The 72089-nt window shown below is 42.3% G+C and overlaps 1 protein-coding gene and 1 non-coding gene across 2 annotated transcripts; both read left to right on the plus strand.

The window, feature by feature from the left end:
- The first annotated feature begins 21576 nt into the window (after positions 1-21576).
- On the plus strand, positions 21577-21685 carry LOC136547677 (small nucleolar RNA R71). The gene has a single exon (XR_010781641.1). It is a non-coding gene; the product is annotated as a small nucleolar RNA R71 (small nucleolar RNA).
- A 15471-nt stretch (positions 21686-37156) lies between these two features.
- LOC136543516 (disease resistance protein Pik-2-like) lies at positions 37157-52510 on the plus strand. Its single transcript, XM_066535940.1, has 3 exons — positions 37157-38323; positions 39064-39487; positions 51957-52510. Exons 1-3 carry the CDS (start codon positions 37259-37261, stop codon positions 52508-52510), a joined length of 2043 nt encoding a protein of 680 aa, XP_066392037.1. The 5' UTR covers positions 37157-37258.
- Positions 52511-72089: the final 19579 nt, after the last annotated feature.

Here is a 72089-nt window from a genome sequence, read left to right on the forward strand (position 1 = left end):
ATAACTGCGGATATGTTTTTCTCAGATCATCTTCTCTTCCCCAGGTAGCCTCATCCTCTGTATACCGATTCCACTGAACCTTACACATCTTTATCGGGAATTCTTCATAGGTGAGATCTTCTTTAACTATAAGCTCCTCTAATGGTATCTGCTCCTCAGGTACACGCAAACACTTCTTTAATTGAGACACATGAAACACATCATGCACACCTGATAAACTCTCAAGCAATTCCAACTGATAGGCTACTTCATCACGTCTCTCAACAATCCGGAAAGGCCCAATATACCTTGGTGCTAACTTTTCTTTCATGTTAAACCTTCTCACACTTCTCATAGGTGACAATTTTAGATAAACATAATCCCCTACTTCGAATACCAGTTCTCTTCTCTGAGTGTCAACATAACTCTTCTATCGAGACTACGCCACTCTCAAGTTATCTCTAATCATCCTTACTTGCCCATCTACGTCTCTTAAAACATCCAGTCCGAATACCTGAGTTTCTCCTGTTTGATTCCAAATCAATGGGGTTGTACACTTTTGTCCATACAAAGCCTCAAAAGGTGACATCTTGAGACTCTTTTGATAACTGTTGTTATAGGAGTACTCTACATAAGGCAAGCTCTTGTCCCAACTTGTACCATACTGCAATGCACAAGCTCTTAACATGTCCTCTAATATCTGATTAGTCCGTTCAGTCTGTCCATCTGTCTAAGGGTGATATGCTGTACTAAAATTCAACTTTGTACCTAATGAACTATGTACTTGCTGCCAAAAGTGAAACATGAACTGTGTACCTCTGTCAGACACAATTTTCTTGGGAACTCCATGCAGACACACTATCTTCTCCATATATAATTCAGCCAACTTTGGTCCATTATAAGTAGTCTTGACCGGTATAAAGTGAGCAACTTTAGTTAATCGATCCACTATCACCCATATTGAATCATAACCTCTCTGAGTGCGTGGTAACCCAACAATGAAATCCATACCAACTTCTTCCCACTTCCACTCAGGTATCTTCATCGGTTGTAACAATCCACCAGGTCTTTGATGTTCAACTTTAACTCTTTGACATGTATCACATATAGCAACATATTCAGCAACATCCCTCTTAAGTCCATGCCACCAATACTTTTCTTTCATATCCAAGTACATCTTGGTACTCCCGAGATGAATAAAGTAAGCAAACTCATGTGCCTCATGAAGAATTGCATCTCGTATATCCTTATTCTTAGGCGCACATAGTCTTTTCCCAAACCATAGAGTTCCATTATCATCCATACGGAAACCTAGTGCCTTGCCAATCACTATATTCTCCGCTATCTCTTTCAACTTCGCATCCTGTAACTGGCCCTTACGTATTTCTTGCTCTAGTGTGGGTTCTATCACCAACTCCACTGCATTAGTGACAAAGCCCAAGCTTAGTTGCTCAAATTCAGCTCACAACTCACTTGACATAGCTGCCACTCGCACCTCCTTGGCATAACTCTTCCTGCTCAGAGCATCGGCAACAACGTTCGCTTTTCTAGGATGATAGTGCACCTCCAGATCATAATCCTTGATCAATTCTAACCATCGACGCTACCTCAGGTTCAGATCTGTCTAAGTGAAAATATGCTTCAAGCTCTTATGATCAGTATAGATATCACTCTTATGTCCGATAAGATAGTGTCTCCATATTTTCAAAGCATGAACCACTGCTGCTAACTCCAAATCATGAGTAGGATAGTTTAGCTCATGCTTTCTCAACTATCAGGATGCATAGGCCACTACTCTTCCTTCTTGCATAAGAACACACCTGAGACCTTGACGAGACGCATCACATTAAATAGAGAAGTTCTTGCTCAAATCTAGCAAAATCAATACTAGGGCGATAGTCAGTCTTTTCTTCAATTCCTCAAAGTTAACCTAGCACTTCTCTAACCACACAAACTTAGCATTCTTTTCTAACAGAGTTGTCATAGGCTTGGCAAGTTTAGAAAACCCTTCTAAGAACCTTCTATAGTATCCAGCCAATCCCAAGAAACTATGAATCTCACCCACATCAGCTGGTGGTTTCTAGTTCAACACATCTCTCACCTTACTTGTATCTACTGCTATTCCATCATTAGAGACAACATGGCCTAGGAAAGAAACTTCCTTCAACCAAAACTCACACTTGCTGCGCTTAGCATACAACTTGTGTTCCCTGAGCTTCTATAAGACCAAACTTAGATGTTCAGCATGCTCTTCTTCAGTTTTGGAGAATACTAGTATATCATCAATAAATACCACCACAAACTTATCTAGAAACTCCATGAACACCTTATTCATCAAGTACATAAAGTAGACAGGTGCATTGGTCAAACCAAAGGACATAACGGTATACTCATACAAACCATGCCTCGTAGTAAAGGTTGTCTTAGATATGTCAGTTCATTAGAAAGATACTTAAATCTAGTTATTCTGATACTTAAATCTAGAAATGCATCTAGAAAGATACTCATACAAACCAGCTTGATGTGATTCCAGTGGCATTAGAAAGATACTTAAATCTAGTTATTCCGATAAAAATTTCATAATTTTTTGTCAAGTAGATTTAAATGGGCTTTAAGGTAAAGGCAGACTGCTCCGAAAAACAGAACCGAGATTATAGGATATACCAAACCCAACTATCCATTTATTGACTCAAACTTAATATTCTTAACTATAGAATCTTGCGGACATGCCCACAAGGTTCCAGCACACATTACAAAAATTCAACTCACACATAATCATAATAATAAATCAACTAGGCACACCAAAGTTCACACCACACTACTAGACTCAACTTGACTTGTGCTACTAACGTCTTTACATAGAAAGGACTCCGACACCTATGGGCGAAATTTATGGGGAAGCTCCTCATAGATCCTTGGCAGGTTGAGGCACACCCTTTGCTCATCTATCACTTGTTGGTATCTTTTAAGGGTCGCCTCCTATGCCTTCAACTGATCTTCCAGCCGTCGATTCTTGCCTACTAATTTATAGGCATAGTGCACCATCACTTGAGTAGTGGGATCCGTGCCTTCAGGGTCCATTATTGCCCATCCCAAGTCAGGGTGTTGGCGAGGGAGGAAGCGATATTGATCTTCCTTCATATCATCAAAGCGATGACCATGGAGACCCATGCAGGCTACAATAGCTGCATCTTCTATACTATCTTCCAAGGTAGCACAGTGAGCGTGATGTGCATAGTTCGAGTCCAGCTAGTATGCTTCCTTCTCTCCATCCCTGATGGAGATGCACACCCTAGTATTCTAATAAGTGTCCTCCAGAGGGTGCGTATGCTCATTGCAGACGTACTCCACAGCTGCGTCCCAATCACCGTAGTAGGTCTGAAGGAGCTCCATAAGTCGATGGTGCGAAATAGAGGATTCACACCCCGGCTTGTACCAGACCTTCGTAGTCTATCCCAGGGGAGGGATCGGCTCATCCTCTTGAACAACATCCTCCTCCTCATCATCCTCTTCATCATCCTCCAATATGACGACCTCTGGCTCTTCCTGGGGTGGCTCAGATGTAGGTGCAGGTATAGGTGGTGGCGAGTCAACTTCCTGCTCCTGAGGTTCCTCTTCACATGGCTCCGGTGCTGTGCGGGTAGTCTTGTTGGCATGAGGCATCTATAGAATTAGATTTAGTTAATAGAAGCAATAATTTTCATAATAGTGTGAGGCGAAAGAAGCAAAAAAAATAACAATTAATCATGGGTGAGGTAGTAAGCATGAAATGGGTGAAGCAGAAGAGGCTAAAACAACCATTACTAACTAGGCTTGGTCATATAGTCAACACGGCTTTGATACCAATCTGTCACACCCAATTTTAAGGACAAAATGGGATGCATAACCTTATGTGCACCCAGAGATCAATCACACACATAAGTCAAGAAATTATAGGAAGTATCATCATGAGTGTTTATTACATCACGAATAATATCACAGAGTCTTCACATAAATATAATGGAAATATAAAGATGACTCTCTCGTGGAACCTCCATAGCACAGGGATGTCAACTGGTTGACCACAAGACTAGTAATCTTCAGGAAAGTCGTCATTACCATAGCAATCTGTTATCCATACAGGATTTTTATCCAAATAGTGAAAATAAACAAGCGTAAGTACATCTAGTATTCAACAAGTATAACATGGGGTTCATGAGGCTCGAAAGGCTTGACACAGGTTTAATAGCATGTAGCTTTTAATTGTCATAATTTTAGCATATGAGTAGAAACAAGTTGTCACAATTCCCAAAGTAAACACATGATCAAAGTAAACATGATTAATGAATAGCATAAACCAATAATTAATAGTGATCATCTATTCCATAAGGGTTCCAAGGCTGCTCATGACTGTGAGCACAATAGTTATAACAGTTTTGCACTCTGTAGAGGTTGTACACTTTCACTGAGTCATGATTCCCATATGCCTGGGTTTATAACTCTCAAAACACTTCTAAGGTGAGCAGGTAGGGTACACTATGAAGTCTTTCAAAGATTCATCTAACAAGTTAGGGCCACTAGGATTCTCTTGTCAAGCAGATGTAGGAACCCCCTTTTTCAAATGGCACAATTCTATCATGGCTATACTCATAGGACTAGAGGCTGTCCTATACCCATCATGTCAAGCCCCTTTTGTGCCATAAAGGTAACCACTAACAAGCTAGAAAAGGTCCTCATACTTGACTAAAGCCAGAGCCATGTGGCCCTCATAGTTGTACTATAAGTCCTAGATGATCACTTATAGATAAGTCCTTAGGGAGAGGAATCTAGAGCATTTAGAAAGTAGCTAAACACTCTAGCCACCTATTTCCATGTTGCTAAAAAGTCATGTTTTAACATTTATTGCATATACCATTAGTCAAGTTACAAGATCATGGTTTAGTTGAGCACTAGCATAGCTACCCAATGCATAATCCATAGGAAACAAGGTATAAGTTCAATTCTAGGAAATCCTTATCAAGGTGATACATGCAATATGAATTATATGTATTAATGTGAATAGGAAACAAGGATGATCTAATGCTATACTTGCCTTGATCAAAGCATTCCTACTAATCCTACTCGTCAAAGTAGTACCCTTGATCACCCACGGATTGCTCACCGTCTATACTCAATCATCATAGCAACATACAAACATCTAGGAGCAATCATGCATAGCAAACAAATCTATAATTAGAACAGTACACCAATAGCATAAAATCAAGATGAAAAGTTTGTAAAACGAATCTACGTCTCGCTATGAACACACAGACGCGAAGATCATGAAAATCAGAGCTATAATGGAGAAGTTATGAATTAAACAAGATTTCCTTTAATAAAATAATAGATTAAATCTAACCTTGATTTTCAAAAGTGGAAAACATGTGTAATAGTAGGATAAACTTATAGATTATGCAATTATGAATCCAACGCAAGTTGAATGGGTCAAATCGGAGCTAAAACATGAAAGTTATGGCCTATGGAAGATAGTGGCAAGACTGTAAATAAGTAGATCTTCTATTTCAAATTTAAATAAATCAAAATTTGGATTTTAATTGAAGCAGGGACCGCGGGTTCTAATTCTAGAAAAGAAAAGGGTTCTTTTGCAAATCTGCTAGCCGAAGGGGTATGCTTGGATCTAGGCCGTTGGATCAAAATTGGAAGGTGGAGATTAGATCGGGAAGAGAGGGACCGCGGGTTGATTTATGAAAAAGAGGGCTCTTTAGCAAAAGTTCAATCGAAGGGGTACGGCCTGATCTAGTCTGTTCGATTAGATTTGGGTGATTAGGATTTAAAACAGGGAGGGAGGAGGGAGCTGGCCGACCAAAACAGGGCCGGGCACGGCGGTCCACCATCTCTGGTGGCAAAAACCTTGTAGTGCACACGAATCAAGGCCTATGGGCCATGGGAGAGCAAATCAAAAGCGCGAGGAGCGAGAACAGAAGATGTCAAATTCATCTTGGGGGTTGGATGGGGCTTTGATGGCACAAAGGCAAGCTCAGCTTGGTTGGGGCGGCTCAGGCTTACTGACGAGGTTACGGCAACGACATGAGCGCGGCAAAAAGCGAAAGAGGGGGCATGGTTAAGCGGGTAGCTTCATTACCTGGTGCCGAAGCATGGTAGGTGCTCCTCATCGGTGGCAAAGTGAATAGCGGTGGGGAAGCTCGCCGGTGGTGGTTTTAGGGCTACGGCTTCGCTGCTAGGCTCAAGGCAGCTCCGGATTGCTTCTAGAGCGGAATAGGGAGGCGTCGAGTGTAGGGGGCGCTATTTAAGAGAGGAGGCTGAGGGCGTGGCATGGGTTCATGGCGGACGTGGAGTCCTATTGTGGACGGAGTCTAGGACAACACCGACTCGAGGTGGAAGAAGCCCTAACAAGGCGGGCCCTCCTATCGGTGAGATAGGGAGTGGGGTTGGGCTATCAGCGAAACGGAGGGAGGAAAGGGTGGCGCTGGCTTTGTTGGTGTCGGTGTTTCGAGTCACCATCTAGTTGATTTTTAGATTGCGCGTTTGGCTTGGATGGTTTGCAAGAGTGACACGAGTGTTATACTAGTTCAGGTAGAATGTCCCTACGTCCAGTCATCGAGCTGATGCTCGTGTTCCTTGCGCAAAGATGTTTGCGGTAGGGGTTACAAATGGGCGAGAGAGGGATGGGATCCCAAGTCTCTGGTGTGTGTGAGTGCGTATAAGCGTGGAGGTGCATGAGTGTGTGTGAGCCCCATCTCTAAATGGCCCCATCTCCTCCTTTTATAGCTCAAGGAGGACGCGGGTTACATTCAAGGTCAACCCTCAAGCTTGCATGGAGGACAAGGTGGAAAAGAAAAGAGTTGAATCTGTTCTCCTCCCTCCTTTCCCAGGCCCCCTTCGATGTTGCCAATGTCGTCCTGCCATAGGAATGATTACATCCTATGGTCGATCTCATCTTAGGGCCGTACTATAGTTGACATTGACACTTCCTCTCCGCCTTGCATCGGGTGTCGTTGGCCACCAGACACAACCCATCATCACCGCCTATCACATTCGGGCATGCGTGTCTTACTCAGGATGGTGGGGCGTGACGTGTGCTTCCCCTAGAAGGGGGCCCACCTCGCCCAAGGGTCTATCTACATAATTCCCCCAGGCAAGGCGGGCAACCCTCAGACGGGATCAGAAGGCGCGGGACTCACCTGCTTTGGGCCGGGCGAGGCGGAGACCCCCTTCTGAGGTTAGGCGAGTTAGAGGATTCGTCCTGAGGGTCAGCCAGGACGGGGTCTTCCCCTATGGGGTTGGATGGGTTGTGCCATCACCCTTGACTACTAGCCGACGTCTGGGTCATTTACTTGTCAATCCCTCGGGCTTAGTCCTCATGTGATTTTTCTCCTGACAATAGCCCCCGAGCCTCTGGAGGAGTGGGGTTACTCTTCCTGAGGCTCTTTGTCCCTGATGGCTATCTCTGACCGGGTGGGTGCGCATGAGCGCGCCCGCTGGTTGTTGCCCCCGGGTCCTCAGAGGAATGGGACATTCCCATGGGGGCTCCTCCGTCCGCCCCATGGAGTGGGACTGATCGTGGGCCAGGTCGTCCACAGCATGTGAACGCCCAGATTCAGGCTATGAGCGGATGCGTCCCCCATCACCTCTCATCTCTGGAGGTGGTGGTGCCTGGGACGGACGAGTCGTGATCGAGCATGACCACAGTGTCACCCCAGGTGTCGGCCCTCCCCGTGCCATTGGCAGCCTAGGCTGTGGCGCCTGACGTGGGTGTCGCTGCTAAGGCACCATGCCGAGAGGGCTTGGCGGCGCTTGGAGCTGGCGGGGAGCTATCCCTGGCCCTAACCTCGGTGGGCAGTAGTTCACCGACATGGGCGCACCCCTGTTTTGGTGGACGGACCCACAGGACCCGGCGTCAATGCTCTTCACTCTCGACGATGCCGCAGAGGGCATGGAGTGGGAGGCTCTTGACCTGGGGGGTCGCAACCATGCTTGAGGCCCTATAGAATTCTAGGGGCACACTTCACGATGTCGTCATTCCCTCCGGCTAGGTATTGATTGGTCTTGCTTATTATCTTCTTTCTCCTTTATGTGCTTTTTGCCTTTTGACCATCACCTTCCCACAGTCCCTCATAGCTTGTAGCCAGGGGCAGTCCGGGTTCCTCCATCGCCAGAAGGAAATCTGGGACCACCTTGTCGAGGAGGTGTGGCTGCGCAGGGAGGTGACGGCATAGCTTACCACCGCCTAGCAGAAGGTGGCCGAGCTAACCCCTCTGGCCAAGGAGGTGGCCGATCTTTGGACATGGGTGACCGAACCGCGTCAGGACACTGAGGGTGATCGAACCTCGTCGGTAAGGATCCACCAGGATGACGAAGCGGCTGCCAAGGTTAAGAAGGAGCGAGATGAGCTGCTTCAGAAGGACACCTCAAACCACCAATGCATCCTCAACCTCTTGGGCGAGGTTGAGGTGGAGATGGATCTGAAGCTAAGGGCTAAGGAGAAGCTCATGGCCTTGGAGAAGAAGGTGAGTGAAGATGCTTCAATGGTCGAACGGCTGTGCAAGGAGCAGGATGAGCTAATCTAGACCACGAAGAGGCTCTGCTCTAAGTGTGGTGCCACACAACAGAAAGCCAGCTCCCTCTAGGCTGAGCTTGAAAGGGAGATGTCTCGAAAGCTGGAGGCCGAGAGCGTCTCTGCCGGGCTAGCTGCGGACCTCGTCGAGGTGCAAAGGAACCTCCTAGCAGAGAGGGACGAGCTCAAGATCCTAAAGGTGATGCAGTCGAAGGGGACTAGCTCATGCCCTGGATATCATGGCCTGGGTTTGCCAGCTCGAGAAGAATGCCCTTTATGCCGGCATCAATCAGTCCTTCATGATTGCTCATTCTCACTATGAGGACATCATCGATCTAGAGGCGATGAGCCATGGCTACACACCCAGCTACGAAACCCAAGAACTGGAGGAGATGGAGACGACGGTGGCTTCCCTTGCGTAGGACCTATCAGACTGGATTGAGAGTATAGTTCTCCCCTAGAGGGGTTAGTTAGTTTGGTAAATTCAGGCCAAAGGACGTTAGTCTTGTAATTCAACAAGTACTTTTTGTTTTAATCGTTCGTTTTTTTGTGATATGCACTTGTGGTGAATCGTGATGTGCATGAAAAGTAAGTTGAAGTGATCTGATCCCTTCCAATGCTGAGCCCATTTAGCTCGAGCCATGGGTGAAAAAACGTTAATTACACCAGGGAGCAAAAGGCACCATAGCTGCTAGGGCATAGGTGTTTTGGTGGTCCGCCTAGCTTTACTCAAAGTTAGTTTCCACAACTTTTTGCCTCTCCATCCTTAATGTGGGAAAGGGTCAGATGTGTTAGGTGTTTCTAAGTAAGAGTATCCCCCTATCAGCCCCCCCGAGTGAGGCCCGACCCCTGGCCGTTACGGGGGTCGGGCATTACTGACAATCGAGGAAGTGATAGCAAAACTAATAAGGGAGAGTACTTTCCTATTTTATAAACGTGATCTTACATGAACATGCCAATGATTCAAAAGAAAAAGCTAAGGGTAAAAGCGACGTAGCTATTCATTGTTCCATGCGTTGGTGAAGACTTGGCCATTGATGGTCTTGAGCTTATAGGTGCCCGGTCAGAGCACCTCTGCGATGACATATGGCCCTTCCCATGGTGGAGATAGCTTGTGGTGGTCCTTGTTACTCTTGACGAGACGGAGTACCAAGTCTCCTATGTTGAAGGCCCGACCCCGTACCCGACGGCTGTGATATCGGCATAATGCTTGCTGGTACTTAGCCAAGCGAAGGAGGGCCACGTCACACGCTTCATCGAGCTAGTCGATGGCATCTTGGAGGGACACCTTGGATCCCTACTCATTATATGCCCTGACCCTCGGCGCTCCATACTCGAGGTCGGTCAGGAGGACGGCCTCAGAGCCATAGACCATGAAGAAGGGAGTGTAGCCAGTGGCTCGACTAGGGGTTGTCCGCAGACTCCAGAGCACTACAGGGAGCTCGGTGACCCATTGACCAGCGAATTTGTTTAGCCAATTCAAGATCCTAGGCTTGAGACCATGTAGGACCATGCCGTTCGCGTGCTCGACTTGCCCGTTCGTACGGGGGTGTCCTACGGTGGACCAATCGACGCGGATGTGATGGTCATCGGTGAACTAGTGGAACTTCTTCTCGGTGAACTGCGTGTTGTTGTCCATGATGATGGAGTTAGGGACCCTAAAGCGATGGATGATGTTGAGGAAGAATAGCATGGCCTGCTCGGATTTGATCACAGAGATTGGCCGAGCCTCTACCCATTTTGTGAACTTGTCTATGGCAACAAGTAGGTGTGTGTATCCCTCGGGCGCCTTTTTGAAAGGCCCGACCATATCGAGCCCCCAAACCACAAATGGCCAGGTGATGGGGATCGTCTAGAGAGCCTGGGTAGGCAGGTGGGTCCGCCGAGCGTAGTATTAACACCCTTCGCATGTGCAAACAACTTGCTTGACGTCCACTACAGCAGTTGACTAGTAGAAGCCTTGCCGTAATGGGTTTCTGACCAAGGCTCTCGGCATGGCGTGGTGCCTACAAACACCACCGTGGATGTCATCCAGCAGCTGCTTCCCTTGTTCGGTTAGGATAGAGCGCTGTAGGATCCCGGTGTGACTGCACTTGTAGAGCGCTTCTTCGATGACGACAAATGACTTGGCACAGCATGCGAGCCATCGAGCCTCCGTCTTATTCATCGACGAGACTTCTCAGAGGAGGTAGTTGAGGTAGGGTGTTCTCCAGTTAGCAGGAGGGTCAGGCTCCATTGCTGGGCTAGCGTTGAGCTCCATCACCAAGCCTTCACAGATGTCCATGGCCTTGAGGCTAGATGGGGCCAGTGGAGAGTCGACTCCTGAGCCTTGGTCGGGTGGCGTGCTATCGGTTCTAGCCCCCGAGCCTAGGCCGGGAGGATCGAAAGGGGTTGACGGGTGCCTAGCACCCGAGCCCTAGTTAGGAGGGTTGGGCAAGGTCATCGTCCGTTCATTCCTTGGCTCCCCGTATTGGACCAAAGGTTTGTGCTGATCATAGGAAAAGACACCAGCCGGGACTGGCTCCCGGTTGGATGCCATCTTTGCTGGCTCCTCGGCCGCCTCGTTGTGCCATTGGGAGATGTGGTTGAGTTCAAGAACATCGAATTTGCCTTCCAGCTTGCGGACTTCTTGGCAGTATGTGGCCATCTTGGGATTATGGCTGCTTGATTCCTTCATGACCTGGTCAATGACTAGCTGGGAGTCACCCCGGATGTCGAGCTATCGGATGCCCAATTCAACCGTGATGCACAGGCCATTGATGAGAGCCTCGTACTCTGCCACATTGTTCAATGCAGGGAAGTGGAGTTAGACCATGTACTTCATGCGCACCCCAAGGGGCAAGACCAAAACTAACCTGATGCCGGCGCCTTTCCTCATCAGCGAGCCATAGAAGTACATTATCCAGTACTCCTGATCGACGGCCACCGGTGGCATTTGGATTTCGATCCATTCCACCATGAAGTCAACTAGCACTTGGGACTTGATGGCAGTCCGTGGGGCATACGAAATGCCCTGACCAATGAATTTGAGAGCCCACTTAGCGATTCTTCCCGTTGTATCCTAGTTTTGGATGACCTCGCTGAGAGGGAAGGATGTCACCACCATCACCGGGTGTGACTTGAAGTAGTGCCGCAATTTGCACTTGGTGATGAGGACAGCGTAGAGGAGTTTTTGGATCTAGGGATAGCGGGTCTTGGAGTCGGACAAGACCACACTGATAAAGTACATGAGATGTACTTTGAGGGTGTGCTCTTCTTCGTCTCACTCGACCACCAGTGCGGCGCTGACTACCTATGTGGTGGCCATGATGTAGAGCAAGAGGGGCTCCCCAACGGTCGGGGGGACTAGGATTGGGGCCCTCGTTAAGAGCTCCTTAAGCTTGTTGAGCGCCTCTTGGGCCGCTAGCGTCCATTCGAAATGGCCGGCCTTCTTCTGGAGCTGATAAAGGGGCAGGCCTCATTCGCCAAGACGTGAGAAGAAGCGGCTGAGGGCGGCGAGGCACCCCGTGATCCACTACACTCCCTTTATGTTCTGAATTGGGCCCATTTTCGTGATGGCCAAGATCTTTTCTGGGTTAGCTTCGATGCCACGCTCGAAAATGATGAACCCAAGCAGCATAACCCTCGGAACCCCGAAAACACATTTTTCAAGGTTGAGTTTGATGCCATTCGCTCGAAGTTTCATGAAGGTTGACTCAAAGATGGTAACAAGCTCGTTGGTGTGTTTGGATTTGACTACAATGTCATCCACATAAGCCTCAACGGTCTGGCCGATGAGGTTACCGAAGCACTTGAGCATGCAACATTGATACATGGCCCCCACATTTTTCAGACCAAATGGGATTGTGACATAGTAGTATGACCCGAAGGGGGTGATGAAAGAAGTCACGAGCTGGTCGGACTCCCTCATCATGATCTGATGGTACCCAGAGTACGCATCAAGGAAGCAGAGGGTTTCGCACCCTGAGGTTGAGTCGACTACTGGATCTATGTGCGGCAAAGGAAATGGATCCTTTGGGCACACTTTGTTAAGACCCATGTAGTCAACACACATTCTCCATTTCCCACTCTTTTTTCTTACAAGAACAGGATTGGCTAACCACTCAGGGTGATATACTTCCTTGATGAATCTGGCCACCAAAAGCTTTGCAATCTCCTCGTCGATGGCCCTACGCTTCTCTTCGTCGAGGCGATGCAGGCGCTGCTTCATTAGCTTGGAGCCTGGCCTGATCTTCAAGGTGTGCTCGGTGACTTCTCTTAGAATGCCTAGCATATCTGAGGGTTTCCACGCAAAGTTGTCTCTATTAGCACAGAGGAAGTCGATGAGCGTGCTTTCCTATTTCAAGGAAAGTGTGGTACCGATCCAGAGTACCTTGCCGTCGGGGCTGCTGGGGTCCACAGGGATCTCCTTAACACCTTCTATAGGCTCAAAGGACCTCGCCAACCATTTGGAGTCGAGTGACCCCTCGGCGGTCTTCTCCTAGATGGACATGAGCTCGATGGAGGCGACAATGGCCACGGCGTGCTCGCAACACTCCACCTCGCGCTCGTAAGCACGCTGAAAGGAAGTGCCGACGGCGATGTCCCCTCATGGGCCCGGCATCTTCAGTTTTACGTAGGTGTAGTTGGGGATGGCCATGAACTTCATGTAACACGGTCACCAGAGGATCGCATGGTAGGTCCTGTGGAACCCGGCCACTTCAAACATGAGGGTCTCCATCCTATAGTTGGTTGGATTCCTGAATGTTATGGGCAGATCAATTTGCCCGAGCGGCATGGCCTAATTCCCTAGCACGATGCTATGGAAAGGTGCCCCGATTGGTGAGACGCGTGACCGGTCGATGCCCATGGCATCGAGCGTCTCGATGTATAGGATGTTGAGGACACTGCCGCCGTCCATCAGCGCCTTGGTGAGCCGCTTCTTACTGACAATCAGGTCAATGACGAGCAGATACATCCTTGGCTACATGATGTAGTCAGGGTGGTCGGTTTGGTTGAAGGTGATGGTGGACTCCGACCACCGGAGGAAGGAGCGCATGGTGGGCTCAGCCACGTAGACCTTGTGGCACGCTAGCTTTTGCCAGTGTTTGGAATCATAGGCTGCCGACCCCTCAAAGATCATGAGGCATCCATCGGGGGTTGGGAAGTCGTCATCCTTTCCGTCGGCATCGTCTGCCATTGGCTTGGGGTCTTTTTTTGGACCCCCTTTGCTGGCGCCGCTAGACAAGAACCACTTCATGAGGGCGCAGTCCTTATACAAATGTTTGACGAGGAAGTCATGGTTCAGGCATGGCCCCTCGAGCAGCTTCTCGAAGTGGTCGGGGGCGCCCTCGGTGGGCTTCTAACCCCCTTTACGTTCGGTAGCGACCACGAGCGAGCCCTCGCGCTGTTGCTTGTTCTTCAACTTATGGGGATGGTTGGAAGCACCTTCGCCGGTGCCGTCATCCTGCTTTGCCTTGCCCTTAGAGCGGTCAAAGATTGCTCTGACCACCTCTTCGCCTGAGGCATGGCTGGTGGCAATGTCGAGGAGCTCCTTGGTGGTCCTCGAGCCCTTGCAACCCAACTTGTGGACCAAGGACTCGTAGGTGGTCCCTGATAGGAAGGCCCCAATGATGTCAGGCTCGGTAATGTCGGGCAGCTCATTGCACTGCCAGGAGAAGCGCCGGATGTACTCATGAAGAGTATCTCCATACTTTTGTTGACAATATTGAGGTCCCATAGGTTTCCAAGGTGTGCATAGGTGCCCTAGAAGTTGCCCACGAAGATCTCCTTTAGATCCGCCCAACTCTGGATGCGATTGGGCAGGAGATGCTCCAACCATGTTCGCACCGAGTCGGCAAGGAACAAGGGGAGGTTGCGGATAATGAAGCTATCACTATTCGCGCCACCGGCCTAGCAAGCGAGCCGATAGTCCTTGAGCCATAGCCTAGGGTTTGTTTCCCTGAAGTACTTTGGGACGTTGGTCGGTGGCCGGTACCATGGCAGGAAAGGCACGTTGAGGATGTGTCGTCCAAAAGCCTGAGGCCCCGGTAGGTAAGGGCTTAGACTCCAGTCCTCAGCGTTATCGTAGTGCCCACCATGGTGAGGGTGGTAACCGCGGCTGGTTCCATCCCTCTCACCACTGTGGGCATGCCTATGGGCATTCAGGGTGTCGCAGGCATCACGGTTGTGGCTGAGGCGCTCATGCACCGAGACCGTAACCCACCTCCCATCGTCGCGTGCTGCCTAGTGGACGAAAACATCCTTGCCATGCAGTCCTGAGGGTGTGCACTGCCTGGCATCGAGCTCACATGATTAGGACAGTGAGCTCTCAACCTGCTATACCATGGCATGCTCGAGTGGCGTGCGGATCTCTTGGTGAGTCCGGCGGTCCTCTAGAGTCGTAGGCTCAGGGAGCCCTCGGAGAAAGGCTACGGTGGCCGCTATGTTCTGGGTCACTTGGGCAAAGCATGGGAGGCCCCCGTCATCCTTGGTGATCTTCTAGTTTACCTCACGGGACCTGGCATGCGCACGTTTGCCGTCTCCTCGTTGTGCAATCTCCCGCTCGAGCTCCGCACGTTCTTGCTTGAGTTGGAGTCACACCTCCTCGAGCCCTTGATGCCATGCTTGCAACTGCTCCTCCAGCACGTGTGGCAGAGCCTCTGCACCTTCATCGTCGATGTCGTCGTCACGCGTCAGATCAGCCACCTCCGTCGCTGCCATGAACATGTTGTTTGTAGGGGGTGGGCGGAAGTGTTGCGCCATGGAGTGGCCTATGGCCCACGCAACATTGCGCAAGCCGAAGGGGAACACCGCCTTGTCTCTACCAATGAGCTGCTCTAGGGTGAGCGGCTCCCTTCCAACGAGCTACATCATGATGTTGCCGTAGGAGAACGTGAGGCAGCGTAGATCCTCTCGTGATGGTCAGGGTCCTGGGAAGGCGGCGAGCTAATGCTCAAGCCTCCTATAATTGAAGTCGAGGAGCTGGTTGCTCCTAGGGACACGAGCATCTGGCACGTGTAGCCATAGCTCCTCAAATGCCTCGTCGATCACGTTGAGGCTAGTGGAGTGGAGAAGACGGGTGGTGGCGGGAGCCTGCACCAGCTCCCCCTCTATGGTGATGACAAAATCTAGGCTCCTGAAGCACACGTGTGCACCCGGGACCCAACTGACACTGAGGTTGGCCATTCGAAGCTTGGAAATGACATCGAGACATGCAAAAGGCCCCTACCTAGTGCGCCAACTGTCGGTGTTTCGAGTCACCAACTAGTAAATTTCTAGATTGCGCATCTGGCTTGGGTGGTTTGCAAGAGTGACACGAGTGTTATACTAGTTCGGGCAGAATGTCCCTATGCCCAGTCATCGAGTTGTTGCTCATGTTCCCTACACAAAGATGTTTGCGGTAGGGGTTACAAACAGGCAAGAGAGGGACGGGATCTCAAGTTTTTGGTGTGTGCGAATGCGTATAAGTGTGGAGGTGCTTGAGTGCGTGTGAGCACCCTCTCTAAATGGCCCCGTCTCCTTCTTTTATAGCTCAAGGAGGAGGCAGGTTACATTCAAGGTCAACCCTCAAGCTTGCATGGAGGACAAGGTGGAAAAGAAAAGAGCTGAATCTATTCTCCTCCCTCCTTTCCTAGAACCCCTTCGATGTTGCCAACACGCTGGCAATGGCGACTATCCCATCCCGTCAGTAGCTGTGTGGCACATAGGCCTTAGGCACAGAGGCGCACCGCTCTGTCAGGCCCCTAGCCATGCGGCAAACGGACCTAGTCACCCCAACATGCACTATGTCGCACGTAGGCATGCGGTGCACTTGTCTAGTCACGGTGGGACACACCATATCGTCCCACCATAGGAATGATTACATCCTACGATCGATCTCGTCTTAGGGCCATACTGTAGTCGACAGTGTCATGCCCCCTCCGCCTTGCGTCGGGTGTTGTAGGTCACCAGACACGGCCCATCATCACCGCCTGTCACATTTGGGCGCACGTGTCTATCTGCATAATTCCCCCTGAGCAAGGCGAGCAACCCTTAGATGGGATTGGAAGGCATAGGACTCGTCTGCTTAGGGCCTAATGAGGTGGAGACCCCCTTTTGGTGTTGGGCGAGTCAGAGGATTCATCCCGAGGGTCAGCCAGGACGGGGTCTTCACATGTGGGGTCAGATGGGCTGTGCCATCACCCATGACTACTGGCTGAGGTCCGGGTCTTTTACTCATCGATCCCTCGGGCTTAGTCCTCATGTGGTTTTCTCCTGACAGCTGGGCTTCGGCCTGAGCCTAATTGCTGGGCCACACGAGAGAAAGTTGGGCCATGCAAGAAGAAGAGAGGCGTGGCCCGAGAGGAAGGAAGAGCGGGACGGCACTGCTGCTGGGCTGTGGTGGTGTGCTGGGCCAAGTGGGGAGAAGGTGGCCTAGAGTGGTGCTCTGGCCCAAGTGGGGAGGGAAGGGACTTGCGGTGGTGGGCTAAAAACCAAAGAGGGTGAGGGGGAAAGAAAGAAACCCTTTTCTTTTTCTTTCTCTAATTTCCAAGCAAATTTTCAAACCCAAATTCAATCAAACTTAAATTCTCTTCGCAACTTTGATCAAAACCAAACATCACAAAATAATTATGCAGTGGCATGTATGCACAAGCATGTGGGTGGACCCTATAGTTTATTTTAATTTAACAAAAAATATTATTTCATTAGGTTTAAATGCTTACACCAATGCATAAATAAATTGATTTAGCTATTTTAAAGTGATGCAAATTTTTGGGTGTTACAATATATGTCATATTAATAATTTATAGTGGACGTTATTGATCGTCAACTAGCTCCCCCAAGCTTAACGTTTGCTAGTCCCTTAGCAAAATTAAACTTAAATTATGGATCAGAAGTTGCTACAATGTTTTCACTCCTCAAAAGTACACAGGCGTTCAATCAAAAATTTTCCTCTAGATTGAACACTTACCTATATTACCTTTGACTTTATGGGGCTTATTATATTACCTTTGACTTTATGGGGCTTATTAGCCATCACTTGGGTCTTGAGCAGTTGAAAGACAGAACGATCAAGTCAAGCACTATGTCTCAAGTTCTTTTGCTCAACCATAATTCAAGAGGTTTTATAAGTTTTTAAATAAAACTCAGGGATTCCATTATATAACACTCTCAAGTCGCTCAATATATGTAGTATTTGTGGATCTTCACCCTTGAATCTCTCTATATATGTAGTATTTGTGAATCCTCACCATGGCATAATCATGTTGTTGCCTTTTTCTTCCAACAGCTAAAGCTTATGTGGAGTTCATAGGTAGGGAGAATGCTTGAGCATACTTGCAATGCATATATTGTAAAGCCAAACCTCGAATCCAAAGAGGAAAATGTCATACAATCAAATCAAGATGTGCATGTGTATGGAATATTTGGTGGATATATATGGTAGCTAACCTAATTCTACTATGCTCCTTGAAACATATCTCTCTCTTATTGGGACTTGAAAATATTTTTGTGAGAACATGGGCTATCTTTAATCTCATCTTTTTCTCTCTTTTTTCAATACTTTGGACCGCTTTGTGTCCATTTTTTCCAATACTTTTGCCATGTCTCTTTTTGCAACAAAACTTTGAGAGAAATATCAACAAGAAGTTGGAGTATTTATTTGAATGGAATCCTAACAGGCATGTTTTTGCTCACTCCCAGTATAGGAGTAGAACATTTTTGGGTGGATCGAAATGGAAGGCATGTTTCTGCGCCTACTCCTAGTGTAGAAATAGTGCATATTTGTGTGGTGTGTACGTGATCTTGATTTTAAAAGCATGATAAATTCCTCATAAGGGTCACAAAGCTTGACAAAACTCAACGCAAAGACAAGCGGCATATATGTGAAAGGTTTTCCTAGTCTAAATAACATATATGGTTGTGGTAGGAATTTAAGCTTTGTCATAAAGGAACTCATCATGTATATGTTTTTATTTTTAAAAGAAAAACTCTGGAGCTTAGTTTTGCTTTGGAACAAGATAAATAGCAGCTCAGACCATATCATATGATATCTGTCAACTACCTAAACTTAGATCAAGCATATGCTACCCACAAGTTTCAAGCTCAAAGTAAATTCTTATATCAAATCAAATTTATCCAAAACTCGGGAGAATCTTATACTAAAAACTAGATACTTGAAAGGAATTATAACAAAGCAACTATTCATCATGTCCATCAAAAGATTTTATTGAAGAGAGAATTAAAGCTCCTATTTATGAGTATTTATTAAGGCAAACTATCATACACACTATTTTTTTTTATTTTTATTAAGGACTAAATACTTTCTAGTTTTACTTATTGTGCCAGAAATGCTTAGAAAGTAAAATAAAGTAAAAGAATACTTACCTAGATAATGGAGATGTGTCTCCCCCAAGCTAGCTTTTGGACGGAGGTGTGTCTCCCCAAGCTAGCTTTTGATTTATTTTGTTTTAGCAAATTTTATGATTTTTTAACAAGGTGGACAATCATATTATCTTGTAGCCATTTTATTCTTCTTAATCTTCACCTAAAAAAGTTAGTAACAAAAAATGCCAAAAAGCTACTCTACCAGAAAATATGATCTTAAATATTTTTATTTGAAGAAAAGTTTTTAATGAGAAAGTTAGAACATATATATTTTTTTATTTTTATGCTACCACAATGAACAATCTTATGGGTTATTACACGCCATAAAGTTGTTTATATGGGGCTTAATGATTCACTTAATGCAAAACTTAAAATAAGACTAAACTAAGATAAGTTTATTATGAGAGTCAATTTTTTATTTTCTTTATATATATATAATAATAATTTTTTTAATATTTATTATGCATAAAAGTAAACATGCTAAAGCTTGGAAAATTATGCATCTAAATTAATGTATGCTTATGCAGAAAAGATTTCTAATGCAATGCAGAAAAGTAAATATGCTAAAGGAAAATTATGCAATTAGAAATAAATATGGATAACTACCGAGTTACCTTTCTGCGAGGGTTTGGTGTTTTAAGTTTGCTGAACTAGACTTCTTGGCAAATTCATTGTTCGGGTGCCTCATTTGGTCCCGGAGATGGAGACCTGGATGGTGACACCTCCTTCTTTCTCCAAACTTGTTTAGGTTGTGACTTTGACTTTGGTGTAGCAGGTTCATTGTTCTCTACTTGTTCTTCTCCTTTGTTCTTTAGAAGTTGATTCCTGCGGTGAAATGTTGATCGATGTCTTCTTTTGGAACAATTCTTCTTAACCTGTTTGTTAGCTGTATAACTATTGAAAGCACATTTTACCTTCCAACCTAGAAATTGGAAGTGGACTCGTCCTGATCCCACATAGATGATAGCATTCGTGGTGTTGAGGAATGGTCTTCCAAGGATGGGAGGAATTTATTCATCTTCTCCCATGTCAAGAATTATGAAGTCGGTAGGAACATAGTCATCTTTGATCTTCACCAAGAAATCTTTTGCTATTCCATCCAGAAACCAAATTGTTTGGTTCGCCATCTATAATTAAATATATGTAGGAAACAAAGGTTCACCAAACAAGTAATCATATGTTACCTTAGACATGACGTTAACACCTGATCCAAGATCACAGAAAGTGTTGTGGAAAACTTGTTGTCCAATTGTACACTCGATCGTTGGTACGCCTGGACCTTCTTTCTTGGTAAGGAGGGGTGAAATGAGGAGATGGTTGTAGTTGGATTGAAGTGTGGTAATCATTCCAATATATTCATTCTTTGGTTGTACAGCCTTGGATTTCCTTGCTCTTTGATTCTTCTTCTTACCTTTGGCTTCTTGAGTTGGGTATTGTACCTATGACATGTTAGGAGATTGCACTTTGTGATATTTAAAAGTAAATCTCTCCTTTCTATCATTGATAGTGAAGCAGATTTTGGCACTGTCAGCATAGATGTTGGCTTTAGCAGTACTCAGGAAAGGTTGTCCTAGGATGATGGGTGCCTTTAGATCATAGCCAGTGTCCAAAACTACAAAATCCACAGGTACATACGAGCTCCCAACTCGTATACATATATTGTCTGCAATTCCTTCTACTTCTCGAGTTGATTGATCTACAAGCTGCACACACATGGTTGTATATAATAAACAATTGAACTATAAGATTTTATCATAAATTACCTTTGGCATGACATTTACGCTTGCACCAAGATCACAAATGACTACCTTGAACTCATGTGGTCCAATCATGATTGGAATAACAGGTTGTCCTAGATCACTTTTCTTGATAGGCAGGGATTTATCCCGCCATCCTCTAGCACTTGGTTCCGTGTAGAACTCTGAATTTGCTATTTCAATGATATTCATAGTTTTGGGTTCTTCCGGCTACCTTGGAATCTTTCCTTTTTAATTTGATGGGATAGCAGCCACAAGCTGAGCTATTTGTAATTCTAGCATTTTATTAAAGCTAAGTTGGTTTTTAATGGCAGATGAGAAACTATCCAATTTAGTATTTATGTTTTCTAAGATTTTATCATTAGAAGCAAGCTTTTCAGAAATAGTATCATTCATTTTATCTTTTCCTAACACTAAATCTTTCAAGGATGGTTGATTATAAGAATTATTAAAATTTTTACCTTGATAATTACCTTGGTAGTTACCTTGATAATTGAGCCGCTGTTGTTGGCCCCATCCTTGTCCTTGTTGTTGTTGAGGACAATAATTATTGTTGTTGATGAAGTTCACATCCTCTTGTGTTTCGGGACAGCTGTTCCTCGAATGTCCAGTATTTCCACGACTTCACTCGTCATGTGTGAATCAAAGATTTGCATAGCATCTTACTTTTCATTGGCTTGGTCTTCAAGCCTCTTCATTAGCGAATCCATTTTAGCAGACAACATGTCTACTTCCTTAAGTGTGTGCATACCTCCACCTCTCTTGCGGGGTTGAAGATGTTCTTTAGACCAGCCTTGGTTAGAAACAATCTTCTCTATAAGAGCTATTGCTTGAGTGATTGTAAGAGATAAGAATGCTCATCCAGTAGCAGCGTCGACATTTTCACGAGTACTATTGGTTAATCCATGATAGAAAGTTTGCATAAGCAACCAATTCTCCATCCCATGATGAGGACATTCTGAAATATATTCTTGAAAATGTTTCCATGGCTCGAGAATTGCTTCATCACTCTGCTGTTGAAAACTTGAAATTCTTTCACGCAAAGCATTGGTTTTGCCCACTGGAAAGAACTTTGATAGGAATGCATTGGAGCACCTTGTCCAGGTAGTGATATTGTCTTTATTGGCATAGAACCATTGCTTTGCCTTCCCTAAAAGTGAGAATGGAAAGAGACAAAGTAACACGGTATCTTGAGTGACTCCTTTGATAGTAAATGTACTGCAAATCTCTAGAAAATGCTGAAGATGGGCACTTGCATCTTCATGTGCCTTTCCACAAAATTGGCTAGCATGCACCATGTTAATGAGAGCTGGCTTAAGTTCGAATGATGCATTTCCTGTGTTGACATTAGGTACAGTGCAATTATTTGTAGTGTCTAGAGAAGAAAATTCATGGAGAGTCTTTTTAGCCATAGCTTCAGAACTGGTGTTGAGCTTTCTCCTGATTGATGTGATTAAGAAGTTGATGCTTCCTTGGCCTTGCTTTTCTTACTCTTCCTAATAAGAGATTCTGGATCTTCAATGAAATTTGATGGAAGGTTGAAATCGGACATGCACTACCCAGTAAAAGACACAAATAGATAAAAATAAGGGTAAGCCTGCTAGAGCAGTGGTGAATAGTTTTGATACATCAACAAGTAAAGTTTAATCAATTCTTTCATTGCCTTTATCCTCCCCAGCAACGGCGCCAGAAATGCTTGTTGGTATTTGTTAGTGTGAATTAGAAAATAAGCATTCTGCAAGCGCACAGATATACCATTGTAGCATTTCACCAGGAGAATTCTAGGTATCGTTATTTATATTTTACCACTGGGAGAAAGATGGCATGAAAAAGATTGATAAGTTATACTTATGATGAATCAATGAACTAAACACTTACTCTAAATAGGGGTAAGTCAAATAATGTATGTATGTATATGATAAGCATAACACTCAGAGAGACTCCAAATATAGCAACAACTAGTCTAATTAGAATACAAGTGAGATAAATTCCTAATTTATTCTTAATTAGAAGTCAAAGCAAAACATGTCATTGTATATACTTAGCAATAGCAAAAGATTAACTCTATACTTATACAAGGGGACATCTCTATGGAGAAGTATAGTAAGTATACTTCTTCATAGTGACTTAGGTCCTGCTAGTCCTACAAATGGGGGTGGAATACAGAGGATCTATGAGGTTGTCACCCCACGTAGATCTACCACTCCCAGAATGGAGGGTGCATCCACAAGCAAGACAATGTATAAGCACCACGCTTACACATAGTTTGGCTACTCAAAAAGTTCAAACACTTAATTGAGCGCTTTGTGATCCTATGCATAGATATAGTGATAACTCTAACTATACTAGGCATATACTCAATGTAAACTAAGAATATAATAACTAAGAACATAATATAAATAAATAGTAATGTCATCAAGTAGATAAATATGAAGGATACAAGGGCTATACCAAGCATCCAGTGACTAGATCTAGAATCTGAGCAGCAGCTTGACTCTACTAGATCTAACTAAACTAAACAATGCCATGAATATGTGTTTGTGGAGCTTTTCTCTCTTGAGGTGGTTCTTGATTGATCTCTCAACAGTTGAGATGAGATGATGCCTTCCTAGAGGGAGTCTAGGGGTCCTTTTATAGGGGTGATTGAGTAGGGAGCAAGTAATCACCACATCATCGATCCGCAGCAATTCTTCCGCCCACCATTGGATCAAACTGACCTAAACAAACAGTGGAGATACATCCTCAAAGTCGGTGGAATGCAACTGGCACTGGCAGGTGGGCCCTAGGGGTCGGCTGACCTATAGGTGTGGTCCCCATCCATGTGGATCTTCTTCTCTGGCCCATGATTGATGGATTAAAGCCCAGTAGAGTTGGTTTCATTGCGATTGGATTTGATTCCTTGAGATAGTGTGGCCTAATTTAACTTGTTTTCCTCCCGCATTCACAAAATCATCACCAAAACTTGTGGAAATACTTAGTTTAAACATCTAGACCTATGTTGGTGATTAGTTTTAAAGATAAATATATGTCATATTAATAATTATAGTTGTAGCATCCAGTTTTAAGAACAAAACCAGATATGCACTATATGTGAGCCTAGGAAATCAAATCTCACATATAGCTATAAATAAGGGTAATATCAATAGACAATGCTTAATATATAACGTACTTAATACAAAGAATATAACCTTATATAGTAGACTGCGGAAAGACAACTCCAATCTTTAGGTGAAGACTCCAACTCCACAGGGACAACTGACTGGTTGATCACAAGCCTAACTCCTCCAGACTAGCAATCTGGTACCCATCTAGGATTTTTCCAAAGATTTAAAAAGTAAAACAAGCGTAAGTACATGTCGTACTCAGCAATATAATATGGCATTCATGAGGCTCAAAAGGTTGACACTGGTTTAACTGCAATTAGCTTTTAGTGAGTCATGTTTTTAGCAATTGAGTAGCTTCAAGTTTATCACTAGCCCACATAAACTCATGATCAGGTAAACATGAATAATGAATAGCATAAACAATTAACCATTAATGATCATCTATTTTGTAAGAGTACCAACGCCGCTCGTGACCATGAGCATGCCTGTTATAATAGTTTTACACTCTACAGAGGTTGTACACTTTCACCATGAGCCATGATTTACCCTTTTGCCCGAGGTAGCTAGCCTCTTGACCCACAACCTAGGAAGGTCGTTAGGGTTCACTATAAAGCCTTTCAAAGGTTCGTTTAACAAGTGTAGCCCGCTAAGAATTCCCCATCAACTAGTAAGATCCCTCCTCCAAGGCGTGACTAACAAAAAGATAATGAAACCAAAGTGCACTCCCTTGGCAGACAGTGAAACCAAACCAATTGGAGCCCATCTTGCGCCTTTTGGTAAGCTACTACGAGCTAGAAAAGGTCCTCATACTTAACTAAAGCCAGAGCCATGTAGCACTCATGGTTGTACTATAAGTCCTAGTTGACCACTTACAGATAAGTCCTTAGGGAGAGAAATCTAGAGCACCATAATAACAGCCTAATGCTCTAGCCCTCTTGAGCCATGTTGCTAAAAGGCATCTTTTAGTGTTTATTACATATACCATTAGTCAAGTTACAAGATCATGGTTATTTAATTGAGCACTAGCATCATACTACCCAATGCACAAACCCAAGGTGTCAAGGTACAGGTTCAAGTGCTAGGAAGTCCTTATAGGAAACAAGGTTGACACATGCAGTATGAATTTAATGATTAAAAGTGAGTAGGTATCAAGGATGATCCCATGCTATACTTGCCTTAACTCTGATCAGATCTTCTTCTGGTCCTTAACCTCCAAAGGATTACTTCTTGATCACCAACGCAAAGCTCACCGACTGGACATGATCATAGATCACCACACAAGCATTCATGCAATCATACATGAAGCAAACAATAGAGCTAAATTAGAACAATACACCAAACATATAAAACAACAAGTAAAAAGGTTTTAAAGATGTTCTACACGTTGCTATGAATACACAAGCGCGAAAAGCACGGTAATTGGAGCTACGGTGCAAAAGATGAAACTACCAAAGGATTTTACTTTGAAAAGAAAATTGTAGGCTTCTTTATATTTAAATATATAAAAGCTTAGATAAGATATTTTCAGAGAATTATTTAAACTGAATGAAGTCAATTATATTCGAACTGGAAAACTAAAGTATAATTAATCATATTTTATTTTTAAAATCTAGTTGCATAAGTATTATTCAAGTTATGGTTTAAACCATAAAATTCTAGAGGTGGAGACATAGTAAATATTGTTACTAACGTGTAGATTATGTCGTTATGAATCTAACGCAACTTGAATGGATCAAATCGGAGCTAAAACAGAGAAGTTATGAATTAAACAAGATTTCCTTTAATAAAATAATAGATTAAACCTAACCTTGAATTTTAAAAGTTAAAAACATATCTAACAGTAGGATGAACATGTAGATTATGGAATTACAAACCTAACACAAGTTGAATGGATCAAAACGGAGTTAAAGCGAAAAAGTTATGGCCTAACAAAAACTAGTGGTAAAACTGTAAATAGATGAAAATGTATTTTGAATCTAATCCGAAAGAAACTACATTTTCAAAAGAAGAAAACGTATTCTGTGAATACACTTTGGACTGCATGTTCGAATATAGAAAAGTGCAGGGGCTCTTTAGAAAAATTGCCAACCAAACGGGTATCTTTCAATCTGGGCCGTCGGATCTTAAACGGAGGGTGGAGATCAGATCAGGAGGGGGAAGAGAGAGCACGGCCGGCGGCAGCGAGTCCAGTCGGTGGTGCCATGGTTGGAATTGGCCGGTGCTCATCGATATGACGGCCCTTACCACTGTCGGGCATGGGAAGAGGACGGGAACCAAAAGGAGCTCAAGGCGGACTCGATCGAGGGGTTGGAAGGGGCTGCAACGGCGCAGGGACGAGCTCGGCTTGGTTGGGGCGGCTCGGAGCTCGCTGGAGAACTATGGCGGTACGACACAGGTGGTAGAAGGTGAGGGAGGGGGCGAGAACGTTACCCACGGGTTGCTTACCTCCTCGCGGAGCTTAGGGATGCGGTTGCGGAGATGGAGGAGCAGTGGAGCAGCGAATCGACCCCAGCAGCGGATCTCTTGCGGCTCTACTTGGGCTCGGAGGCGTACGGCTGGCTCTCGGATTCTATGAGGCAACATGGGTGCGGTTGCTACTTATGAGGGTAGTGGGGGCTTGAGGTGCACGCATATCAGGGTGGTGTCAGGGCAAGCGTGGACTCCCAGCCAGAGTCATGGCCGGCTCGGACATGAGCTAGAGGAAGGAGAAGACCCTGCCGCACCAGCCTAGAGTGTTGGCGAGAGAGGAAGCGCGGCCAAGCTACAGTCGAACCAAGAGAGAGGGAAGCGGCTCAGCTGGCCTTGCTGGGCTGGCCTGCTTGCGTGGCCCGTGCGAGGGAAAGGGGAAGGGCGCTGCGGCTCTACTGGCGCTGGGTTGCGGCTTCGTAGGGCTCTGGCCCAAGCGAAAGAAGGAGAGGGGAGTAGGCTTGCGGGTAAGAACCAAAGACGGGGGAGGTGGAAATGGGCCGCTGGGCCAACAGGCCAAAAAGGGGAAGAAGGTGAGGAAAATTCTTTTCTTTTTCTTTTCTAATTTCCAAAGAAATTTTCAAATCCAATTCCAAATCAATTCGAAGTTTGGTTTCAAACCACACAATGCAAAAATAATATGCAGCAGCATGTATGCACAACATGTGTGTAGACCCTATATTTGTTTTTAATTTAATAAAAAATATTATTTTTCTAAGTTTAAATGCTCACAAAAATACATAATTAACTCAAATTCTCCTATTTAAAAGTGATGCAAATTTTAGGGTGTTACAATAGTGGACGTTATTGACCGTCAACAGAAGTCCCACTGACTAAGGGCGATCATAACGACCCAAAAGCATTCCTCACATCCTAGGTTGACCTACGAGAGGACATCGGAAGTGTTGGAGGTGAGCTCACTTGATTGAATTGAGAGATAAAGAGCATATGAGAGTGATTCGAGATAGAGAGCTTTGATGAGTGATCAAATAGTGGATTAGTGTTATACTAATTAATATCTAGACAAGTGATAGGGTGGTTAGGTCCTAGGGTTAATGGTTAAACATTGTTAACATTAGAAATATTCATCAGACGAACTGTGAAATCAACGGACGGTTCGTGGAAATTAATCCCAAAGCTAGCAAGTTTGGGTTTGGCTCTGAGTGAATTGACAGAACATTCCAGTGACTTACCAGATGATCCATGGTGTCAATGAAGAGTTACCCATAACAATCTGTGAGTGCAGGGACTTAGTTATTCTAGGTGTTTTGGGGTTCACGGACGATCCATGAAATTGACCGATGCTTCGTGGTGAACTAGGTGCTCTCAGGTTCTCTAGAAAATCAATTTTTATTTTCACAAATGATCCGTGGATCTCACGGATGATCCATGAAAGCATTATCAATGAAGACTAAGTGTTGGCTATGATTTTTGGTGAAGTGTTTGTGTTGACGGACACTCCATCAATGTGTCGATAGAACCTTTGTTCTTCTTTGTTCATGATGCTCAAAAGTGATTCAAGCCTAATTTGTGGATGACGTTTACCATGCATGTGCTAGGGCTTTCTAGGGTTGCTCAGGTGACATGTTAGGCTAGGGATTGCTAGGTTTTGAGCTCTAACTAATCGGTGCATCTAGTGATTTGAGAAGTGATTAAATCATGAGAAAAGAGATTCATGAAATTGGGCATGGCAACTTATCTTTGAGATTGGGTAACCTCTAGGCCACCAAGATTAGATATGGAGTCTTGCTCATCCTTGATTCCAAGCAAAAGAGATGGATTTGGCCATTCATGAGATTTCTTGCAAAAATCCATAAAAATACATTAGAGAGAAATTAGAGAGATTCATGAGATGATTGAGCTAGGGATGATCATGAGCTTACTCTTGAGATGATGGAGTAACTACCAAGCATCACATTGCACCCATGCATAAAGAAATCATGAGTTAGGGTTTGAGAGAGGATCTCAAGATAATGAGATGAGAGTTCTTGAGCTAACCATGGATTGGGAGAGGAATGGAGATGTTCTTGAGCTTGGGATGGTGCTGATCCTTCCTTTTCTTCGTTTCTTTCTCTTCCTTCTCTTCTTCTCCTTCATTTTCTCTCTCTAGTTCTTGCTTTGTTCTTAATGTGTTGAGAGAGAGGGAGGGGAATGGAATGAGGGAGTGTGTGAGAAAGTGAGTGGAGCTGAGCTGATTCTGCTGATGTGTATCTCATTCTTGTGCTGACATGTGTGGCCCCTTTCATAAGGAGATGGACAACTCATTCCAATTCTGATTCTGCTGAATCAATGAATTAATGGACGGTCCACCGATGTAGCCGAATGCTCCGTCAACACACTGACTTTACCCAATTGATTTAGAGAATGGGGGGTTTTGGCATTGAGGCCAATAATCATGTCCTAGAGATTGATAATCATCATTAGAGAGGTCAGAAATGTTGATTGGTGTTCTTCTCATAGTATCTTCTCGAGGTTGATTCTGGGTTTACCATGGTTGACTCTAGGTTGACTTTGGTTGATTTGTGAGATTTGATAAGGTTGGGTTGGGAATTTGGAGTCCTTGTCCTAGTAGAGAGCACTAGGAGTCCTTTTAAAGAGAGTGATAAGGTGATCCTTAAGTGTTTGAGCGGCTGTGCAAAGTCATCAAGGAGGTTCTACCAAAGGTTTTAGTTGGAACGACTTCGGGTCATGACACTACTAATACCAACTAAATTGAATAATGGATTTAGTATTCGATTTCAAGCTATCCATTTTCTTTTTGTCATGACCCAAAGTCATTCCAACTAAAACCTTTCTCAAGAACCTCCTTTATAACCTTGCATCGCCCCTCAAAACACCCAAGGATCACTTTATCACTCTCTTTGAAGGATTCCTAGTGCTCTCAACTAGAACAAGGACTCCAAATTTGCCGATCAATCGTGCCAACTCTCTCAAGTCCACCGAAGTCAACCCAGAGTCAACTGTGGTCAACCGACCTTTGGATTTGAGAAGATATTCCAATAAAGATGCTAATCAACATCTCTGGTCTCTTTGCATGTGTTTATCACCCTGTAGGACATGAAGAATGGCCCCAATGCCAAAACCCCTTTCTCTGAATCAATTTCTCTAAATCAAAGAATTGATGGAATGTCCAGACTAAATCGGTGAACCATCCGTTAATTCATAAGTTTAGCAGAATCAAGTTGGGAATGAGCTGTCCTCAACTCTCCCTTGGACCCACATGTCAACATGAATTGGGATATGTCTTCAGTAGAGGAAACCCATCTTCACTCACCCTCTTACTCACCCAACTATTCTCCACTCTCTCCCATTCTCTCTACAAAGGATGAACAAGATGAACTAGAGAGAGAGAGAGTGAAGGAGAAGAAGAGAAGGAAGAGAAAGAAAAGGAGAAGAAGGAAGAATTAGAACCTACCTCAAGCACCAAGAGCATCTCCATCTCCCTATTAATCCATGGTTAGCTCAACAGCTCTCTTCTCATTTCCTAGAAATCTTCACTCAAACCCTAACTCATGATCTCTCTATGCATGGATGCAATGTGAAGCTTGGTAGTTGCTCCATCATCTCAAGAGTAAGCTCAAGATCATCCCTAGCTCAATCATCTCATGAATCTCTCTAATTCCTCTCTATTGCATTTTTATGGATTTTTGCAAGAAATCTCATGAATGGCCAAATTCATCTCTTTTGCTTGGAAGGAAGGTTGAGCAAGACTCACATCTCTGATCTAGGTGGCCTAGAGGTCACCAAATCTCAAAGATAGTTGCCATGCCTAAGTTCATGATTGAATCATTTCTCAAATCACTAGATGCACATCACAACTAGAGCTTAAAACCTAGCAATCACTAGCCTAACATGTCACCTATATAACCCTAGAGAGCCCCTACACATGCATGGTAAACATCATCTAGAAATTAGGTGTGAATCACAAATTAGCAATATGAGCAATGAAGAACATAGGTTCTATCGATGCATTGACAGAGCATCCGTCAGATTCACAGATCATCCATCAACACCAACACTTAACCACATCATAGCCAAACACTTAGCCTACACTGATAATGAATTCATGGATCGTCCATGAGAACCATGGATCATCCGTAAAGAATTAAAATTGATTTTCCAGAGAACCCGAGAGCTAGTTCACCACAGAGCATCCATCAATTTCATAGATCATTTGTGAACACCAAAACACCCATAATGACTAAGTCCCTGCACCCACAGATCATCCAGCAATTCACTGGAACATCCCATCACTTCACTCAGAGCCAAACCCAAACTTGCTAGCTTTGGGAATAATTTCCACGGACCATCCGTCGAATTCATGGAACGTCCGTCGAATATTTTTAATGTTTAGGATGTTTAACCCTTAATCCTAGGACCTAACCACCCTAACACATGATCAACTAAATATCAAAGCATCACTAATCCATCCTTGGATGATTCTCTCACATTCACCACAAGTCTCTCACTACATCCCCCACTTTTCCCACTTTTGTTCTCCAACTCTTCTGATGCGTTAATTCTTTAGGTCTATATAATATGTGAGGCACATGAATGGAAGGTCATGATTGCCCTTGGTCATCGAGACTTCATGAAAGGTAGGCCCCACTACTATACCCTATTTTGGAATAGTTATTATTGTCCATTACGAGTTTTCATTTCATTTAAAATAATGAACCACTTAATCATGTTCCACTAATTTAGACCAACTCACTTATGTTAATCATAGCCTTAACTTACCAATGGGTTTGGATCGCTTAATTGCTTAGCTGGCTAGCTTCGTTAGAAGTTGAGTGTGAGCGGATACTCACTCTCGCACATGTAGGAGCTACACTGGGATAATTAACTACTTAAAACATGCATGGGTGTTAACTGGACTCAATTTGCTCAATGTGAACAAGGACCAACCTTAATTTGAGATAATTAAGTGATGATCAATTGATAATCTCTACTCAAGCGAGGGGAAAGGTCACTATGAGTGTTGGATCTCAAGTGGCGTAGCTCATGGAGTTGCTAAGGATCGTTCATGGGATAGTGAGTTTGAGTAACCACACGTATAGACCACATATTGCTTATGGGGGCGGTGAGCTAACTACCTGGTGGTGACTCACTTATCACGTGGATTCGGCGCGAGGGGTCATTACATCAGTACCCATTCAAACCGTTCATGGGTTTGAGAGCCACATTGAGGAAAGGTTGGAACCATGAGGCAACCCTTATCCGGGCTCGGGTATGGTGGATCATCCTTGGTGTAATCTTCGGACAAAAACTTTTGGTTGTTCTTACTTCTAGACTCAGTGTAGTGTAAATGATGAAACTTGATGATGACATGAATTATAATATTTATCACTTAACTATGATTCATACTTACCACTTGTTAACATATCTATTCATGTTAAAGACTTGAAATTTGAATCATGAGCATAGCATATTCCAATAAACGCCATGCTTTTTATGCAAAGTTACACATGCCTATTAATCCTTGCATCCACCAAATATATATGTTGGTATAAGCCCTGCGAGTATGCAGTATACTCACGGTGTTGCCGATAAGTTGTTTTGCGGCTACTTTCGACTTGATGACCATTGAGCCAAGCTCAATGAAGTCAAAATGTAGCAGACCTCGGGATGGGCATCCCCCAAGTGAGCTGCAGTTACTCTAATATTAGTAGGAAAGTGACCGAGAGTAAACATAGTTAGATAAGGGTTAATTAATGAATTATCTAGATGTTATGTATAAGATATCTATCACTTGTAACTTCTTTTTTGGTCAATGGTGTAACTTGTTAAATTCTTAATGTATGATGATTGTGTTATGACAAATGCTTGATGATTGGCTCGTGTAATGTACCTCAACCATGAAAGGTCCTGAAGAGAAGGTGTGGGTGGCACTCTCCTGGGGATCCTAGGTGTTGGTTTAGGCTAAGATGGGTCAGCCAAGTGGATGGCACCCGGGTTAGCTAGGCTAGCACCCTAGACCACCACACTTTGTATTTAGAGTAAAATGTACATGCAGTCCTTAAACTTGTCCTATGGTGTAATTTAGGTCCCCAAACTCTCAAAATGCATTTTCAAGTACCCAAACTTCTATTGAGGTGTCATCTACGTCCATAACTCTCAAAATTTCACTTTTAGGTCCATGAACTTGTCATAGTGTGTCATCTAGGTCAAAACAAACTTCAACTAGCCCACATGTTGGTTTCTAGCACTCCATCTACATGCTATCCCTCTCTCTTCTAGCTCCATCTCCATGCTCTCCCCCTCTCTACACTTTCCAATCAAGTGTGGCATCACATCATAGTCATCAACTCACCATTCCCAACCCATGCCTTCATCATCTTCCATATCAAAGGCCACGACATCATCAATAGTAATAGCGACAAGGCCAAAGATAGTGCTCCTTAGGCAGAAGATGTAGGCTAACGACTACTTTGCCAATAAGCACCCGGTCAAGAATGGGGTGTGGATCCAACCGTTGTGGCATGTGCAATTGTGATGCAGTGTAGATTAGGTCCATTTGGACCTGAGTGACACACTAAGACAAGTTTAGGGACCTTGATGACACACTGAGACAAGTCTCGGTATCTAATTAATATTTCAAAAGTTTGGGATCTAGATGACACAAAAAAAAAGTTCGAGGACCTAAACATACAATTTAAGACTTTGGGACTTGAATGACATCCTAGGACATGTTTAGTGTAATGACCCGCAGTCGTTCCAAATAGAAACCATTGAACAAGATAACAGAGAATGTCCTACTACTCTCTTTTGGGAATCCCTGATGCCTTGGGTCAAGTACGAGCAACTGAGAATCTCTAATCACCATGAAAGATTCAACTCAATTCAACATCAGATAACCTTATTCTTAAACGAGAAGAAACCAACGGTATGACTGTTTCTCTCTAAAAGGAGCTAACCTGGTTTATAGTTCCATTTCTTCTCGAGGTCAAGAATGGACCCTTGGAATACCTAGAGTTTGGGCCCAATGCCAAAGACCTTGGTTCTTGACCAAATAAGCCAAGGCAGTGGACCAACGGACCATCCGCTGGATTCGTGCGGACCGCCGCTAGTCTACAGAACAGCAGCAGTGAGTGGGAATTGAGTTGTCCTCCACTATCTTATGGACCCCACTATCTCTACAGGTTCAGCTCCTCCCATCTCTCACTCTCCCATTTCTCATCCTCCCTCTCTCTCTCAAGAAAGCAAGAACAAGGAAGAACTAGAGAGAGGAGTGGAGAGATTGAAGAAGGAAGAAGATGAAGTGGAGCCCTAGCAACAAGATCAGCTCTTCTTCAAGCTCATGAGCTTCTCCATCTAAAACCCTAGCAATGGTTAGCTCTTGAGCTCTCTTCTCAAGTTTTTCTTGGATTTCTCTCCAACCCTAACTCTCAATCTTTCATGCATGGATGGAATATGGAATGTGATGATCTCTCCACCATCACAAGGGAAAAATCAAGGTCATGTTATGCTCAATCTCTCATAGATCACCCACATTCTCTTCATGTGGATATTTTGGAATTTTTGCAAGAAATATCATGGATGATCAACATGCCTCCTCAAGTTTGAATGCAAGGATGAACAAGTCCTTATCCATGATCTAGGTGACCCTATGGTCACTAATTTCGAAGTTAAGATCTCTTATGCTTAATCTCAAGTTTTGTTCATCTCTCTCTCATGGTTAGATGATGCAAGAATCATTAGTTGCACTAGATTCCTTTTGGATTAAACCCAAGCCATCACAAGCCTAGTAAGAGCTTGACACAACCCTAGAGTTATCTTGCACATGCATGGAGAACCCAACCTCCAAAAGAGGCTCTTCCAAACCAACAATCAAGAACATAGGTTCTATCGCCCGATTGACGGAGAATTCGCTAAACCTAGCGGAGTGTCCTTCAATCCTCCCACCTAGCCAAGTTTAGCCAAAAACACTTAAAACTAGTGGAGTGTCCGCGAATCCCCGCGGAGTGTCCGTCAAGTCATAAAGCTTGATTCCCAAGCAACCCGAGAGCACCTAGTTCCCACCGGAACGTCCGCTATACCCATAGAGTATCTACCAGCCTAGATAAATCCAATACAGAGAACCCGAGAGCAGCCTAAACCTAGCAGAGTGTCCATCGACCATCATGGACCATCCGCCAGAACACTCAGTGCCCAGAAATGCCTAAGTCCCGCGAGTCCGCGGAGTATCCGCCATCCCTTGCGAAGCATCCGCCAGTCGCCAGACAGAGGCGTACAAGGTAGAACCTTACCCAAAAGGTACTAAAAAATCTTAGATACACCTAAACCCAAATAATGCAATAGTAGAGCCTCACCAGAGATCTCTTCCCAAGTTCCAAATCTCGTTCTCTATCATCATCTCTTTATCGAATCGAGTGGCTATCTCCAATCCTTTCTATCCTCTCTTTTAGGCTAAGATAGCAAGTGAAGGACGTGTGTAGATCATTGTCCCGGGCTGCAGCTAGCAAGGCACACTATCAGGCAGGCAACCCACCAACCCTATTTTGGATACTCATTATTTGTTTTATTATGAGTATTGCATCTCATCTAGATTTAATTAAGAAAACTAATCTTGCTTCATTAATTTAGAACTACTCACCAGTTAGTTAACTTGAGCCTTTAATATAATTAATGGGTTTGGGACGATTAATTGCTTATTTGCTTAGTAATGTTAGAAGTCGAGTTTGAGAAGGGGACTCACTCTCACGCGTGTAGGAAGCCACACTGGGTTAACTAATTACTCAAAATACTGCAAGGGTGACAACTTGATTTAAACGCTTAATGTGACTCAGGAATCAACTTAATTTGAATCTCTTCTCATGATGATGAACCTGAACACTTGCTGCTCAAGCGAGGGGTAAGGACATGGTGAGTGTGGGATCTCACGTGGCATAGCTTGTGGAGCAGCGAGTTTGATTGACCACCCGTACAGACCACTTGCCACAAATGGGGGCGGTAAGCTGATTACTTGGTGGAGACTCGCTTACCAGGCGGATTCGGCATGATAGGTTGCGCGGTGTAGATGTGACAGCATTACATCGGGACCTAGCCAAACCGTTCGTCGATAAGACAGCCACATTGAGGAAAGGTTGGAACCATGAGGCAACTCTTACTATCGGACCCGATGTATGGAGGTTCGCCCTTGGTGTCCTAGTGGGTACAGTTGTTTTGGACGGAACCCCGGTTGTTCTTACTCCTAGACTTATTGTAGTGTAATGGATGATGATAAAGAAGGAAGTGATTCACTAATTGCTATGAACACCAACATGGTTATAAATATAGTTATAAGTCATGTGCATATCATTTGTTAAGAAACACCATGCCTTTTTGCACTTTTCCAAATACCTATTAATTTCTTTGTGCATCCACTATATATATATATATATATATATATATATATATATATATATATATATATATATATATATATATATATATGTGTGTGTGTGTGTGTGTGTGTGTGTGTGTGTGTGTGTGTGTGTGTGTGTGTGTGTGTGTGTGTGATGGAATTAAGTCATGCGAGTATGCAATGTACTCACGGTGTTGTCGTTAAGTTGTTTTTGTAGGTACTTCGACCAGAATAGCAGACCTTGGGACGGGCGTCTCCAAGATGAGCTGCACGTTATTCTGATCGAGTAGCACGAGTGACTCGGAGAGCTACTAGTTAGATTTTGGGCTTGTAAATAAAAGCTGTCAACTCTGATAAAGATATTTTGTTAATAAATTTGAGACTTTTTTTTTGTATGATGATTTTGATGTGCAACATGCTTGGTATTCGTCTCATGAGTGTAACCCAACCGTTAAAAAGATCCTGAAGTGGAGGTGCGGATGGCATCCTCCTGAGGGCCCGTGTCGGTCTAGACTGAGATAGGTTGGTCGAGAGGACGACACCTATGTCTGGTAGGCAGATATGGGACTAACCCCTCACATTCAGGGACTGCCCGTATACTTTACTCTTTTATTAATATTCAAGAACAATTAATTATATTCGTATCTGTAAAAAAATGGTTATCAGACTAGAAGCATCTGAATAATTTTGGTTGATTTGAGACTAAGATGTCTAAAGGACAATAACCATCATCCAAAAGGCGCTCAAGCAGTATAATATGTTCTTGAAAGCAACCAGTTGCTCGAGAGGCGCAAAACCATTCTTTTTATATTTTTTCGGATTGTCTTTGCTCTAACCGAATAAACTGTGTTTATATCTTTGATGCACACTTTTTTTTTAGAAAAAGGGAAACAATCTTGAGAGCAAAAAAAAGATGTTGGTTTTGTGGTACCTTGTACCTACCCCATTGATTTGTTTTGGACGACTTGCTAAGCTAGCGTTCTAACAAGGCAAGAAAAGGTTATGAGATATCAATGGTACTTCGTCTGGTCAGAAATATAAATCCACAGAAGTATAAATTATTTTTAGTATCTATAGAATTATATTATTTTTAGTATAAAAATGGTACCTACCCCATTGATTTATTTTGGACGACTTGCTAATCTCCAATGTATTATTACTTCGACTATCTAAGTATCTATAGAAGTATATTATTATTAGTATAAAAAGGTATATATTACGAAAGTATGCTTCATGAAAAATCCATTAACATGAACCTTATATTGTTCATCTATATGACCTTTTACATTAATGGTCAAAGCTTATTAAAGAGTTGGGTTGAGAACAAATCTAGATGTACTTATGTTTACAATAAGAGAAAGTAGATGGAAAAGTTTAATTAGTAACAACCTAAGGGTAAGGTTTGTGGACGTTTATAACAGTTATCATCAACCCGCGCCGTGTAGCTTCTGACACGTCGGGCCTACTTGTGTAGAGGGATCGGCCCCGCAGTCCCGCACAGTGTCGCATTGTACATATGGTCTTTTTCTTGTAATAATTGGGCTAATATTTGTAACAACCAAACTCCCACCCACCCACACACATGAAAACACAGAGTCTTGCAGCTCAGCACCCTTATATATCATTAGCTATCCGCGGCTGCTTGGTGTTGGGGATAGCAGCATATCCTCTTCCACAAATCAGAGTTTGTAAGGAGAGGAAAATCATGGAGGCGACCGCGATGAGCTTGGGCAAGGCTGTGCTGGGCGGAGCGCTCAGCTATGCCAAGTCCAAGGCCGCAGAGGAGGTCGTCCTACAGCTCGGTGTCGAGGACGACGTGGTCTTTATCACGGATGAGCTGCAGATGATGCAGTCCTTCCTGATGACGGCCGACGAGGAGCGAAGCGAGAGCAAGGTGCTCACAACCTGGCTGACGCAGGTCCGTGACCTGGCCTACAACGTGGAGGACAGTCTCATGGATTTCGGCCTCCACGGTCGGAAGAAGCCGATATGGGGGTGCATCCCCCGTAACTTGTCTGATCGACGTCGCATTGCCAAGGAGGTGAAGAAGCTAAGGGCTAAAGTTGAGGATGTAAGCAACAGAAACCTGCGCTACCGCCTCATCAAGGATGGGTCAAGCTCTAAGCCTGCTGGTGCGGCGGAGCAGGCTGCTTCTGATGGTGCAGCAATGTTTGGCATGGATCAAGCCATGATTGCTTCCGTAGAGCAGAAAAAATCCAAGGCAGACCTCCTCCAGCTGGTCACTAGCAAGGAGGTCGACCTTAGGGTGATGGCTGTGTGGGGAACAACTGGTGGTCCTGGGAAGACGGCCGCCATCCATGAAGTTTATGTTCACCCAAGTGTAACCTCAAAGTATGGATTCAGGGCATGGGTTAGGCTGATCCAACCTTTCAATCCAAAAGAGTTTATTCATAGCATGGTAAGGCAATCCTTTGAAAATTTTCATGATAAGCCTCAAGGGGGGGAAGAAGTAACAAATGTTGGGGCTAGTGTTCTTCTGAGGATGGAGAAGATGAATCAAAGTGATTTAGTGGATACTCTTACTGCACAGTTGAGTAGCAATAGCTATCTAATTGTAATAAATGACGTACGTACAGTAGAAGAGTGGCAGTGCATCAGAAGGTACTTCCCTGACAACAAGAAACAGAGCAGAGTCATAGTGTCGACTATGGAAGTTGAGGTTGCAAGTTTGTGCACAGAGCAACCATGCCAAATGTCCGAGCTAAAGCAGCTTCCGTATGACCAAACACTTTATCTGTTCCATAAGAAGGTAATTCTCCATCTGATAACTTCTTCCAGTTATTATTTTGTTTCCTTTTTATGCACGACTCGGGTTGTTGTTTTTGTTCCATTTCTGACTAAAGAACTCAGAGGAGCAGACCAACAGTTCCAGCGCATCAATTTTTGACGAAAACGAAGCAAAGCCTGGTGATTTAGGGGAGGGAAAATCAAATGTGAACCACCACCAGTTCACCAACAGTGAAAATCTCAATAACGTAAAACAGGAAACAAATCAATCACCTAACACAACTATGGTTATTATTTATTTATTTATTTCTGTCCTCATTTCCTCGATTCCTCATAGTTAATGGGTTTCAACTCAGCTGAAAATTTGTTTTATAAATTGCATGCACACATATTATATTTTCTTGCATGCATGATTGCTTTCGTGACGTGGTTTTCACCCTCAAATATTTTGTGTCATCTCAGATTTATGCTACAGATGAGCTGATCCTGGTAGTAAGCTTAAAGAATACTAAACAAACATTAAAAAGAATGTATTCTCAGATCTATTATATACATGCCTCCAAATGATATTATTTATTATTCTAATTGAAAATTTTATTGTGGAAGTTTTATTGGGGATATTTAAAATTATATACTTTTGTGGGCATATTATGCTTGCTGAAATGAAATGTGAATGTCAATATCCGAAAGATGGGTAGCTCGATGTGAAATTGTATAGACCACAAGTGAATAAATTTCTGAAACAAATGTTGTGTTCATCAGGTTATTCCTTTGTCGGAGTCTGAGGCCATCTGTGACCCAGCAACGCCTAGTAGTGAGATACATGAAGAATATCAACAACCAAAGAGTACAGGTGGAAATAATTTCTCTACCTCAACTGCCAGAAAAAAGTTTGATCACACTAGGACAATGGCACTGGATGATGATGTGCTTGTAGGGCGAAAAACAGAGAAATCCAAAGTGATTGATTTGATTGGTCAACCTACAGACATGCAAGGTTGTAAAGTTATATCCGTCTGGGGAATGGGAGGCCTTGGAAAAACAACTCTTATCCGAAGCATCTACCGTAGCCAACAACTTGGTGACTGGAAGCGTGCTTGGGTCACTGCTCTGCGTCCTTTCAACCCTGAAGTGCTCATCAGAACCATAGTTTTGCAACTACTAATAGACGATCCTGAAACAAAATGTAACACCCTAAATTTCGCTCTTTTTGAAACAGAGATAAATTGAGTTATTTATGAATTTTTGTGCTCATGAAATATAAAAAGATAATAATTTCTCATTAAATTAAATTTTATCATAAGGTAGCAACATGATTGAGCATACATGCCTTTGCATTGGAATTATTGAAATGTGTGGCTTTGTTTAAAATTTAAAATGGTTTGATCCAAACTTCAAAAGTTTCAAACTAAGTTTGAAAATATATTTGAAAATAGAATTAAAAAAAAACAAAAAGGGATCTCTCTCTCTCCCTCCTCCTCTCTCTGTTTTCGGCCTGGTGGCCTAGCCTTTGCACCGGCCCAGCTCTGCTCCCAATCTCAGCTGGCCCAGCTCGGCCTTCCCGTTTCTCACGCGAAAAGCCCAGTCCAGCTTGGCCCAGCACCACTCCCCCTCCACGCGCGGCCCACCCCAGCGAGTCGGCCCAGCCGCAGCAGCGGAAGCCCGCAAGCGCACCCCAGCCCTCTCTCTGTTTGGCTAACGCACCGGCCCACGTTTTTCTTCCACTGACGTGTGGGTCCCTTCTGTCAGCCTCACCCTTCCCTTTCTTCTACCTCCCGTCCTCGAGCAGGACTCTGCTCCCACCGACGAACCCGATCCGCCAAGGATTTCTTGCGTGAGGAGCACGTCTGGCGCCCCTATAAGTATTCCAAGACCTCCTCCGCGTTCCGTTCTTTCATCTACATGCCACCGTCCAAGCCCTAGCTCGCGCTGCTGCCCAATTGAATCTCGCCGAGGAGCCGAGCCCATCCGCCGAAGCCGCCGCGGCATCCTGCTATTTTTCCGTCAAATCGAGCAATCCACCGCTCATCTACGCGCGGTAGTGAACCTCCAAGCATCGTTTGTCCTCCCTTTACAGCTCTCTGTTTCTCACACGCCGACACCGAACTTTTGCAGGATTCGTACGCCGCACCACTCAGGCGCACACCATCTCCGTCTCGTCTCTGGCCGAGATAACCCTAGGTGAGCTCGCCTTGATCCCCACTTCCACCCCATGCTTTCCCCACGTCGAATCATGGACTCTAGGGCCCTCTTTGCGCTCGCCAGCAAGCTTCTCGCCGCCGTTAATGGCCGGCCACTGCACCGGCGACTGTTCCAGCGGACCGGATAAAGCCCCAATCAACCATAGTCGTCCGATCTGAGATCTATGGCTCAGATTGAAACATACTGGTTCGCTTGTATTTTTGCTAAAGAGCCCCTGCGCTTTTCTATTATCGAACCCGCGGTCCAAAGCGTAATCCTAGAATACGTTTTCTTCTTTTGAAAGCGTAGTTTGTTTCATAGTAGATTCAAAATACGTTTCCATCTATTTACAATTTTGCCACTAGTTTTCTTTAGGCCATAACTTTTTCGTTTTAACTCCATTTTGATCCATTCAACTTGCGTTAGGTTCGTAACTCTATAATCTACATGTTCATCCTACTATTAGATATGTTTTCAACTTTTAAAATTCAAGGTTAGATTTAATCTATTATTTTATTAAAGGAAATCTTGTTTAATTCATAACTTCTCCTTTTTAGCTCCGATTTGAGTCGTTCCAATTGCGTTAGATTCGTATCGATGTGATCTACATGCTAGTGTTGTTGTTTTTCATATAAAGTGACTTTATATATATGCTTAAATATTAATTTGATTAATATGCATGCAACTTGTTTTTATAAATAAAAGCAACATAATTATATGCAATGCTCTTTTGCAAATAAGTTTTAACATGACTAGTTGCTAACATAAATATGTTTCTAAATTATAATATGTTTAGTCTAAACACACATATCAAATTTGATTAGATGTTCTCACATGTCAGTTTGCATTTGCAAGTTAAAGTTGAATTGGCATAAATGATATCAAAATATTTATAAATAAAATATGATTAGCTTCAACTCCTTTTTGTTTTCAGTTTAAATGTGATTTTTCTAATCTGAATTAACAACTTTCTCATGATTTTGTTTAATTAAAACAAATCAAACATGTAGGCTTTTCTTTTCGTTGGTAATATAAAACTCCCGGTTGTCTTTTCTTTTAACCGTAGCTTTGTTCTAGTTGTTACTTGTGACGTTGTGTCTATGCTGACCAACGCTACGTGTTAGCAGTGATGTTTAACATGTTTCATATCTCAGATTTTTATAAGTTAAATGTTAATTTGTTTAATGCTTATGCAACTGGGTTTATAATTAAAAGCCACTTAGGTGAATACATCGGTCTTTCATAAATCACTATCAATATGATTAATATCGACATTAATACCTTTTGAATTTATAACATGCTTAGTTCAACTTCAAAACATGTTGCTTTTGTTTAATTTTGTCACATGTCCTTCAATCTTTCCAGTTAAATGTTTAAATGACTTAAATGATATGAGATATTTTTATAAATAAAATATAATTAGCTTTAACTCGACTCTTGAAACTGAATATGTTCTGAGTAACCTGAGTTGATACTACTCACATAGTTTTTTTATTAACGTGAATCAAGCTCATAGATGTTTCTTTTGTAATATATAAAATTGTTCTCTAGTCGTTTCTTCTTTATGATAGTTCCGTTACGTTTCTTGCGTTCTCTCGACCGTAGTAACGAGCTCTCTTTAGTACGTTGTTTTGTCTAGTGTGGTGTACTACTCTTAGTTGTCTCTATTTGTTTGCTTGTATATTGGTATGCTTGGTTGCTACAATCTGCGAGTAGAAGAAGAGTTGTCCGTAGGTGCTGGAGGCCGGAAGCTACAAAAGAGAAGACTTAAGAATTTCTATGAGCAGCTGCCTTGAGTGGAAAAAGTGTAAAAGGCAAGTATAGCATGGGATCATCTTTGTTTCCTATTCACCTTTAATAACTTAATCATATGCATGTGTCGCAACCGTAGTAATTTTCCTAGTTATTTGATATCTTGGATTCCTTGTTACCTATGGGATGTTGCATTGGGTAGTATGTTGCTAGTGCTCAACTAAAATCATGATCTTGTAACTTGACTAATGGTATATGCAATAAACACTAAAAGATGCTTTTTAGCAACATGGAACCAAGAGGGCTGGAGCATTGAGCTGTTATTATGGTGCTCTAGATTCATCCCCCTAAGGATTTATCTGTAAGTGATCATCTGGAACTTACAGTACAACTGTGAGGGCCACATGGCTCTGGCTTTAGCTCAGTAAAAGGACATTTTTTAGCTTGTTAGAGGTTACCTTTATGGCGCAAGAGGGGGGTGTTTCGGGTTGGATATAGTGCGACCACTGTCCGTTAGTGTATAGGTTGCGCGTTATTGTGCCTGTCGGAAAGGGGAGCCCTACATTCGCGTAGCGCAGAAACCTAGCGGCCCTAACTTGTTAGACAAACCTTTGAAAGGCTTCATAGTGAACCCTGCCGACCTTCCTGGGTAGTGGGTCAAGAGGCTAATCACCTCGGGCGAAAGGGTAAATCACGACTCACAGTGAAAGTGTACAACCTCTGCAGAGTGTAAAACTGGTATATTAGCAGTGCTCACGGTCACGAGCAGTCTTGGAACATTTACGGAATAGATGATGAATACTGATGATACTGATGATGAAGATGCTCAATAATGATTATTGTTTATGCTATTCATTATTCATGTTTAACTGATCATGTGTTTACATGGGTTTGTGATAAACTTGTTGCTACTGAATTGCTAAAATCATGACTCATTAAAAGCTAATCGCAGTTAAACCAGTCTCAGCCTTTTGAGCCTCATGAACCCCATGTTTTGCTTGCTGAGTACGATATTTACTTACGCTTGCTTTACTTTTCCATACTTTGAAAAAATCCCGGATCGGTACCAGATTGCTAGTGTCTAGAAGAGTTGGGTTTGTGATCAACCAGTGAGTTATCCCTGTGGAATTGGAATCTTCACCCGAAGATCAGAGTTGTCTTTCCGCTGTTTGTTGTTTAAGGTGATGTCCTTTATACTAAGTACGTTATATATTGAGCATTGTCTTTCGATATTACCCTTATTTGTAGCTATATGTGAGATTTGACTTCCTGAGCTCACATATGGTGCGTATCTGGTTTTGTTCTTAAAACCGGGTGCTACACAAAACAGGAAAGCAAAAACCTAGCAACAATAAGATTGGATGACTTAACAAAAAAGTTAATCCAGCTTCTAGAGAAGCATGAGTGTCTTGTCGTTCTCGATGACCTATCATCTACTGAAGAATGGAACTTGATTCAAGACCAACTGGCAAAGGCTAAACGGATCATAGTCACCACAAGAGAAAATAGTGTTGCCAAATATTGTTCGGGAGACATGAACACGCACCAACTACAAGTCCTGCAACAAGAGGAGGCACATGCCCTCTTTGTAAAGAAGGTATTTCTGAACTTATCAAATTTTCCTATTGAAATGAGTTTGCTTTGGCTATCAGCTCCACCGAGATACAGTATAATTTGCATGAGCATTATGGGTCGTCTACAAAACATACTTTCGTTTGTTTATTCATGTCATATAGTTCACTAATTACATAAAATGTGCTCTCATTAACTCTTTCATTTCTCAAGCCTGAAGTGGCTCTAACTATAGTGTAACTAGCTTTACACGCCCTCAAGACTGAATAGAAAATGGATTTTGTAAGATAAAGACTGCCTCTATTTATAGGTGTAGGCCTTTTTCTTTTTGCAATCTCCAATACAAGAGTTCGATTGTACTCGTCATTCTATTCATTTTCAAACAAAATATCCATTTGATATTCTGTAGTTGATATTGGGTTGTGCTAAATTTACAAATTACTATATATGGTTCATCATCTGTTTTCATATTTTTTCCCCTTTGTATCGCACCTGTTTAAATCTTCAATATATATTTAGTTGAAATTCTAGCTTAAATTTTGTCAGCTCTTGTTGCAGCCCATGTGTCGTGACAAAAAAGATTAGATTTTAATATTTAAAATTTAATCTGATTAGTTTCAACTTTTTACCCACATGATAATTTAGAACTCTTATTTTACTTTTATTATCTATCACTAATATTTTCTTAAAAATGGACTATACATCATACACTACACTACACTCTTAAATACTACAATTGCATAATCCATCATTTCAACATGCACCATGGCCATTAAGATTCTTAATTTCTCTAGCAAAGAATTATGTGCGTGTAGTATCTTTTATAAAAAAAACAATAGAGTGCTCACAACTAAACTGTGAATGTTGATTTGTTGTATAAAAAATGATAAAATTGTCAATGGTAAAAACTTCCATAATTTATCGTCATAGAGTAATAATATACTTTAAAATGAATTATTAATTAGTATATGGTTCATTAAGGAATAGTTTTCATGATTTCCAAACTATAGGAATATATATTTATCACTTAGATTTGTTTGCATGATGGCACAACACATATGTTCATTTTGAGTTAGTCTTTTATACACTATAAATAGCGGTTGATTGGGTAATTTAGTAGGACATATAGGTATACCTTTTGGCATTCCAATTTTTAATTTTAGATGTAAATTTAGTGATTTACATTATTATTTTTATGATGGCCGAATTAGGTAATTTATATACTGATTTAGGGGTGTTACTTTATGTTTTTTTCATAGATGTTTCTAATTTTTTGATAATTTCTATACTTATGTTTATTTCTAGCATGTCTCATAAAGATTAACATGTAGACTCAATTGGATGTTTCCAGTTAGTAATATTAAGATTGATTATATTTATTTTTTCTATTAATTGCAAATGAGTTGAAAATGCAAGTTCCCATGCCTCAAATTAAATTATAAAGTCCGGTTATATTTTACAGAGATTGACTACATTATTAAGTCTGAGTTTCATTTTTTGTTTATATTTTTTAGAGGTTCAACCAATGTATCTTCTTGTTTAATGTAAATGATTGCTTGTTCTTGGGCTTTTACTATGGTGAGATGGTGGGTTTATATTATAGGGGACTAATTTGGGTTGTTAGATTCATTTAAACAATGAGGGTGTAAAATTAGTAATAGGAAGATCTAAATTCAATGAATCAAAGATAGACCCTCTAATTTTTGGATATACAACTTATATATATCTAGGCAATTAAAAATAACTCTTTCACCTACCACCACCCTCCCTGATGCAGCCTCCCATCACCCTCATGCTTCACCCCCTCATTTTTTTTTCATCCACTAGCCCTTCAACTCATGCTTCTGCATGGGATAGAAACTTATATAAGATATAAGTATATTATAAATTCATGTTTAGTATCGACAACTAACCAAAATTACTTTTCTTTGCACTCTCTTTTTTGTTCATTTTCGAACGCGGTACCCATATACGTACACATTAATCACTACCCAATTCTGATTAACTTATCAATTACTCTATGTGTTTTCCATCCATATCCATGCTTTATCACTCTCTGCATGGCACTTCATGTGTCACTAATATGCATCTAGTTGAATCCTTAGCTTACATTAGGTGGCTCTTGTTGCAACCATGTCTTGTTATGTCCAGAATTTGGACCTTTGACTTTTAAATTTTGATCATATTAGTTGCTACAATTTTTTTTTATCTATAAATTAAGTTGAAACTCTTGTGCTCATTGTACCTTTTATATAGAACACTTGTACTAACCTTCTTTATTGCTCAACTTGTTGAATTTCCTCTATCAAGGAAATATATGTGTGTGTTTTAATAGAGAAAACGAGTACTTACACACACATAATGGTTCATCCAAAATGTGTACATTCATCAAAAGTTTCAACTTATATGGATTTATTATCATGGGTATTAATATAATTTTAAATAAGTTGTTAGCTAATGTCAAAGAAATATGCGTTGTTAATGGAATATTTCCATAAATGCAGGAAAAAAAGAACTGTATATTATTTTTCGGTGCTGCATGCATATATACTTGATGTACATGATTGCAGAACATGCATCTATCAGCGTAACTTAGATTCTTATGAGTTACAAGTGCAACTAAAACAAAATAAGTAATTATAAATTTAGTTGTATTGCAAAAGCTAAGTAAAAGTAAGAGATATAGCTCAATTCCTTGCATCTCCAATCAACTTTTTTTTGTTTAATACATTATCGACTCCTTTTTATTATCAAAATAACTATTTCTATTTCATCTCGACCTGGTTTCATGTTGACTCATAATCTAGCGCACAAAATTGATGCCACTTTGTTCCATTGTCGACTCTTACGAGTTATGGTTAATTGACTTTTGTATAATATATGTACATTTAAGGGTGATGTTTTAGTTTATTTTCAATGAGGCAGAAAGCAATATTTTCTTATGCAATTTACGGGGTTACTAAGATCATCTGTCATAAGGGCAGGATAGGTAATTTAGATGTAAATTTAGGGTTTAATTTATATTATATTTCATAATCATAGATGTGGATAATTTATTATCCAATTAGGGGTTACTTTATATTTTTTCATAATGGCAGAGGTGTGTGATTTTTCAAAGTACACAATAGATACATTGTTATTATTATCCATGTTGATTAGAGTTACTAAATCAATGGCCAGATCTTTCTCATTTTTGTGAAAATATGTGTGATTATTTTTTTTCTAGCACACCTCTTGAGGATTACATAGAAACCTCTAATTAGTAATAATAGTAAGATTGAAAGCCTGCTACCACACTGGCCGTGAGTGCTAGCATGATTTGGTACTCTATATGCATGGTGCTTCTACTGCAATTATGCCTCATGCCATCCACAAATAGTATCTGGCCATTTCTGCCACAGCAGCCAACGCTGGAAATTCACATTCGGCCAAGAAGGCAGTACAACAAAGATAGTTTGCGGACTACCCACTTCATTTACAAAGACAACACCTTTTTCCACTGCCTCTGTAAATCAACAGTGGGTCCAAGGACCCATGCTGCCTCTAAAAATCAATTTTCAGAATAGTTGTCCAAAAACATTCATAAATTTTTTCATAAGTTGAATGAAGATCAACCTTATATCAAAATTGTAGAGCTCGACATGATCTACAGTTTTGTAATTTACAGCCTTTTGGTTTGAAATTTTTTAGTGTGCCAAAAATTTGTTTGATTTTTGTGATTTTAAAATATAGAATTCAGATTTTTTTTTTAGAACATAAAGCTAACTATTGGTCAAACGATACCACGGAGTTTTGTATTTTGAGTTAACAATAAACACTTTTTCATTTCATGTATTTAAGCTTAAATATATTGTAGCACTTAGTTTTAAGAACAAAATCAGATACACACCATATGTGAGCCCAGAAAGTCAAATCTCACATATAGCTACAAATAAGGGTAATATCGATAGACAATGCTTAATATATAACGTACTTAATACAAAGAATATAACCTCAGATAGTAGACAGCGGAAAGACAACTCAAATCTTCAAGTGAAGACTCCAACTCCACAGGGACAACTGACTTGTTGATCACAAGCCTAATTCCTCCAAACTCTAGCAATCTGGTACCCATCCGGGATGTTCTAAAGATTTGAAAAGTAAAGCAAGCGTAAGTACATGTCGTACTCAGCAATATAACATGGGATTCATGAGGCTCAAGAGGTTGACACTGGTTTAATTGCAATTAGCTTTTAGTAAGTCATGTTTTTAGCAACTAAGTAGCTTCAAGTTTATTATAAGCCCATATAAACACATGATCACGTAAACATGAATAATGAATAGCATAAACAATTAACCGTAAGAGTTCCAAGGCCGCTCGTGACCGTGAGCATGGTTGTTATAACAGTTTTACACTCTGTAGAGGTTGTATACTTTCACCATGAGCCGTGATTTACACTTTCGCCCGAGGCGGCCAACCTCTTGACCCACTTCCAAGGAAGGTCGGCAGGGTTCACTATGAAGTCTTTCAAAGGTTCATCTAACAAGTGTAGCCTGCTAAGGATTCCGCATCAACCAGTAAGTTCCCTCCCCCAAGGTGTGACTAACAAAAAGATAATGAAACCAAAGTGCACTCCCTTGGCAGGGCGTGGGATCAAACCAATCGAAGCCCCTCTTGCGCCTTTTGGTAAGCTACTACAAGGTAGAAAAGGTCCTCATACTTTAACCAAAGCCAGAGCCATGTGGCACTCATGGTTGTACTGTAAGTCCTGGTTGACTACTTACAGATAAGTCCTTAAGGAGAGGAATGTAGAGCATCACAAAAACTATGCTCTAGCCCCCTTGTTCCTTGTTGCTAAAAAGCATCTTTTAATGTTTATTGCATATTCCATTAGTCAAGTTATAAGATCATGGTCTTTAATTGAGCGCTAGCATCATACTACCTAAATGCATAAACCTATAGGAATCAAGGTACAAGGTAACAAAGTACTAGGAAATCCTTAGTGGTAGTCAAGATAGACACATGCAATATCAATTATGTGATTAAAGATGTATAGGTCAACAAGGGTAATCCCATGCTATACTTGCCTTAAACTCTGATCGACTGGACATGATCATAAAGCACCACACAAGCATCCATACAATCATACATGAAGCAAACAATAGAACTAAATTAGAACAGTACACAAAACATATGAAACAACAAGTAAAAAGGTTTTAAAGATGTTCTGCAAGTTGCTATGAGCACACAGACGCAAAAAGCACAATAATCGGAGCTACGGTGCAAAACATGCAACTACCAAAAGATTTACTTTACCGAAAGATTTATTTTATAAAAGAGAACCGCGAGCCTCATTAATTTTAACTATATAAAAAGATATATAAGATATCTCAGAGAAATATCCAAATTGAATTTGGTCAAGTAAGATTTAAATAAAAAACTAAAACTGAATTAATCATATTTTATTTAGAAATCTAGTTGCATAATCATTATTCAAATTAGGATTTAAACCATGAAATTCTAGAGCTGGTGACATGGTAAATATTGTTACTAATGCGTAGATTATGTCGTTATGAATTTAACGCAACTTGAATGATCAAATCGGAGCTAAAACGGAGAAGATATGAATTAAACAAGATTTCCTTTAATAAAATAATAGATTAAATCGGAGCTAAAACGAAAAAGTTATGGCCTAAAGAAAACTAGGGGCAAAACTGTAAACATATGAAAACGTATTTTGAATCTAATCTGAAAGAACTACGTTTTCAAAAGAAGTAAACGTATTCCGTGAATATGCCATGGACTACAAGTTCAAATATCCAAAAGCCGAGGGGCTCTTTAGCAAATATGTCCGGCGAAGGGGTATCTTCTAATCTGGATCGTTGATCGCAGATCGGACGGATAGAAACGGAAGGGGAGATGGGGGTCGTCGGCGGTTGCTTCAGGCGGCGGCGCCATGGCTGGGGAGCTTGGCTCCTCGTCGGCGTTCGTCCAAGTGACGATTTCGGGCATCATTGGCCAAACCAAGGGCACGGAAGGGAAGAGCGGGTGACGACGAACTTGGCTAGGGGGTCGAGGACGGCCACGAAGGCATGGTGGCGAGTGCGGGCTCGATATGGTGGCTCAGGTCACCGGCATTGCTCTGGCGAGCCTATGAAGACGAAGTAGAGCAAGAGGGAGAGCAAGAGAGGTACCTACGGGTTCCTTGCCCTGAAGCGAAGCTCAGGAGGGGCTCGCATAGACGGCAAAACAACGGAGCGACAGACCGAAGCACGGCGGCGGTGGCTTAGAGTTGCGGAGGGATCCCGAGCGGGCGCTAGGGTTAGATGGAGAGGTGGTGCACGCGGCTATGTTATATAGGGGCATAGGCGTGGGCGTGGGGAGCACGCCAAATCCCCGAGTATTGGGACTCGGCGGTGTCCGACTCAAGCAGGGTCCTAGTCGGACCCGATGTACGAGAAGGCGCTGACATGTGGGTCCCACATGGCAGCAAAATAGAGAGGGAAAGAAGAGGGGTGCGCATGTGCTTCGGCTGGGCCGGAGTTGGGCCAGAGGGCGAGCGAGCTAGGCCTGCTGCCAACCGGAGAGAGGGAGAAGGGAGGAGTGGCCTGCGGGAACAGAGGGGAGAGGGAGAGGAGGGAGACACTCCATGCGTGGGCTTGCAAGCCGGCTGCTGGGCTCGGCCCGCTGTAGAGGGCCACTGGTGAGGGGAGTTGGGCCTGCGGGATAGGAGGGAAAGGGGAAGACCGAGCTGGGCCTGAGGGAAAGCTGGGCCTACGGTTGTGGAACAGGCCTTCAGGCCGAGAAAGGGAAAGAGGGAGAAGGCCACGGCCTAAAGAGAGAGGAGGAGGTTTTCTCGTTTTCTTTTCTGTTCTTTTATTTCAAAGCCTCTTTCAAATACGATTTTAAATCAATTTGAATTTGAATCAAAACCAACCAGTACAGAAACAAAAGTGCACCTGCATGAATGCACAACAATATTACTAACCTTATGATAAATTTTAATTTAATGAAAAAATTATTTTCCTATATTTTCATGAGCACAAAAATATAAAATTAAATTATTTTAGCTCTATTTCAAGAGAAGCAAACGTGTTTAAGGAGCACGTTGACCACGTTGAGAAGTACCTAAATAGCCCTGAAATGAGGGATCAAGCAGCACGTATCATTAAGAAGTGTCATGGACTTCCCCTTGCAATATGTACTATAGGTGGATTCCTAGCTACTAAGCCTAAAACTGCTATTGAATGGAGGAAGGTCAATGATCACATTAGGGTTGAATTGGACATCAATCCGGAACTTAGGAGTATAAAAACTGTTCTTATGAGGAGCTACGATGGTTTACCATACCATCTCAAGTCCACTTTCTTGTACATATCCATATTTCCAGAAGATTACAAAATTAAGCGAAAACGTTTGATTAGGAGATGGATTGCAGAGGGTTACTGTAGGGAAATGCATGGCATGACTGCAGAGGAAGTTGGTGACAAGTACTTTGATGAGCTTTTGGATAGGAGTATGATCTTGCTAGGGGAAGGGGCAATTCAATATGGTGGGACAGTAGATTCTTGTCAGCTTCATGATCTCATACGTGAAATATGCATATTGAAGGCTAGGGAGGAAAACCTTGCTTTTACTCTAGAGGAAGGGTGTTGTTTGAGCGATGCACAAGGTGCAATACGTCATCTTATCATAGGCAGCAACTGGAAAAGAGATAAAGATGTACTGGAGAGCATGGTGGACTTGTCGCATGTACGGTCATTGACCGTGTTTGGAGACTGGAAATCATTTTTTATTTCTAATAAGATGAGGTTTCTCAGAGTGCTCGATCTAGGCGACACCTTGGGGTTAAGAGATCATCATCTTGATCAAATTGGGCATCTCCTTCACCTGAGGTACCTTTCTATACGAGGATGTTGCAATATCTACTGCCTTCCTAGTTCTTTGGGAAATCTGAGACACCTCCAAACTCTGGATGGTAGAGGCACAAATATAGATAGATTTCCATCTACAATCACCAAGCTACGGAAGCTAGAACACCTTCTTGCATCGGATGATGGTTTGGAAGGAAGACAACAGGGTCAGGAAGATGTAATAATTCAACATCTCGGTGAACTTGGAGGATCATCATATTCTTTGCTACGTTTTATTAGTGCTGTTTTCCATATAGGTTACATTGCTGTCAATCCTATTCAGGATCACCCAATAGATGACCCTGGAGTTTCCTGCAGTGAATTAATGTCAGATGGCTCCAGAGGCGGTTCTTCGACATCATTGCTATACCACATCCGCATGTGTCTAGCACGGACCCTCTTTTGTGTGTCTGTTTGCCTCTTCTGCTGGAGGCCACAAGCTTTAGCTGATGGTTTGAACAGGCGAGATGTATTCAACATACAATCCGCCTTCTTTAATATTGTATTTAGGGGTGTTAAAGCTCCTAGAGGAATGAGAAAATTGAAGGCCCTGCACACAGTAGGAGTTATCAATGTTGCACGGAGCAAGACCACTCTGAAAGAGCTTACTCAGCTACGTAAGCTTGGCGTGGCTGGTGTCGACAGCAAATACAGCAAGAAGTTCTGGTCTGCCATTTCTGGTCACAAGCAACTCCGATCTTTGTCAGTGAAGGGTCATGGGTTAGATAGTTGTTTGGATGAGAATTTGTTGCCACCAATACACCTTGAGAGCCTCAAGCTGGAAGGCAAGCAAGCTAGTCAGAATAACTAAGTGGATGCATAAGCTTCGGAATCTATTGAAGTTGCAGCTGGAGGATACCCAAATTACTCGCAAAAAAAAAAAAAGGAGGATACCCAAATTGGGAAGTTGCCGCTGGAGGATACCCAAATTGACTCAGTTGTTCCCACACAATCTATTGGACAACTACCAAATCTAAAATTTTTAGATCTACGCTATGGGGCTTTTATAGAGGAGGATGTCCTTTTCCAGGGGCCGTCTTTCCCGAGTCTCATGGTACTGAAGCTCAAAGGACGTTGGTATGATACTAATAAAGTGCTAGTATTTGAAGAACGTGCAATGCCGAAGCTTGAGCTGATACATTCTGACAATTACGGGGCGAAGGAAATGCGCGGGCTAGAATTTCTCGCAAGCCTCAAGGAAATTCGGCTGGGTAGTAGAACCGGCAACAGATTGAAGAAAACATTGCAGAGCCAGCTCCAGGAGAAAGACCTAAAACATGTCAGTCTGAAGCTGTTGTAACAGATCCGGTCAGTGTCACACCCAATTTTAAGGATAAAATTGAATGCACTAAACTCATGTGTGCCCAGAGATCAGTCACACACATAAGCTGACAAATTATACAAAGTATCATCACAGTGTATCTTATATCACGATTAATAACATAACATAGTCTTATACAACACAGCGGAAAATAAAAGATAGCTCTCTCGTGGAAGCTCCAACACAGGGACGGTCAACTGGTTGACCACAAGCCTAATAGTCCTCAGGAAACTCCTCATACACGTTGTCATCTGTTACCCATCCGGGATTTTTATCCAAATATTGAAAGAAAACAAGCGTAAGTACTTCCCGTACTTAACAAGACAACATGGGGTTATGAAAGCTCAAAAGGATGACACTGGTTTACTGCAGTTAGCACTTTTAGTAAGTCAAGATTTTATTATCAAGTATTATCAAGTTATGCTTAAGCTCCCATTTAAACTCACATAATCAGATATCAGAATCATTTGCATCATATTATCATCGTATACCATCATAAATGAACAACAATAAGTAACCAATTATTCTGTGAGTTTTTCGGGCCGCTCGTGACCGTGAGCACGGCTGTTATAACAGTTTGTAACCCTCTGCAGAGGTGGTGCACATTCACCGCGAGTCGTGATTCCCATTTACCCGGGTTAATTACTCCCATATCACTGCCAAGGTGAGCGGGCAGGGTACACTATGAAGCCATTTCATAGGTTTCTCTAACAAGTTATGGCCGCTAGGTTTCCTTAGCAGGCAGATGTAGGAACCCCCTTTCCTATGGCACATATCAATCGCGGCTATATACACAGGAACAGAGGCAGTCCTATACCCAACGTGGCAAGCCCCTTTTACGCCATAAATGTAACCTCTAACAAGCTAGAAAATGTCCTATTACTGAGCTAAAGTCAGAGCCATATGACCCTCACGGTTGCACTGTCAGTCCCAGCTTTTGCCGACAGATAAGTCCTTATGGAGGGCCGAGAGCATCATGATCGAAAGTCATTCGCTTCTTCGTCCTATAATTCAGCTGTTTAAAAGCCAATTTTACCTTTTCGTTCTATAGAACCATTATTCATTATGTAAATCATGTGTAGTTACATTGAGCGCTAGCAAACTACCCATATGCATATAACCCATAGGAGATCAAGGAACAGGATAATCAAACACTAGGATGTCCTTACGGGTATCAAAATTAGACACATGCAAATGAGTAATTAATAAAGGTGAATAGGCATCAAGGTAGATCCCATGCTATACTTACCTTAGTTACCAAACTCCTGCTGGTCCTGCTGGTCGTCAAAGAACTCTTGGTCTCCAACGTTCTCCTCATCGTCTGAACGCGACCAACACGGCAACATACAACATTCCAAAGGCATTCATGCAAAGCAAACAATTCTATTATTAGAACAGTACACCAGCATTATATAAAACAAGATAAAATGTTTATGAAAAGATTCTACGTCTCGCTACAATCACGTCAACGTGAAGTTCACGAAAATCGGAGCTAAAACGCGAAAGTTATGAATTAAACGGGGTTTCCTATAGCAATTTATTTAATTAAACCTAACCATGAAATTTAAAAGTTGCAAACATGATTAACAGTGGTACTAACATGTAGAGAACTTTATTACGAATCTAACGCAATTTGAACGGGTCAATTCGGAGCTAAAACGACGATTTTACGAGCAAAACATTGAAGTGACATTTCTGTAAATAGAATGAACTATTTTCGAATTTAAATAAATTAAATCTGGAATTAATCAAAACGGCCGAGGACTGCGGGTTTGATTAGGTGAAACCAGGGGGTCTCTTTAGCAATTTGTCCCACGAAGGGGTATCGGCCTTTCTGAGCCGTTGGATCACGGATGGGTGGCTCAGAATAGATGGGAGGGAGAGAGAAAGGAGGCCGGCGGCCGGAACAGTAGCAGCCGCGGCGGCTCAGCCATGGCCGGCGGCAAGGAACACGCCGGCGACCGGGGAACTCGGCCTACGGGCCACGGTTTGCGCATCCGAGAGCACCGGGGGATAGCGGGGGTTCATGCGACCTCGGCCAGGCTGAGAAGGCGGCCGGAGGAGAGGACCGAGGCAGCGGTCGCCATGGCCGGTGGCGTGGAGGTCACGGGCGCACGCGAAACGGGCCCTAGAGCCATGCAAATCGAAAATAACGGCACGGGGAGGTAGAGGGAAGCAAGGGGGTTCTCACCGCGGGGAAAAACGAGGCGGAGACGGCTCGGGGACGGTGGACCGCGCGGAGGGGCAGATGGCGGACCTCGGCGCTTCTCCGTGCGATGGTTGTGGCCTCCACTGCGCTCAGCGAGTGCAAAAGGGGAGCGGGGGAGACAGCAGGGAGGGGCGGTGACGGGCTCAGCGCCGTTTTATAGAGGCCGACATGGGGGGACGCTCCCACGACTGAAGACGTGGGCGCGGAGCGGCGGTTGCGGCTGACCGAGCGCGGGGCGCGCGGGAGGAGGGGGATGACGCCGATAGGCGGGCCCGGGCGGTCAGCGGCTGAGCAGGAGGGAGGGGCGTGGCAACGGCCGCCTAGCCGAGCTGGGCCGGCCCAGGAAGGGAAGAGGGAAGGGCGAGCGGCCGTGGGGAAGGAAAAGGCCAATCGGGCCGAAAGTGAGGAAGGGAGAGAGAGAAAAGAAAGAAATTCCTTTTCTTTTTCCAAATAAATTTTCCAAACTCATTTTCAAGTTGAATTTGAATTCAATTCAAATTTTAGTCAAAGCTAATGATTACAGAAACAAATGTGCAGCAGCATGAATGCATCAACATGTTTCTATCCGTATATTTACTTTTAATTTCATAAAAAATATTATTTCCTAAATTTGAAATGCACATATAATTACATAAATAAATCAAATTTAACTATTTTGAAAGAATGCAAATTTTTGGGTGTTACAGTCAGCAGGACAAACACCTTCTGGTTCGGATTTATATATCTATGTGCGTCTTAGCCTGCATCCTCAATACTATCCAGTCATCCAGCGTGATTTCTTCTTGTGTTTTTTCTGTTGTCTTCGTGACATACCTTGCTGCATTTACTGTTGTGCGAGAGGGTTCGAGTGTTAGTTGGTGCTCGACGGTCTGGGCCTGTGGCTGAGTGCTGCCAGTGGGTTACCTGCCTCCTGTTGTGCGTGGAATCTGGAAACCCATTTTCTTGTTGCACCTGATTATTGTTTCTGATGCTCTAGGGTAAAAGAAAATAGGTTTGCGCCAGTTCGAAATAAGAAAACCTTGCTACATTTAATAATTACTAGTGGAGACGTGTGGCATGCACGTTTCTATGGTTATTATAGGCTCACATCTAAACACGTGATTGTTAAAATCAGTAGTTTATTTGAAATAAAAGAATAGATATATGTGTTTTTCTATAGAATGTAATTAATATAATCAGGAACAAATACATGATTTATTAAAATAAGTAGAATGATTACATAAATAATGTACATAATTTGGGTTTAGGGTCCTTCTTCAATATCATGGAAACAAGGTACTTAATAGCATGGTCATATATGTACGACATAGTTTTGGTCAGCATGAATAAATAGTAACATTAATATAAAGACATATATGTCATCGAACATGAAAATAAATGAATTAATTTAGGGTTAAGTCCAATTTACACCCTCCAACTTGCAGCAAAGTTTGGATTTCAACCTCGAACTTCAAAACCGGACAACTATGGCCCTCCAACTCTCGAAAAAGTTCAACTTTCAACCTTCTGGGCGGTTTTGCGGATAAACAGTAACTTTTGATATTTTCGGGAGCGCCGAAATTTTTTTATTATTTTTTTGAGCATCTTAACGTTCTCAAATAAAAAAACTCAAAACTACAAAGTTGTAGATCTCATCGAGGTCTACAATTTACATATAAAAATTATCTTCATCCGACACCGTATTGAAGGGTTTTCTATTTTTTAAAATTTGAGTCTCATCACGCGATAAAATATGGTGCTGAAATTTTATATTATTTTTTCGAGCATCTTACTCTCATCAAATGAAAAAAACTCAAAACTACAAAATTGTAGATCTCATCGAGGTCTACAATTTATATATAAAAATTATCTTCATCCGACATCGTATTGAAGGGTTTTCTATTTTTTGAAATTTGAGTCTCATCACGCGTGAAACAATTTTGTCGCGTGATGAGACTCAAATTTCAAAAAATAGAAAACCCTTCAATACGATGTCGGATGAAAATAATTTTTATATGTAAATTGTAGACCTCGATAAGATCTACAACTTTGTAGTTTTGAGTTTTTTCATTTGAGGACAGTAAGATGCTAGAAAAAATAATATAAAATTTCAGCACCATATTTTATCGCGTGATGAGACTCAAATTTCAAAAAATAGAAAACCCTTCAATACGATGTCGGATGAAGATAATTTTTATATGTAAATTGTAGACCTCGATGAGATCTACAACTTTGTAGTTTTGAGTTTTTTCATTTGAGGAAGTTAAGATGCTCGAAAAAATAATATAAAATTTCGACGCTCCCGAAAATATCAAAAGTTACTATTCACCCGCAAAACCGCCCAGAAGGTTGAAAGTTGAACTTTTTTGAGAGTTAGAGGGCCAAAGTTGTCCGGTTTTGAAGTTCGAGGTTGAAATCCGAACTTTGCTGCAAGTTGGAGGGTGTAAATTGGACTTAACCCATTAATTTAACATACCCATGTCATAACTATAGAGCATCCACGTATATAATAGATTTTGTCATCTTCTCCCTTAGATCAATACCTTTGTTTTGGCCAAAACTCATGTACTCTGTCACGCCCAGTTTTCCAAAGAAAACCAAGCTCGCTATATGTGTGTCCAGGAAGTTCACACATACAACAACGGAATGAAAAATATCAGAAACAATGGTATTAAATAACATACATATATCAATATTAACACTTACATCTAATCGGAGTATAGCGGAACGAATACTAATCTCCTCTTCAAGCTCCATTCTTCGCAGGGACGACTGACTGGGGTAACGTACGCCTAGCACTTGTGCCAGTCTTTTGATAACTCCCTGTCTTCAACAATCGTCCGAGCAACTTTTGCTAGAGACTAGGGGTGTGGGGGAAATAGCAAGGGTGAGCACATGTCGTACTCAGCAAATATAACATGGGGTTATGAAGCTCAAAAGACTGACACTGATTTACTGCGATTAGCTTTTAGTAAGTTATAGTTTTAGCAATTGAGTAGCAACAAGTGTAGTATAAGCCCAAATAACCACATGATCATGTAAACAAGAATAATGTATAGCAAGAAACAATAATCATTAGTGTCCATCTATTTCATAAGGAGTCCAGGCTGCTCGTGACCGTGAGCACGGCTGATATATCAGTTTAAAGACACTCCGCAGAGGTTGTACATCTTTACCCATGAGTCGTGATTTGCCCTTTTTGCCCGACGTGATCAGCCTCTTGACCCACTTCCACGGAAGGTCGGCAGGGTTCACTATGAAGTCTTTCGAAAGTCCCTCTAATAAGTTAGTAGCTGCTAGGTTTCAGCAGCTAGACGAATGGAGCCCCTCTAACAGAGTGGCACATTCCACACAAGCTATACACACCCTAAGAGACAAGAAGCCATTCTGCAACCTAGGCCTTTCCTTTTGCGCCTTTCAGTAACCACTAACGAGCTAGAAAAGCTCAGTTTACTTAGCTAAAGCCAAAGCCGGAGCTATAGCTCTCACGGTTGTACTGTAAGTCCTAGGTTATCACCTACAGATAAATCCTTAGGGAGAGAAACTAAACCATTTGGAAAGTAGCCAAACACCCGAGCCCCCTTTATTTATGTTACTAAAAATCATGTTTTAACGTTTATTGCATATATCATTAGTCAAGTTATAGATCATGGTTATTGTAATAGAGCACTAGCATAATACTACCCAATGCAATATCCCACAGGTGTCAAGGAACACGATATAAAAGCTAGTATATCCTTAGGGGTAACTAGGTAGACACATGCACATGAATTAAGTGATTAAAGATTGAATAGGTAACAAGGATGATCCAATGCTATATTTGCCTTGAACTTGCTTTACACCCAGAGCAACTTGCTTAGAGAAGCCTCAACTTTATCTATCATTATGCAACTTCTGGCACTTGCTTTTGGTCTCCAGCGCTTACGTACGGTTCTCTTCTACTTGTAGCAAACACCATTCACAAAGAAACATACAAGCAAACAAGCAAAGTAAACTAAGAACAATACACCAATCATAACAAAAAGCGTGCTAAAAGAGAGGGCTCATTGCTATGGTTTCGACAACGCAAGAAAAGTCTATAACGGAACTACCGCTAAAACGAAACGGCTACCGAATGTTTATATACTATAAAAGAAAATAAAAGCCTATATGCTTAATTTATTTTAATTGAGTAAAACCACGTAAAAATTATTAAGACCAGATTAGTCAAAACATAACTTAATTTAAAAGTCGAGTTGAAACTACTCATATTTTATTTATAAACAATGCCGCATGATTTAATCAAGTTAAACTTTTACAAAAAGAAAAGAACATTAGAGAGCATCTAAACGTGTTTTATATGATCGTGTTTAAGCTAAACAAATTATAATCAAAACATATTTAAGTTGATATTAATCATTTTAATATTAATATTCATTTACAAAAAGCCGACGTAACAACCCTATATTGCTTTTAATTAATTTAGAAAGCCAGTTGCACGTTAACCTTAATTAAGTTAATATTTAAATTCAAAAAAAATATGTGACATATTAGATATCGACACTAACACCCATATTATGTTATCACGATTCTAACACAACCAAAACTGGGTAGAAACGAAGCTAAAACAGCGATATGGTGCAGGATTAAAGCTGTATATGTGGGCCTAACAGAGGTGCTGGGTACTTTCTTTTAACAAGGAACAGTGAATTGATTAGAAAGGAAGAGGTACACAGAAAGACAAGGTATGCACTCACCGTGGTGGTTCTTGATGGACCTGATTAATACTCCACGCTGCCATGGAGGAACATGGCACCAGAAGATCAGATTTGTTGTAACATGCTGTGGCTTGCTGAAGCTTGACTTGCAGAGCTGCTAGACCAGCTTGAACGAGGTAGCTTGCTGGCTAGCATGCGAAGTGGAACATGGCACAAAAGGCAAAGGATAGGAGACACTTCAGATAAGCAGCGGAGCACGGATAGAACACGGGTGATGCGCAAGACTGGGCACGGCGCAAACGACTTTGAGATAGAGAAGTACTCACCAACGACCTTGGAGACAAGGCTGCGAAGGAGATGGTGGTCGAACGTAGACAAGTTGTCAGTGGCCGCTAGCCGGTGCTTTACATGGCCAGTTACGAAGAGGACGACACTACGCCAGATTCTTACACCAGGAATGGGGGTATTTTTACTGTAGGGGCGGCTGGGGTTGGAGGCGCCCCTACAGTGGGTGTCCTCGGGCCCTAGCAGCCCAGCCGCCCCTACAGATGGCACTGTAGGGGCGGCTGGTAACCTGAGCCACTCCTACAGTTGGGGCTGATCTGTAGGGGCGGCTCTATCACCAGCCGCCCCTGCAGTGTCCACTTATCTTTTTTCAAATTTCAAAATTTGAAAGGTTTAAATTTAGTTAAATGATAAGATAACCAAAATAAAAGTTATAGATCTGGATGAGTTGAACAACTTTTGTATTCATTACTTTTACATATGAAATCATTTAGGGTTTGAAAATTTTGTTTGAACTTGTCAAATTTCAAATTTTAAAATGTGTAAAACATTGTCACATCCAAGGTTGATCAAACTTAAATGCTGAAGCATGATTTTAGAAATTTTTAGAAAAAAAACCATCACATTTGGAGTTAGTATGAGGAAGAACAACTAGTTACAAAGTTTATCCACAGATTAAAAAGAGAAATCACACTGTTCTAGATGATCCTTACATGATCATAGTGAACAGTGTGATTTCTTTTTTTAATCTGTGGGTTAACTTTGTAACTAGTTTTTCTTCCTCATACTAACTCCAAATCTGATGATTTTTTTTTAAATTTTCTAAAATCATTCTCTATCAATTTATTTTGTTGGTTTTGTCAATATATACATATGAAAAGTTTGAGCAATTTAAATTTTGAATTTAAAAAAAATGCAACTTCAGACAAAATTTTGGTTCCCCAAATGATTTCAACTGAAAAAGTGATAAATACCAAAGTTGAATAACTCATAAGATCTACAACTTTTGTATTGGTCATTTCTTCATATGACAAAGTGGTAACGACATTGTTCACAAATGTGACACATCTCTCATAAGGTTTTATAAACTATATGAGACATATGTAAGATTAGTGAACAATGTGTGCTAAGAATTTGTCAAATGAATAAATGACCAACATAAAAGTTATATATATTCATGAGTTGAACAACTTTGGTATTCATCGCTTTTTATGTTGAAATCAATTTGGGTCTCAAATTTTGGTTCGAACTTGTCGTTTTTCAAAATTTCCAATTTGAAAGGTTCAAATTTTGTCAAATGATAAGATGACTAAAATAAAAGTTGTAGATATTAATGAGTTGAAAAACTTTGGTATTCATCACTTTTTATGTTGAAATCATTTTGGGTCTCAAATTTTGGTTCGAACTTGTCATTTTTAAAATTTCAAATTTGAAACATTCAAATTTTGTCAAATGACAAGACGACCAAAATAAAAGTTGTAGATCTTGATGAGCTGAACAACTTATGTATTCATCACTTTTACATATGAAATCATTTAGGGTTTGAAAATTTGGCTTGAACTTGTCAAATTTTAAATTTCAAATTTTAAAATGTGTAAAACATTGTCACATCAAAGTTTGATCAAACTTAAATGTTGAAGCATGATTTTAGAAATTTTTAGGAAAAAACTATCACATTTGGAGTTAGTATGAGGGAGAACAACTAGTTACAAAGTTTACCCACAGATTAAAAAGAGAAATCACACTATTCTAGATGATCCTTACATGATCATAGTGAACAGTATAATTTCTTTTTTTAATCTGTAAGTCAACTTTGTAATTAGTTTTTCTTCCTCGTACTAACTCCAAATCTGATGATTTTTTTTCCTAAAATTTTATAAAATCATTCTCTATCAATTTATTTTGTTGGTTTTGTCAATATATACATATGAAAAGTTTGAGCAATTTAAATTTTGAAATTTCAAAAAAATGCAACTTCAGACAAGATTTTGGTTCCCCAAATGATTTCAGCTGAAAAAGTGATAAATACCAAAGTTGAATAACTCATCAAGATCTACAACTTTTGTATTGGTCATTTCTTCATATGACAAAGTGGTAACGACATTATTCACAAATGTGACACATCTCTCATAAGGTTTTATAAACTATATGAGACATGTGTAAGATTAGTAAACAATGTGTGCTAAGAATTTGTCAAATGAAGAAATGACCAAAATAAAAGTTGTAGATATTCATGAGTTGAACAACTTTGGTATTCATCGCTTTTTGTGTTGAAATCAATTTGGGTCTCAAATTTTGATTCGAACTTGTCGTTTTTCAAAATTTCCAATTTGAAATGTTCAAATTTTGTCCAATGACAAGATGACTAAAATAAAAGTTATAGATATTAATGAGTTGAACAACTTTGGTATTCACCACTTTTTATGTTGCGTAACACCCTAAATTTTACAACAATTAAAACTAGGAAAAAAATTGATTTACTAAGCATTTTTGTGAGCCTTTAAGTTTAGAAAGAACAATAAAGTTTATCAAATTAAAATTTAATGTAGGTTAACAACAATGAATGTGCATTCATGCTGCTGCATAGTAATTTTTGGAATGGTGTGATTTGAATTCAAATTGAACTTGATTTGAATTTTGTCTTCAAAATTGTTTTGGAAAGAAATTAGAAAAAGAAAAGGGTAATATCTTTCTTCTTCCACTTTCCGGCCCGTAGGCTTGCTGCTGCCGCGGCCCACCTCTTCTCCGCGCCGGCCTGCGCCTCTCTCTGCTCCACTTGGCCCACTCCAGAGCCGGCCCGCGCTCTTCTCCGCTTGGGCCGAAGCCAGGTCTCCCCGGCCTAGTCGCGCGCCCAGTTGCTTCTACGCCCGCGCGCCTTCCTCTGCCCGCTGACCATCTGGGCCTGCTAGTCAGACCCGCCTTCTTCCTCTTGCTCGTGTCCTAGTCGGACACTGTGCCGACCCGAGCCGTCGAGTCCGCACCTGCCACGGCACCCCGTGATGACGTGCCGCCCAAGGGACCCCGTCTCATAAATAGCCGCCTACGCCGCCTCCCTATCCCATCTGCCGCGAGTTTTCTTCGCCCTAGCAAGCCGCAGCCGAGTTTCGTTCCAGCACCGCCGCCGACCTCAGCTGCCACCGAGAACCGAGCCGCCGTCGCTGCTTCCCGTTCACGCAGTCCAGTTCGGGTGAGATCCCCGTCCCTTCCTCTCTCCCCCTGTACTTTTCTTTCATCGAATAGTGCGCTGCAAGTCGGGAACCGCGAGCTCCGTTTGGCTGGCCATGGCGCCGCCGTTGTTCAAGCCACCGAGGCACTGTTCTAGCCGGTTCTTTTTTTCTCTTTTTCTTTGTTTCCACCAGATCAGTTTTCAGCCGTTGATTTCTAATCCAAGGGCTCAGATTGAAAGATACCCTTTCGTTGACGACTTTGCAGATACGCCCTTACAATTATTACTGATTCAACCCGCAGTCCAAAGCGCGTTTACAGATTTCGTTTTTTTCTTTTTAAAAGCGTACTTTGGGTCGGTTATGTTGAAATACGTTTTCAGTTATTTATAGATTTGCCATTCAACTTGTTTTAGCCATAATTTCTCAGTTTTAACTCTGATTTGATCCGTTCAAGTTGCGTTAGGTTCATAATTAAGTAATCTACATGTTTATGCTACTGTAAAGTAGATTTCCAACTTTTATAATTCGAGCTTAGATCTAATGTATTATTTGCCTATAGGAAATCTCGTATAATTCATAACTTCTCCGTTTTAGATCCGATTTTTGTGATCTTCGCGTCCGTGTGTTCGTAGCGAGATGTAGATTCGTTTTCCAAACTTTTCATCTTGATTCTTTGCTGTTGGTATACTGTTCTAATCTGTAGCCTTGTTTGCTTTGCATGATTGCTGCTGGATGCTTGTATGTTGCTGTGGTTATCGAGTATAGACGGTGAGCAGTTCGTGGGAGATCAAGGGTACGACTTTGATGAGTAGGACCAGCAGGAGTACTTTGCTCAAGGCAAGTATAGCATGGGATCATCCTTGTTTCCTAGTCACTTTAATTCATTAAATTCATGTTGCATGTGTCATCTTGATAGGGAATTCCTAGAATTGAACTACTACCTTGTCACCTATGGGTTATGCATTTGGGTAGCTTGCTAGTGCTCATTTAAACCATGATCTTGTGACTTGACTAATGGTATATGCAATAAACATTAAAACATGACTTTTTAGCAACATGGAAACAGGGGGCTAGAGTGTTTAGCTAGTTTCTAAATGCTTCAGATTCCTCTCCCTAAGGACTTATCTGTAAGTGATCATCCGGGACTTATAGTACAGCTGTGAGGGCTACATGGCTCTGGCTTTAGCTCAGTATGAGGACCTTTTCTAGCTTGTTAGTGGTTACCTTTATGGCGCAAGAGGGGTGTGTTCCAGGTTGGATATAGTGCGGCCTCTGTCCTCCAGTGTATAGGCTACGTGTCATCATGCCTGTCAGAAGAGGAGCTCTACATTCGTAGGCCACAGAAACCTAGCGGCCCTAACTTGTTAGACGAACCTTTGAAAGGCTTCATAGTGACCCCTGCTTGCTCACCTTGGAAGTGTTTTGGGAGTTATAAATCCGGGCATATGGGTATCACGACTCACAGTGAAAGTGTACAACCTCTGTAGAGTGTAAAACTGGTATATCAGCCATGCTCACGGTCACGAGCGGCCTTGGAACCCTTATGGAATAGATGATCACTAAGTATTACTTGTTCATGCTATTCATTATTCATGTTTACATTTGATCATGTGTTTTGCAATGGGAATTGAAACAACTTGATGCTACTCATAAGCTAAAATTGGGACAACTAAAAGCTGAACGCTGTTAAACCTGTGTCTAGCCTTTTGAGCCTCATGAACCCCGTGTTACACTTGTTCAGTACAACATGTACTTACACTTGTTTGTTTTCATTATTTGGGGTAAAATCCCAGATGGGTAACAGATGACTTTGGGAATGATGATTTCCCTGAGGACTACTAGACTTGTGGTCAACCAGTCGACGTCCCTATGAAATGGAGCTTCCGCTATACTTATGTAATAACACTGTCTTATTCGTGATGTAATAAACATTGGTGATGATACTATTCATAATTTGTCGGCTTATGTGTGTGACTGATCTCTGGGCGCACATAAGGTTTTGCACCCCATTTTATCCTAAAAATTGGTTGTGACAGATTGGTATCAGAGCCGTGTTGACTGTAGGACGCAAGCCTAGCTAGCAATGATCGTTTTAGCTTCTTTTGCTTCACTCATTTCATGCTTTCTATCTCACCCTTGGTATTTGCTAAAGTTTTATGCTTCTTTTGTCTTATTCTATTATGAAAATTTTTGCTTCTAACCTAATCTAACTAAGTCTAATTCTGTAGATGCCTCGTGCCCACAAGACTGTCCGCATCAGCAATGGGGGGTACTACCCGCCACAAGGTTTGTCCATGGAGCCTAAGGTGGAAGAACCCCAGGAACAGGAATTGAATTCGCCAACACCGCCAATGCCTAAGTCCACACCTAAGCCAGTCCAGGAGGAACCTCAAGAAGTCGAGGTCGTTGACTTGTCCGAAAATGGAGAGGAAGACATTACTGAAGAGGATGAGCCGATCCCGCCATTGGGTTGGACAATAAAGGTGTGGTATAAGCCGGGAGGTGAATCCTCCGTTTCACATCACCGACTCATGAGCCTGCTTCAGACCTACTACAGTGACTGGGATGCAGCGATAGAATACGCATGCGAAGAGCATACGCACCCTCTTGAAGACACCTACTAGAAGGTTAGGGTGTGCATCACCATCAAGGATGAGCAGAAAGGCATGTATCAGCTGGATTCAAACTATGCACACCATGGTCATCGTGCTACCATGGAGGACGGCATAGAAGATGCAGCCGCTGAAGCTTGCATAGGCCTCCGTGGTCACCGATTCGAAGACATGAAGGATGATCAATATCGATTCTTTCCTCATCAACATCCAAAATTGGGATGGGCGATGATGGACCCGCAGGGCACAGATCCAACCACCGAAGTGATGGTACACTTTGGTTATGAGTCTATGTCAAAGATTCGCCGATTGGAGAATCAATTGAAGGCGCAGCAGGAAGCTATCAAGAGGCACCAGTAGGTGATAGACGAGCAAAGGGTGTGCCTCAATTTGCCAAAGATGTATGAGGAGCTTCCCCATAAGTATCGCCCCTAGATGTTGGAGTCCCTCTTTATGTAATAACACGATAGTAGAACGAGTTGAGTTGAGTCTAGTCAAGTCTATTAGTGCGGTGTGAACATTGGTGTGTTTAGTTGATTTGTTATTATGTTTATGTGTGAGTTGGATCTTTGTAATGTGTGCTGGAACTTTGTGGGCATGTCCGCAAGTTCCATAGTTAAGAATATTAAAGGTTGGGTCAATAAATGAATAGTTGGGTATGTCACATCTTGTTCTCTCGGAATCTGTTTTTCGGAGCAGTCTGCCTTTATCTTAATGCCAATTAAAATATACATGACCAAAGATTATGAAATTTTTATGGGAACAACTAGACTTAAGTATCTTTCTAATGCCTCTGAAATCACCCCCATATCTGATCTGGTTCATGAGATATGTCTGTTTCAAGTTAAAGTTACTGCACAGTCTGGAATCTGGGAACATTTTCGGTTGTATCCTGTTTTTGAGTAATCTAACGACAGAATCTGGGAAAGTGGTCTGAATAACAGTTGTAGAAAATTTCGTAAGATTTCCAACCATATAAAGTACACCCCATTTGGATTTCTAGAACTCGAGATATGACTGTTTTACAGGACTGCTGATGTTGAGACTCGTCCAGAAAATTTTCAGAATGTATTCTAACTTGGAAATGTATAAATTTTGAATATTTGATAAGCAGATGTCTAGAAGAGGAAGAGGCCGAGGTCGTGGAGGTGTTCCCCCACATCCACCACCACCACCACCGACTATTGAACAACTCTTGGCAATACAGACGCAGCTCATGCAAACGTTGGTGCAGAATCAGTAGAACCAACAGGGTGGTGGAGCACCACGTGATAAGCGTGGTGAATTCTTAAAGGGCCGTCCCCCGGTGTTCTCTTGTGCCACTGATCCACTAGAAGCAGATGATTGGCTTCGTGCAGTGGAGAGGCAGCTCAACATAGCTCAATGTGATAATCAGCAGAAAGTATTGTACGCTTCAGGATAGCTTCAAGGAGAAGCTCAGGATTGGTGGGAGTCATTCGAGTATGAATGTCCCACCAACGCTCCTTCTATCACCTGGCAGGAGTTTAAGGAGAATTTTAGATCTTATCACATACTAGAGGGACTGATAGAGCTCAAGCAAGAGGAATTCAGAGCTTTGAAGCAGGGATCTATGTCCGTCGCTGAGTACCGTGACAAGTTTGCCCAATTGTCACGATATGCTCCGAATGAAGTGGCTAATGATGCTGACAAGCAACGCCGCTTTCTCAAAGGTCTGTATGATGGTCTGTAGCTCTAGCTCATGTCCAATACCTACCCCAATTTTCAGACACTGGTGAATCGCGCTATTGTTATTGACAACAAGCACAAGGAGATGGAGGTCAAGAAGAGGAGGCTTCAGGGACCGGCCTCTAGGAGCAATACTCGTCCACGTACCAACCCTCAGCAAGGCTTCAAACAGAGGTTTCAAGGACCACCCAGTCAGTGGAATCGTGGTCAGTATCCTCAGCACAACCCAAACCAGCAGCCGATTGGTAATCAACGTCCTCAGCAACAGAGTGGTCAGCAGACACCACGACAGGGAGCACCCAATAACACCCCTATGAAGACTAGTGCCCCTAGCACCCCCAGTAAGTGCTTCCATTGTGGCAAAGAAGGTCACCTATCTTATAATTGCCCTAAGAAGCCCAATCAGCAAACCCCTCAGAAGCAGAACAGCAACCAGAAGCCAACACAGTATGGAAAGGTGAATCATGTGTCTACAGAGACGGCGGTTGCGGAACCAGAAGTCATGCTCGGTACGTTCAATGTCAACATAACCCCTGCCACTGTTCTTTTTGATTCTGGAGCTTCGCATTCATTCATATCACAAGCATTTGTTAGAAACCATAGCATACCATTATGTGCCATGCAAAATCCCATGTTAGTAAACTCACCGGGTGGAAGTATGCAAGCTTCACATCGTTGTCTTCCGACTAGTCTATCCTTAAGGGGGGTAGAGATTAAAGTGAGCCCCATTGTGTTGAGAGCATCTGGTATAGATGTGATTCTAGGTATGGACTGGATGAAGCAACAACAAGTAGTGATCCAGTGTAAAGAGAAGGTAGTTGTGGTGACTGCACCCAGTGGAGAAAGAATCAGTGTTAATGTTGTAATACAAGCACAGCCGATAGCCATAGTGAACCAGCTTGATGATAGCGGCAACCAGGAGGACCCAGTGGTGGATGAATTTTCAGATGTGTTCCCCGATGATTTGCCATGTATGCCACCTGATCGTGATATTGAGTTTATTATTGAATTATTACCTGGAACTGCACCTATAGCTAAGCATCCCTATAGAATGGGGGTTAAAGAATTAGAAGAACTTAAGAAACAAATTACGGAGTTACAGGAGAAAGGTTTTATTTGTCCTAGTTCATCACCTTGGGGAGCACCAGTTATATTTGTTGACAAGAAGGATGGTACTCAGAGGTTGTGTGTTGACTATCGATCGCTCAACGAGGTTACCATCAAGAACAAGTATCCATTGCCTAGAATTGATGACTTGTTTGATCAGTTGAGAGGTGCTTGTGTCTTCTCTAAGATTGATCTTCATTCTGGCTACCATCAATTGAGGATTCGTGCAACAGACATACCCAATACAACTTTTACTACGAGGTATGGTTTGTATGAGTACACTGTTGTGTCATTTGGTTTGACCAATGCACCTGCCTACTTTATGTACATGATGAACAAGGTGTTCATGGAGTTTTTGGATAAGTTTGTGGTGGTGTTCATCGATGATATATTGATATTCTCCAAAACAGAAGAAGAGCATGCTGAACATCTAAGGTTGGTCTTGCAGAAGCTCAGAGAACACAAGTTGTATGCTAAGCGAAGCAAGTGTGAATTTTGGTTGAAGGAAGTTTCTTTCCTTGGCCATGTTGTCTCTAATGGTGGAATTGTAGTAGATCCAGGTAAGGTGAAAGATGTATTGAATTAGAAGCCACCAACAGATGTGGGACAGATTCGTAGTTTCTTAGGATTAGCTGGATACTACAGAAGGTTCATTGAAGGTTTCTCTAAGCTTGCCAAGCCAATGACAGCCTTGTTGGAGAAAAATGCTAAGTTTGTGTGGTCCGAAAAGTGTCAGGCTAACTTTGAAGAGTTGAAGAAGAGGTTGACTACAACCCTAGTATTGACTTTGCTAGATCTGAATAAAAGCTTTTCGATCTATTGTGATGCATCTCGTCAAGGACTTGGATGTGTTCTTATGCAAGAAGGCAGAGTAGTGGCTTATGCATCTCGGCAGTTGAGAAAGCATGAGTTAAATTATCCTACTCGTGACTTGGAGTTAGCAGCAGTGGTTCATGCTTTGAAGATATGGAGGCACTATCTTATTGGGCATAAGAGTAACATCTATACTGATCACAAAAGTCTGAAGTACATTTTCACTTAGACATATCTAAATATGAGACAACGTCGATGGTTAGAGTTGATCAAAGATTATGATTTGGAGGTACACTATCATCCTGGGAAGGCAAACGTTGTTGCCGATGCTCTTAGGAGGAAGAGTTATGCCAATGAGGTGCAAGTGACATCGATGTCAAGTGAGTTGTGTGCTAAGTTTGAGCGACTAAATTTAGGCTTTGTCACTAATGCAGTGGAGTTGGTGTTGGAGCCTAAATTAGAGCAAGAAATACGTAAGGGTCAGTTACTGGATGCGAAGTTAAAAGAGATAGCGGAAAACATAGTGATTGGTAAGGCACCAGGATTCCGTATGGATGACAATGGAACTCTATGGTTTGGGAAAAGACTATGTGTGCCTAAGGATAAGGCTATACGTGAGGCAATTCTTCATGAGGCACATGAGTCTGCTTATTCTATTCATCCTGGAAGTACCAAGATGTATTTGGATCTAAAATAGAAGTATTGGTGGTACGGACTGAAGAGAGATGTTGCTGAATATGTTGCTTTGTGTGATACCTGTCAGAGAGTCAAGGCTGAACATCAAAGACTTGCAGGATTGCTACAACCAATAAAGATACCTGAGTGGAAGTGGGAAGAAGTTGGTATGGATTTTATAGTTGGGTTACCACGTACTCAGAGAGGTTATGATTCAATCTGGGTAATAGTAGATCGGTTAACCAAAGTTGCTCACTTTATACCGGTCAAGACTACTTATAATGGACCAAGGTTAGCTCAGTTATATATGGAGAGAATAGTTTGTCTACATGGAGTTCCCAAGAAAATTATGTCTGATCGAGGTACCCAATTTACATCTCATTTTTGGCAGCAAGTACATAGTTCGTTAGGAACCAAGTTGAACTTTAGTACAGCATATCATCCTCAGACAGATGGGCAAACTGAGAGAATTAATCAGATATTAGAGGATATGTTGAGAGCTTGTGCATTGCAGTATGGTACAAGTTGGGACAAGAGTTTGCCTTATGCAGAGTTCTCGTACAACAACAGTTATCAGAAAAGTCTCAATATGGAACCTTTCGAAGCTTTGTATGGACGAAAGTGTAGGACCCCATTGTTTTGGAACCAAACAGGGGAAACTCAGGTGTTTGGACCAGATGTCTTGAGAGACACAGAAGAGCAAGTAAGGTTGATCAAGGATAATTTGAGAGTGGCCCAGTCTCGACAAAAGAGCTATGCCGATACTAGAAGAAGAGAATTGGTTTTCAAAGAAGGTGATTATGTGTACTTGAAGGTGTCGCCTATGAGAAGTGTGAGAAGGTTTAACATGAAAGGGAAGTTAGCGCCAAGGTATATTGGACCTTTCAAGATTTTAGAGAGACGTGGAGAGGTGGCTTATCAGTTGGAATTGCCCGAGAGTTTGATAGGTGTACATGATGTGTTCCATGTATCTCAGCTAAAGAAGTGTTTGCGTATACCTAAAGAGCAGATACCGTTAGAGGAGCTTACGGTTAAGGAAGATCTCACTTATGAGGAGTTTCCGGTAAGGATTTTGGAGACGGCAGAAAGAGTCACGAGGAGCCGAATTATAAAGATGTGTAAGCTTCAGTGGAATCGGTATACCGAGGATGAGGCTACATGGGAAAGAGAAGAGGATCCAAGTAAAACATACCCATAGTTATTTAAGTAAGCATCGTCCGAATCTCGAGGATGAGATTCATTTTAAGGGGGGTAGAATTGTAACACCCTAAATTTTACAACAATTGAAACTAGGAAAAAAAATTGATTTACTAAGCATTTTTGTGAGCCTTTAAGTTTAGAAAGAATAATAAAGCTTATCAAATTAAAATTTAATGTAGGTTAACAACAATGAATGTGCATTCATGCTGCTGCATAGTAATTTTTGGAATGGTGTGATTTGAATTCAAATTGAACTTGATTTGAATTTTGTCTTCAAAATTGTTTTGGAAAGAAATTAGAAAAAGAAAAGGGTAAAATCTTTCTTCTTCCACTTTCCGGCCCGTAGGCTTGCTGCTGCCGTGGCCCACCTCTTCCCCGCACCGGCCTGCGCCTCTCTCTACTCCGCTTGGCCCACTCCAGAGCCGGCCCGCGCTCTTCTCCGCTTGGGCCGAAGCCAGGTCTCCCCGGCCCAGACGCGCGCCCAGCTGCTTCCACGCCCGCGCTCCTTCCTCTGCCCGCTGACCATCCGGGCCCGCTAGTCAGAGCCACCTCCTTCCTCTTGCTCGTGTCCTAGTCGGACACTGTGCCGACCCGAGCCGTCGAGTCCGCCCCTGCCAC

The sequence above is a fragment of the Miscanthus floridulus genome, chromosome 3 (assembly GCF_019320115.1).
Source record: "Miscanthus floridulus cultivar M001 chromosome 3, ASM1932011v1, whole genome shotgun sequence".
Classification (NCBI taxonomy): Eukaryota; Viridiplantae; Streptophyta; class Magnoliopsida; order Poales; family Poaceae; genus Miscanthus; species Miscanthus floridulus.

Excerpts from the sequence above, each read along its gene's own strand:
- LOC136543516 (XM_066535940.1), top strand. The coding sequence starts at position 37,259 with ATGGAGGCGACCGCGATGAGCTTGGGCAAGGCTGTGCTGGGCGGAGCG. Across the intron at positions 38,324-39,063 it reads TTTATCTGTTCCATAAGAAG|GTTATTCCTTTGTCGGAGTC; the intron begins GTAATTCTCCAT and ends TGTGTTCATCAG. Across the intron at positions 39,488-51,956 it reads AGACGATCCTGAAACAAAAT|GTTACATTGCTGTCAATCCT; the intron begins GTAACACCCTAA and ends TTTTCCATATAG.